Source organism: Chiloscyllium punctatum, chromosome 51, assembly GCF_047496795.1.
Source record: "Chiloscyllium punctatum isolate Juve2018m chromosome 51, sChiPun1.3, whole genome shotgun sequence".
NCBI classification, from domain to species: Eukaryota; Metazoa; Chordata; class Chondrichthyes; order Orectolobiformes; family Hemiscylliidae; genus Chiloscyllium; species Chiloscyllium punctatum.
In genome coordinates, this window is record NC_092789.1 from 30997283 (window position 1) to 31069371 (window position 72089).

Sequence of the window (72089 nt, forward strand, 5' to 3'; positions counted from 1 at the left end):
CAATCACCTTTCTCAAACCTCTACTCTGATGCCCAGAGAAAACTACCCTTTCGAACATATGAGCTTGATCATAAGAAGAGTGCTCTGCCATTCATTTAGTTAATGGATCATTTGATTTCAAACTCAACTCTGCGCTCAATAGCAGCAGTCTGTACAAATTCGGCTTGCAATATAAGAGGAGTGGCTACAAGAGCAGGTTGAAAATACAGAATCCTACAGCTACTCAGTCACTGCCTGTCAACAACGCCCAAGTAATAAGCACTGTGATGGAATATTCCCCACTTCCCCCTGGATGAGTGCAGCTCCAATAACACAAAAGAAGCGTGTTAGTATTCGGGACAAAGCAACCCAATTGTTTGGGAAACATATTTACAAGCATCCATTCCCTACACCACCAACGCTCAGTCTCAGCACGAAATTCGCCAAAAATCTTCAGATAGCATCCTTCGAAGCCACGACCACTTCAGGTGACTATCTCGAATGATAGGAATGGCAGATACATATGAATATCTCCACCTGTAATTAGCCCTATAAGTCATTCACCATTCCAACCTGGAAATATATCCCTGATCCTTCAGTGCCGGGAGAAAATACCCTGCAACTAACTTCATTTTTACACAGTCCCTACACCACATGGACTGCAACTGCTCAAAAAGGCAGCTCAGCACCACCTCTGAAGGAGCAGTAACAGTGGGAAAATTCATATTGTTTCCAACCAGTGGCACCCCCATCTGTGAATGAATAAGATCAAGTCTTGCTGCTCTGTTTATGTTGATCTATGTCGAGGACTATCAGCACTTTACTTGTTTGGACAACGACATACTTACACATCTTCAGCCAGGAAAGGTGAGCACGATGACTGTCCAACAACACATCTGCAACATGGATCATTTTTCCACTTGTGAATAATAAAACAACAAAAAGATTGAAATGTCAGTTTTTTAAAAATGTCAGTACTTCATCCACCCTTGTCGTGAAATATGCAGCGTCGGATTGTTAAAGGTACATATCATGAAGGTAGGCCATACTTACCTTCACTGGAGTGAAAGTAAGGACTGCGGCTGTTGCTGATTGCAGTCGTGCATGTGGTACTGAAAATCACAGCAGGTCAGGCAACATTCGAGGAGCAGCAGAGTCGACGTTTCAGGCAAAAGCCCATCATCATGAATGAGGCTGGAAACGTCGGGGGTGGAGAAATAAATAGGAGGATTTTTGGCATGGGGGACGTCAGCTGAGAGTGGGATAGTTGAATTGAGATGGGGTAATGGAGATAGGTCAGACGGGATGGTGGAGAGGAACAGGTAGTCCGGTCATGAGGTGGTGCCGAGTGGGAAGCATGGATCTGGGATAAAGTGTGGCCGAGGAAATGAGGAAACCTGTGAAATCCATATTCCTTCCGTGGGTTTGGAGGGTCCCGAGGTGAAGATAAGGCGTTCTTCCTCCAGAGGTCAGGTGATTGGGGAGTGGCGATGGCGGATTTCCGGCACCTGCATTTCCTCTGCGGAGGAGGTGTGGGAGATGAAGTGTTTAACCACGGGGCAGTCGGTTTGATTGTTGCGGGTGCTGCGGATATGTTCTCTTAAGGGCTTTGGAATTCAGCATCCTGTCTCCCCAGTGTAGAGGAGACTGCATTTGGATCAATAGATACAGTAATTGGCATGTGCAGAAGAGCAGGTGAAACGTTGATCCTTGCCAAAGGCTCCTTTGGAAAATGGACGGAGATGAGGGAGAGGTTGGGCGCAGCTTTTGCAAAAGCTGTGGAAGCAGGAGAAGGTGCCAGGAGGGGAGGATTGCTCGGCACGTGGAAATAAAGAGCGGAGCCAACCGTCTTTATGGAAAGCGGCAAAGGGTTGGGCGGGAGAAATATAAATGTTGGTGGCATCCGTTTGTAGGTGGCAGAAATGATGGACGATGTTGCGATGGATACAGAGGTTGGTGAGTTGGAAGGGAAGGACGAGGGGGTTGTTTCCTTCATGCAATTGGATGGTTAGTGTTTGAGGACGGAGCTGGAGGAAGTGGATGAGATGCGCAGGAGGGATCATCAACCAAGTCAGAGGGAAATTGCGGTCTTTAAAGAAAGAGTGATATAGCTCGTCAAATCACACATTTCGAAACAAAACAGATTTTTCTTATAAAATATCGAATGAAGCACGAAAGAAAAAAATAACAGTATGTAGAATATTTTACCCTATCTGAAAACTCAACCGAATCTATCGCAGCTTAATGATAAAGTTCCAAATCCCAGCAACATCCCAATAACATACCCCATTGGCAAGAATTCAAATTCAAACACAGGTCCTGACAGCAGAGCTGTCGGAGACAGAATCAGCATTTAAATTCTTTTCACTGCAACTTTTCTTTGGATTCCCAGCTAAAACATAAACCAAAGCAGAAGGCCCATGATCTTGAAGAACTAGCAACTAACCTTCCATTGGACAAATGTTTGTAAACTCCTGAAAACGGTTTCCCTGATGGTTGGTTTGAGTAGTATCTGATAGCCATTCGCAAAGACCCAAACCAGACAAATTGGACCCCCTGCCTTTTAAAACCCTGTTGAAAAGTGATAACAAGAAAAATGTAACCTTGCCCAAGAAACAGCATCAACAGATATTCGACAGGCACATTAAACTCCTTGGTGGAAATCAAGTGCTGATGGGTGATTTAAAAAGAATGCTTAGGTAATTTCTGCTCCGCAGTTGGTAACTTGCATGAGCCTTGGGTTTTAAATGTTACTGAACAAAGATTGTTCGTCAGGTTACGGCACACATTTAACCTCAATTTACTTGAATATCACCATAAGATATGCGGGTGATGTATGATCTCAACTTCTTCATCCCTGAAAGAAGTCCCTGAAGGTAAAGAGATACACTCAGGTTCAATAAAGTTTCTTGCACTCATTCCTCCTCCAGCAGTAATGGATTGCATCGACAACAAGGTTCAAAGGAGTAAAAGCAAGACTTTTGTCGCTTTCTGTTGAGCTCTTCGTCACTAGTTGTGTTCACTGGAAGGCAGAAGCTCTTTATTATCTCTCATTCATTATCGTTCTCTCCCTTACGGGCACATAGACACACAAACACAATCGTGCTCATGCACAAACCCATACACACACAAACACACACACACACACACACACACACACACACAAACACACACACACACAAGCACACACACACAAACACACTCACACAAACACACACACACACACACAAATACACACACACATACACACACACACACACACGCAGAGGGCTAGCTCCAACGGGAAACTGTTAAAGGGACAGTTCTATCACGGAGATCCGCAATCAAGTAACTCAAAGGAAACGTGGATCTTCCTCAGTTGAGGAAGTGGGTGGAACGGCATTCTGTGGGATGTCTGCTCTGAAACAGAACATCCCCAGGATGGTGACGAACGAGGACAATGTATTGGGTGTAAACTATGATTCCGCTACGAGGAATAGTGGAGCCACCACATTTTAAACGGTTCCCCCAGAATCTCTGTGCTGCCACTCTCCTGTTCACACAAAATACGTCGATCTGATTCAGAAAGTAAAGAGAATTAAGAGGCACTATTTAATGCAGTAAGCATTATTAAACATATCCTGAAATCACTGGAGCAAGGGGTTGCGGTTCCATCTGATCTATAAGTGTCTGAATGACAGACATCGCTATCACCATAACTCAGACGATAAGAGGGTTTACGCTGTGTGTGGAGGGGGCGGGAGGTTTGCCACCTTCTGTGTTGCGCCACTGATTACTTGGTGCAGCAACAATCCTAACATGCCACGATCCTAATATGCAAATACTTTGGCTTCTCATCCGCCGTTGGATGCGACGGAACAACATCTTCTTGAGGGATACGGCTGCTGAATGTATTTTGGGAGGTGAGTAGCGTACAGTGCTCCCAATATTTTCTGCCCGATGTTGATTAGGGCCTGAGGTATCGACACTGCTTACGGTCTGGTCTGCATAATATATTTGGGACCTAAAGTGTGCAGAGTGTTCCCAGTGTGTACTGTCCAACGTATATTGGGACCTGAGAAATTCACAGTACTCCCAGTGTGGTCTGCACAATGTCGATTGGGACCTGAAGAATGAAAAGTGCTCCCATTGTTGTCTGTCCAATGTAGATTGGGACGTGGGGAATATACACTGCTCCCAGTGTGGTCTGCTCAAAGTTGATTTGGACCTCAGGATTGGATATTGTTCACAGCGTTGTTTTCTTCATCTACATTTGTGCATGACGATCACAGAGTGTGCCTTTTCAAAGTAGATTGGGAATTGAGGATTATGCAGTGGTCCCAGTGTAATCTCTCCAAGGTAGATAGGGATCTAAGAATCGTACACTGCTCCCAGTGTGCTCTACTAAATGTAGTTTGGAACTGAGGCTTACTCAGTGCTCCCAATGTGGTCATTCCGATGTAGACTGGGACGTAAGGTTTACAAACTTCTCCCAGTGTACCCTGCTCAAAGTAGGTAGGGACCCCAGTATTACATAGTGCCCACAGTGTGGTTTTCTCAATATCGATTGGTGCATGACGATTACATAGTGCTCCAAATTTGGTCTTTCCAATGTAGATTGGGACCTGAGGAGTACACACTGCTTCCAGTGTGGTCTGCCCAAGGTCGGATGAAACCACAGAAGTGCACAATGTTCCCCTTGAGACTATCAAAGGTGGGGAAAGCGAAGAAGGGTAGACAAGTATCCCAAAGTGCTCGGCCCAAGTCACATGAGACTTGAGTGGATAAAAAGGGATCAGCACAAATCGAATCGTTGATGATTAAGTTAAAATGTCTCAAATGATTTGTTGTGGTTATATATGAAAGATTATTTTCATAGCGAATCAATGGAATAGATATTATGAGCAAGAGACCAAATGCTCTCCTGAAGTGGCACGAATCGTGGCAGCTTCCAAAGAGGAGAGGGCGATGGATAACATGATGTTGGATATTTACAGATGACGTATCTGGATGGTGAAGGCATGCCACTAATGGAGAACTGGGTCAAATCTGGGAAAGGGCAGGAGTGGAAATTGTTGAAGCATGGGATATCAGGGCGGATATTTGAGCTGACGGTAATGGAGACAAGGAAAAACTTCATTAGCCAGAGAGTACTGAGTCAATGGAATTCATTGCCACCGAAGACTGTGGAGGCCAGGTTATTGAGTATCGATATGATGTTGAAGGTGGGTACTGTGGCTTTGAGAAAGTGAACGGTATTTTGGATTGACAGCTTACAAACACTTGTCATGCGATTGACTTCCAGTTCCAGATTGTACCGGAAAATTGAAAATATGTAACATTTGGCTGTGAAATAAACACCTGATTTGGTTGCTATTTTGACAACAGTACACATTTAACCAATCAGTTTAAATTATGCACCCGGATAGTAAAACTCAATCGATTTTGCGTTTATTGTTTTGCCAGCATTGAAGCAATAAGACGATCCAGATTTGCAGGAACAATAAAAATCAAGCAGTTTGAAAGTCAGGTAGAGCAACTGCCACATGAAATACTCGTTATCAAAGGTACCTTTCCATATGAAATATATTCACAGTAAAAGACAGAAGACGACCCAGGGAGGACTTCTTGCCAAAGGAAGAAAGACAGCAAAGACCACACTCTGTCTGGCTCTGCAATAAATTGCTGTTAGTTTTATGTCAGTGTTTTATTGGAACAGTATGTTATAGGTCAAGGAAGCAGATAACAAGCAGGTGAGGGGTGATGGGCGTGATTAGAGATGTGCATAGTTGGTGTGTCCCTGTTCACATTTAGAGTAAAAGTATACATTCTATTTTTTAATGGGGGAATTTGGGAGTTCTATGTCACTCAAAGTTTAACAGATTACGAGGGGAAGTGAGCATTTCTGGACGATTGGTTTATTTACCAAAATTGTTCACCACCATGTCATAACAGTTTGGGGGCATGGGTCCGTGGCTTGGGCAGGTGTTGACAGATATAGCCTGAGGTTTGGACAGATTTGAACATATTGGCAAACGAGTGATCCCAGCAGATTTAAACAATTGACGATTAGTGTCTTAGATCTTTCAATAAATTAGGTGAATTATTTATTTAATGTCGGTTACTTGTGATTGGTTAAGTGAAAAGTAAGCGAAATGGGTCCTAAGATCAGTGAGTTTTGAGATGATTTGTACCTCAGGTTGAAGTTCCGGATATAGTTTAGCTCGCTGAGTTGGACAGGTTCATGTTTAGACATTTTGTCAACCTCAACGTGAGCGACAAATTTTCTCAGAATTCGCTGACATCTGTGGGCACAATACGCTAAAACTGGACCGAAAATGGGAAACGAATACCATCTGGCAGAGTGCCACCCGCGAGCAGCTGTTATTGCTGCACAAATGCCTAAGATAACATGCACTACCTAAATGTCTTCAATACAAGCATCCCCTTAACATTCCTCGACCTGAAAGAATAGCAGAGCAAAACTATCGCAGAATGCTTAGAGAAAGGAGCATTGATGCCCACAACAGATTTCATAAATACAACGGCGAAACTTTGCACCAAACCTTTACTCACTCGTGCAAAAGATCATGAATAGACAGACACAGCGCAAAAAGCCATTGATATTAGATAGGGACACACACAGACAATGAAAAAGAAAATAGACCTACAAAAAAAAAGGACAAACTTTCACAAACGTAACAACACTGACAACATAGAAGCATGGATAAACAAATTCTCTGACCGACCCTTAACAAGCACTGAAAAGGCCGTCTTATTAAGAGAATTAAATTACAACTTCCAGGATTTGACAAGAAAGATTTATTTGCAGCATTAGAAACAACACTGAAAGGCAACCAATTCACAGGAGAAACCCAGCAAATTATCAGACAGGTAGTCAGACCAACATTAAGTGGACAAAAAAGCAAGGTAACACCCACGATACGTAAAAAACAAAAAAAATGGAGAGACTAAAAAAAGGTAAAAATATTTTTATTCAATGTGCGATATTATCCGATGCACACACTACTTGCAGATACCAACACTAACCAACAAGTGTCAATAGAACCGACCAAACAATTAGCGAACTGATTCACAACCCTTCTCAAAAGATCTTTAAAAATCTGGAGAAATAAGTATGACCTACGTCAAAAAAAATGAAACCAAAGGATCCAGCATAGCATGCTTCTATGGATTACTCAAAATTCACAAACCAGGAGTCACAATCAGACCTGGAACACCAATTTACAGATTGGCCAAGGAGATACACCCCGAAAGATTAAAACACTTAGTAGAAATCTCACACCACTCCATCCACTCTACCCAAGAATTCCTGAAGACAGTCAAAGACACAAAAATGGAAGAGGTTGAAATAATGGTCTGTTTTGATGTAATTGCCCTGTTCAGATCAATCAACAGCAACTTGGCCAAGGAAACACTGCCTACACTATTAGAAGACCCGAAGACACACACGCCAAACTCCACCAACATTATCAGCAAAGAGAGTATCGGCAAAAGCTAGTGGACCTATGCCTCACCACCGACTTTACCTTCAACAACAAAGCCTACCGACAAACCAATGGAAACCTATGGGATATTCGACTTCAGTGTTCTTAGCAGGGACAGTGATGCAGAGAGTCGAACAAATTGCTCTGCCTACCATCCAACGCTAACTTTGCGTTCGCCAATGGATGACACCTTTGCCATCACTAAACGAAACAAATTAGAGGAAACCTTCAAGACCATCAATAATATCCTTACTGGCATAAAATGCACTGAAGAGTAGGAAAACAGACCCTAACTGCCTTTTCTAGATATGTCAATAGAGCTAAAAGCCAATGGGGAACTTCAAACCACATCTACAGGAAATCAATACATACAGAATAAATATTGAACTGCAGAAGCAACCACCTCAACACCCACAAATGAAGCTGCATAAGAACATTTTTCCAAAGAGCCAATACACCTTACCGCACAGAGAAATTACGCAGAGCAGAGGAAAATCGCCTATACAGTATATTCAAAAAGAAGAGGGACCCAATGAACACGGTACACAGACTTCTCAGCAACAAACCCAAACAAGCAGGCAAAATACGACTCGAAACTGTAGGTACGCTCCCCTTCAAGCAAGACGTGTCGGAAATGACTTCCAGACCACTCAGACACCTTGGCGTCATGGTAGCCCAAAAACCCACCAACACTTGAACAGCAGCGAATGAACTTGAAAGACCCTTTACAGACAACAAGCAAAAGTAGCATCCTTTGCAAAATTCAGGGCAATGACTGTCACAAAAACCACATTGTACAAACAGGGAGAAAATTGGCCGCCGCGATACATGAGCATCATCTAGCCAGAAAATGAAATGACACTCTTCACTAATGTCCTCACAAACAGATGAGGAAGGACACCACTTTGTCTGGAACAACTTATTCATCCTAAGACAAGCCAAACAGACATACGCACGAAAATTACGAGAGGTATGACATTTCAACCGAAACTCTATCAACAAACACATTGCCATGGATTCCATTTACCACCCCTTGAGAAAAAGAACAGGGGTAGACATCAATGTAGGAAATGACAGCACCACAGGAAATGCCATCACCAACACAAAGAAACCCATCATTTAAATAAAATGCAGGAATTCTCAGCAATGTTTTGTCCGGAGACACACTGAAGATGTTACCTCGTGTGGTGACAAAGCATCGGAACATGGCACAGCGAGCATGCCGATATCCGGGTTTGAGCACTGCCGAAGGGATCCTCAGGTTTGAAGATGATTCCTGAGTTTGCCAAGAACACTTACTAAGGCAGAAAGCTGCCATATTTATGGATTTCGAAAATAGGTTAGAATTGAGTCGAACTAGGATCAAAATGAAAGCTGAATATGTAATCGAATTAGTCAAGCATTTACGTGTATCAGGGAAACAGGCAGGTGCAGTTGTTTTAGAAATGTTTAAGATGCAACTGAGGCAAATGGACTGAGAAGATAAAGAAACAAAGAGAGAGAGAGGTGGGGAAGGAAACGAGGGAGAGAAAGTAAGAGAAGAGCAAGAGAGCAAAGAGAGAAGGTTCTTAGCTGAGCAAACAGAGCGAGAGAAGGAGGACAGAGAATGACAGAGAGAATTTGCACTTCAGAAGTTGGAAATTGTCAGGAAACAGAAGTTACCAGTATGGAGTTGATCAGAGAATCTCTACAGATATCTCTAAATTGCCACATTGTGATGAGAATGATGTCAAAACCTTCTTTCTTTCATTGAAAACGTGACTAGGCAGATGAAGTGGTCGGAGGACATGTGGGTAATGATTATTCAGGCTAAGCTGGTCGGCAAAGCTTGTGAAGTATTTACAGCGCTTTCAGATGATGGGTCAAGTGTTTATGCAGATGTCAAACAGGTTACTTTGAATTATTATGTGTTGATATCAGAAACCAATAGAAAGTGACTTAGAAACATAAAGGAGGAACCAGGTCAGACTTACATTGAGTTCGCATGAATTTTTAAAAATTAGTTTTCATAGATAGATGCAGATCTAGATAAGAGTTCTGAGGGGATAAGAATTCACGTCGATAAAAAGAAACTTTAACAAATGAGCAGAACAGCAGTGATGATAGGTGAATATGCGTTGATGCATAACGCAAATTTTAGATTTCGGGTAGAATTTCATCATGTGAGGGATACAAATTAGGTGAACTGAAGATCCTCCACTACAAAATAAAAGTTAGAACACACTGGCAAAGACTTTACCACAGAAGAAAAAAAGAGGCCCAATTCGTTGAAAAGGAGTTGAAAGGTCGAGGTGTTTCCACTGTAATAATATGTGATGTATAATGTCACAGTGCTTCTCGTAAAATACATTCTCTTTGTGAAACGATGAGGTGAAGAGGCTTCTTCAATGGCAGTAGTGAAAGTAGTAAAGGAAATCCCAAGAGACATCGATTAGCTGAAGGAGAGTGCACGGAATCGGCAGATGCACTATTCAAGGTAGTGCCTAACCACCATAATGACTTCAATTTCGGGATAACATTTGTTCAGAAAGAACAAGGATGAAGATAAATACGATATAATTTTGAGAAATACAGGATATAGTCAGGTTCACATAGTAAGAGATGAACACGAACAATCTTTCTGACATGAAACCTGAGGGAGTGGTAATTTGTGGGATAAGTGTACAGTAATTTGACATTTCCCTATGTAAGATCAGGTTGGAATGCCAATTCAAGACGGGCGAATTAACAGTGGGAATGAGTGACGGAGTGTCATTTTCGGGAATGTAATTTGTCCTTGTGAACGATGTATGAGGATCAATTATGGGAGTGGCAGTCATTACTGTGGTGAAGCCAAAGGTAGACCAGAGAACTTAGGAGTTACAAGAAAAAAAAACTAGACATCTGCCAGACAGTGTATGAACAAAATCCAACAATGATAATTCACCGGAGGCAGCAAAACCTAAATGGAAAGACGACAGGAGTTGAGTGTCAGTTAGCGGACAAACTGCTTGAGGTAAAATGCTGAAGGAAAAACCTGAACAGGCAGAGGATGAGGCAGAAGTGTTGAGGCCTTAAAGTCTGTTGGACCTACATCAGAAAGACGGGGAAATGAAAGGTGTGTGTGTGTGTGTGTGTGTGTGTGTTTGTTTGTCTGTGTGTGTGTGTGTGTGCGTGTGTGTGTGTGTGTGTGTGTGTAAGCATCACAGGAAATGATTCACATTGTATTCCTTTGGGGTTTTAACTGACAGAGAATCTTAAGAAGAAATTGGAAACCACGGAATGTTAGCGCAGAGGGGGAATGGACAAAGTGCACCAGGCTGTGTTGCCAAAAGCATACATTCAGGAAGTGTTATTGTGGCACATGATTATTGAGAAGCAAGACATCAAAGAGTGAGGATGACTGAGTTAAGGTACAAAAGCATGTTTACTGATAATGATTGCACAAGAATGTGGTGAAACATTTGATGTGCATGTCATACATGCCAAAGGCTATATTGACAACAATTCGAAATTAACCAGTCAGCATAATGTGTGGTCTAGAGTACTAAAACCCAATCAAGTTTGAATTAATTGTTTTGTCAATATAAAGTTTGAATTAATTGTTTTGTCAATATCGAACCAAGATGACCATCTTGTGTTGAGCACACTAAAAAGCGGACAGTTTAAAAGTCAGATAGAGTAACTGCCATTTGAAACACACCCGATCAAAGGTACCTTTCCATTAGGACGACCCAGGGAGATATCAGCTGAAGGAAGAAAGACACCAAAGACGACAGCTGCTGTATGGATTCCAGTTAAGTTGACATAATTTTTATCAGTGTTTTATTGGATCAGTATAATATTACAGAGTTAGAGGCAAATAATAAGCATTTAAGTGAGGGGGCAAGAGATGTGCGTAGTTGTTGTTTAATATTCACTTTTATAGATTAACAATGAATTCCTGTTATTCTCATTAAATTGTGCAATTTGGAAGTTCTCTGTCACTCATATTTAAAAAATAATACGAGCAGAGCTGAATTTTCTGAGTTTATGTTTGAAGTAACAGAGTGTTCAAGGTGTGTCATAATTGTATATGAAACACTGATATATATAGTTACTTGAGTATTAAAGGGATTTAAAGAAAGCAGGTGCAAGGAAATGCAAACTTATCAGCCATGACTGAATGCAGGAGCGACTCGATGTGCTTAATGGCATGAATTCTGCTCCCACGTCTTATGATCTTATGGTCTGGAAGGGAGAGAGAACATCTGAGGATATGAAAGTATATTAACCACGATGGTGCTCCATTTGCACAGGTGTCTGGACCTGAATGGCTTCTTCTCTTTCCCAGGAAATTGATACCAGTCATGCACGGTGAGATAAACTCATGCCCCACAAGATCAACCAAGGACACAACACCAGCAGCAATTACAGTTTGTACCAACACGAGTGCCAGGCACCCAAACAGAAAAGGCAACAAAATCCTCATTCATTCCTCTTCCCCTCACAGGCACAGTGACCTGCTGTAGTACAGAAGGTCATTATTAATGGACAGGACACACTGTGGTTTATACTGATGTCAGTCTCATTGAGTTTAGCCCTATGTTGGAAGAGTTAAAGGGACCGTTCACACACTAAGAACAGCAGTAACTGGGAGCAGGGCCTACACATGACTCCCAGTCTGTTCTTTAATAATATCACTCTCAAAGCTGAGTTTCGTACACGAATAAATCAGATCTCAGGCAGAATTGTGGCTTGATCCACTTCATTTTGTTTGTGTTCAATGTAAAATGACATTTTTCAATGATGCACCAGCACGCAGTGCTGCTGTATTGGATTGAGCATTAACGTTCAAAGGTGTGAAGCGATTAATACATTTAAATACAGAAGAACTTTCGCCATTCGGCGCAAAATGTCACTGTTAGTTCTTTGTGGTGGAGCTAAAAGAGCCAACACTGGAATGATCGGCGAAATATTTCCCTTTACTAAAATAAACAATATGTACATATCCAATGTGAAAGTTTGCGGTGAACCTTCACCACGTCAATTAGGAAACAGTTTGGTTCCTCTGTTCACTGAGAAGTGACTGATTGACAGAAACGCTTAATCCTTGATTCCAGCTACATTTGGTATTCGTGAAATGTCTTTATAATGAGCACAGCGTGGATCCAATCTTCAATTTTGAACTGTGATTATTAACTACAGTGTAGTCACTCATCTGTTATAAAGAGCCTCGGTGTTCCAATCACCTCACCAAGACTCTGAAAGACTCTGTAGAGAAAGATTAAATCACTGCTTTTGCTCCTCATCGTCCTGGTGCTTGTTGAACCCATCACTGCGGATGGAGAATCGAGACCAAGGTTCTTCCTTCTCAGTTAGTACATTTCTCTGAAAAATAATTGTAGTATCATCAGTTCCTCAGGTGTTTGCTGGTTTGTATTGTAATTTGAGGGTTCTTTTCTGTCTTCTTTCAATCAGCCCAGATTCTCATTCCTTCCTGCTCTGAAATGATGTTACCATCTCAGTTTAGATAATATTCAAAGAACTGTTCGATTTAATGTGCGACTTATTTACCCACAAAAACCATCCAACAAGGAGATGTCCTTTGCTGCGTTGTTTACACGTTGAATATAGAAACGTTTTCAAATGTCTGTTTGACCCACCCCCTGATCTCTGCAATATCCTTCAGTATCGACAACATTTCTTGATACTCATGCCGCTCAAATTGTGAAACCGAAAGTCATCTAATTCTGATGAATCCAAGAGATCAGACAGTATGTCAATATTTTTTCCCGATTTTATTCAGTTGCCTGAGCACAGAGCTTTGGAAAAAGTTCTGTATAAATGCAATGAATTCTCTCAAAGATTCCTTGAAATCAATCATGTTAGAATATTTCCATTTCCGATAACGTACTCTTATATTTCCTTTTTTTCACTTTCCGTATGAAAGAAAAGACTGTCCACAAAACTAGTCGACATTTCCATTGGTTAACTCATATTGGGATCATCGTGGACAGTTCTAATCCTATATCATTCAGTGTGACACTAATTTGAGCACTGTGCGTAGTGATACCTGTGATTTCCCTTGGTTCCACAACTTTATAACACTTTAAACCGTCATAGGCTCGTTATCCCTCAGTTCCACATCACTGAAAGCACTGTGCACAAAGATGGACGAGAGGTCCCTTCGGTTGGTCACAGTAGAAGCAATGCGGACTTGTCTGGTCTCTACATCCCTTACTTTGCCCAAACTGTAAGCACTGTTCTCTGTCCTTGACGACATATCCCTTAGTTTGACTATACTTTGTTCACTGAACATAGTTATGGTCTCAATCTACCTTGGTAAGACTACACTGTACATAGTTCGCGAAGTTACAACCCTCAGTTCGACGACAGTAGGAGCACAGTGCACAGTCCCTGTCTCAATATGTCTCAGTGACAACATTGTTTTAACAGAACCACGACTGTGTGGAAATAGGCCGTTCGATCCAAGACGTATACACCAATCGGAAGAATGCTTACTCACCGAGACCCATTGGGAAGGTGCAGACAGTTCTCGTCTCTATCTCCCCTGATAAGACATCACTGAGAACACTGGGCACCGTTCTCATCTTTACATCCTTTGGTAAGCCCACATTGGGTGTACTGTGCACAGTTCAGGCGTCCATCTCCTTGACTGGATCACACTGGCAGTGCTAGATACATTTATGCTCGTCATGTTTCCTTGTTTAATGACACACAGAGGGCAAATTGTCCCAGCTGGAGACGTCAATTAAGTATATCTTTCTGTTTTACAGCTTCCATGAAATATTGTTTAGTCCAGGGAGGAATTTGCAGGCGTTCCCTTTGTCTTCCACAGGAAATTCGTTCAAGTGGGTTTTGTGAACATGGGGGGTTCTGCTGCCAGACAAAATGAACGTACAGTATATAAATCTGAAGTGAGACCCGTCTGAGGCGCCAACTGTTGCAAACTGTTCCTTCTATTGACTGACTCTGTTCCATTCTGTGGATCCAATGGCCCTGACTTACTGCTTTGTAAATCGTATAAATAAAATCCGTTGCAATGTGTGTTGTCAAAGCTCGAGTCTTTCATTCATTTAATCGGAGAGAAGGGAGGTCACAAAAACACAGGCAGAATCTTCCATATTTTGCAGTTCAAACTGTGCCATGCTCATCTGTTGGTCTTGTCCTCCACAACATAAAATAACAGGAATAAACTGTTGGTGAAGATTCAGCACTCGATTCCATTCTGGCTTTCGGATTTGAACCGCTTTCACCATGGAAGTCTCGGGTTCTCCAGTGACTAGTCGAGTTAATCGAGGTTTGAAAGCCAAATTTTGACTGTAGGTCGTGGTGAAAGAACAAGAAGGAAGGAAAATAATGTCCTTGCCTTCCTTCCAACAAATCCTCCTGCCTCACACACATCTGTCCACATTGTCATTGTTAGAAATGAAGACCACAGAGTCCTGGCAAAGATAAAACATTACCACCACACTGAGGATACAGTTCTTTTATTGGGTACAGTCATTGTCCCAAATGCAGAGTACAGATCTGAAATCTCCGATCTGGGCAGCCATGTGGCGCTAGTGGAATTCAATTTAATCACAATCTCTTAAAACACTGCCTAATATATGCACGATGCGTAATCCCCTGCGATCATCGCCTGACAAACCTGCGCAATTCATCTCACCTTGGCCTTGTGAAGAGATCTCCAAGGAAATTCGGTGCATCTGAGCAATTCATCATGCATGTGGTACGCATTTTTGGTCGGAATGTCCGTGGGGTGGGAGCAGATCTGTTTTGAACGTGTCTCTGAAGCATTTACTCTATTTTCATGGATAGCTTCCAGAGTGGAAACAATCAATTAGACCCACCGAGCCCACACCAACACACTGATCGGTATCCCTTCTCTAAACAATCCATGAGCCGACGAAGTACATTTTCCATGACTGATTCCCGTAATCTACATGACCTTAGAATGGATAGACAATTCAGCATGGCCAGTTCACCGAACTTGCTCATCTTTGACTGTGGAAGGAAACCAGAGCACCGGAATGAAACCACTCATATGTGGGATCTTTACAGATACAGGTGCTGTCAGACCTGCTGAGGTTCTCCAGCAATTTCTATTTTGTTAATTTCTAAGCCAAGATCCTATTTTCAAATTCTACTCAGTTTGAGGTGTGTCCCAGCGAATCGAGTTGATAGAGGAACGCTGTGCAACAGATAGAGCAATGGCAGTCTTTTCTCCCACAATTCCACGCCATTGTGAAAGGCATCTATCTCTGAGCTTGTGTTTGCTGTCCACAGGGTTATTGCGAACGTCTCCCAGCAGCAGCAAGGGAAGCAGTCTCAAGTCCAAAGGCTGAGCTTAACGACTCTGCATTTCCCTTTCACCTTCCCTCCCAGCCAGAGGGGAGAAGGTTCTCTGAGGCCGCAGGAACGAAAGGCAAATGTTGTTAACCTATGAAACTCTGATCACAAAGATACACATGGCTCCAGTTGTTTCACTTTGTGCTTTTTTGTGCCCATTCACGATGCCTAGTCAAAAATGTGGGACACCACCAAAAGTCATCAGTCACTCACTGACCAACGACAATACTCTGAGATCAAACACTCCAGTGAGTTAGCCAAACAGATCAGAAAGATAATGCCCTTCCACATCCTTTGATTTAATTTGGCGGAAACCAACCTTTGTGTATTCAGACAGATTTCGCTTTATTTATACATTTCAAAATTAGCTTAAAACGCTCACTTTGGGTTGTGCAATTGGATGGAGCAAGGAATTACAGGAAGGGTTTGCTCCATTAGATACAACTTATAGAGTCTGGCTGTTAGACCATGACAAAGGTTCCCAGAACAAACCAAACGAGGCACCCTGCACCATGGATTTTCAATTTGCATCAACCGGAGTACATCCTGCTCGTTTTCTGATTTTCTGAAATTATTTCAGCCGACATTTAACATTTACACACAGAATGGGATCAGTGCAACAGATTTTACACATCACTACCGGATGTTGATTGTTTGATCTTGCTGTGTATTCTTTTCTTGCACTGCTTCAACAGTCACACATCGACAATTTATTGCTGTTCCAAGTCACAGTAAGAAAGCTCCACCCTACATTTCCTTGTTCTCTATATTCTCATTCCTATACTGATCTTTCTGTTCACTCATTCTCCATCTGTTTGCATATCTCTTTCTCCCTCTAACGATCGCTATCTCTTTCCATACCTATCTGTACATCTGCTCACAGAACTGTCCCTGAATCTCTCTCCCTCTCTCTATTTCCTCCCACATCCACATCCTTTTTCTATGTGTTTTTTTTGTCATTATATCTCTCTTTCTCTATCATGCAGATTTATGAGTTGGTTTTCTCTCTGTATTTATCTCTTGCTGTCTCTGAAAATCTCTCTCTCTGTGTCTCCCTGATGTATTGAAATGCTTCAGATGTTTAAATAGAGTCATAGAGTTACAGTGATATAAAGCATGGAAACAGGCACTTCGGTCCACCTCTTCCAATCTGATTAGATATCCCAACCTAATCTCGGCCCACTGCCATCACCTGGCCCATATCAATTGAAACCCTTCCGACACATAAACCCATCCAGATGCCTTTTAAATGTTGCAAATGTACGAGCCACGACCTCTCCCTCTGGCAACTCATTCCATTCATGTACGCCCTCTGCGTGAAAATGTTGTGCCTTAGGATTCTTTTACACCTTTCCATTTTTCAAAGTCAACCTATGTCCTCCAGTTCTGGACTCCGCCACCCCAAAATACTTTGTCTATTTACCATATCCATGATCCCTCATGATTTAAAAAACTTCTATACGACTCCAACACTCCAGGGAATACTGTCTCAGCCCATTCAAACTCTCCTCATAGCTCAAGATTCTTCAACTCTGGCAACATTTTCGGACGTCTTTTCTGAATCCTTCAAGTTTCACAAATTCCTCGCCATTGGAAGTAGACCAGAATTGACCGCAATAGTCCTGAAGAGTCCTAATCAATGTCCTTTAATGCCACAACATCACCTCCAAACTCCTGTATTAAATACTCTGACCAATTAAGAAAACCATACCAAACACCGACTTCATCACCCTATCTACCTGAGACTCTACGTCAATGTGCTTTGAACCTCCCCTCCAAGGTATTTTTACTCAGCAAAAAAGGTATCTTTATTCAGCAACAATCTCCAGGACATTACCATTAACTGTATACATCCTGCTCAGATGTTCTTTCCCAAAATAGAGCCCCTCACATTTATCTCACTTAAACGTATCTGTCACTTCTCAGCCCGTTGGCCCATTTTAATTACATCCCGTTTTAATCTGAGGTAACCTACTTCACTGTCCACGACATCACCAATTTTGGTTTCAACTGCAAATTTACTAACGCTGCCTCTTATGCCTACATCCAAATCATTTATGTAAATGACGCAGAGTGGTGGATCCAGCACCGATTCCTGTGGCATGCCACTAGCGGCAGGCCTCCAGTTTGGAAAACACAATCCACGAGCACCCTCTGTCTTCTACCTTTGAGCCAGTTCTTTATCCCTGTATTCCATGAGAGTAATCTTGCTAACCAATCTCCCATGTGGCACCTTATCGAACGCCTGACTGAAGTTCTTAAAGATCACTTCTAATGGTCTGGCCTCACCAATCCTCCTTGCTGCGTTTTCAGAACACTCAACTATGTTTGTGAATCATGGTTTCCCATGCTTACAGTCATGTTGACCACGAATCCCTGCCTTTCCAAACACTTGTGCATCCTCTCCCTCATGATTCCCTCAAACAACTTGCCCACCTTCGACGTCAGGCTCATTGATCTACAGTTTCCTGCTTGTCCTTCTCACGTCTCGTAAATAGTGGTACGGTGTTCGCCAAACTTCAGTCTAATGGCACTTCACCTGTGACGAACAATGCCATGAATATCTCACCAAGGGCCCAACAATCACTTCCCATCTCCCCGCAGAGTTCCAGCTTACTCCTGACATGGTGTTGAGGATTTATCGACTTCTATGCGTTTCAAAACATCCAGCAATTCCTCGTCTGGAAAAAGACATTTTTCAAAATGTCATCTTCCATTTACCTATGTTCTGTATCTCCCATATCCTTTTCCACAGCAAACACCGATGCCAAATACTCGTTTAGAGTCTCCCTTATACTCTTCGGCTCCACACAAATGCCACATTGCAGATCTTTGAGGGGCTGTATTCTCAACAGTTACCCTTTAGTAAATAATTCTTTCACTGTGGATTCACCATTTATCAGCAATCCTAACTTCGCCTTAAGATGGTACCCTTAGTTCCATCGTGAAATGCTATGTTCCATGTATTGTAGGTAGAGTCCACTGTGCCATTCCAGACGGAATTCCAAACTTTTGACTTAGCAGTTCAGAAGGAGCAGCTATATATTTCAACGTCAGTACAGCGTGTGGTTTGGAGCGGAACGTGCAGGGCGTCGTGTTCCCATACACTGGTTGCTTTGTTCTTCGAGAGGGAAGTCGTCATTTGTTTGGTAAGTGCTGTCTGAGTATCTTTCGTGATTTTATGCATTTTTGTAGTCGATATACGTTACTGCTCCTGTGCCTTTAAGGTGGAGGAAGGGGAGACCTCTGGATGGGTTCCTGAAACATTTGTTCTGTTTTCGCCTTGAACCTGGTGCCAGACCTACAGAGTAATACAGCAATTTCACTTTTTGGTTTGAAGAATGCTTGTTAAGTGTGGTGTCAGCCAGGCGGGCTGATTTACCTGCGATAATGTTGACTCTCTGGAATATTGTTGGAGTTGCAATCATTCAGACATTTAGAAAGCACTTTTTTCATTACGTTCCTGACTTATGCCTTAACGATGGTAGAACGGCTTTAGGGAGTGATTCAGGAGGTGAGTTAATCGTTGCAAGTTTCCCTTACAGTGACTCTACTGATTTGGTGACCCCAGTTCAATTTCTGGTCAATGGTAATCCACCAGGTGCTCATCTGGAGGGAATTCAATGTTGGTAATACCATTGAATATGAAGGGACTTTAGTTAGATTCCCTCTCAATGGAAACCCCCAAGATGTTGTGGGGTGGGCAGCATTCAGTGACAGTGACATCATTGACCTTCAAAGCACAATGATTAGCCTTTATTTCAATGTCAATCACCAGCATGTTAATCATCAGGGAATTCGATATTTCGATTATGGTAATACCATGGAATGGTATGAGGCAATAAGTCGATTTGCTCTCAATGGTTGTCGATAGATGGATTGAGGGGAGCGGACGGAATCAGTGATGGTAACGCCATTCACTATCAATAGGTAGTGATTCTAAGAGGGCCATTGCCTGGCAATTCTGTGAAGCAAAGATTCACTGCCAGTTTTCAGAACAGAGTACTCATGTAACTTTCAATGCCAGTTTGTTAAACATTTACGCTCTAAGTGAAATTGTCCTGTTATAAATCTCCATTCTGTATGACACCCTTCAGTAAAGTTCAAAAGGGTGAGCTGGTGCCGAGTCTGCACCAATCGCTCATTGTCTGTTTACGGGAACAGAGCATTAGCGGTGAATATTGACTGTTCGGTCGCTCTTCATAGGAAACTGTGTTCACGATCATGGGTTCATATAATCACAGCGTCATAGAAATGTACAGCATGGAAACAAACCCTTCAATACAAATCTTCCTCTGGCAGTGCATTCCAAACATGCACGAACCCAAGTGAAAAAGGTCCCTTTTAAGTGTTATTACTCTTACGTTAAACATATGCCCGCTTATTTGGACTCTTTAATCTGGAGATAAGGCGTTCTCAATTTACCCTCTCCGTGCCTCTCATGATTTTACAAAAGTTGTTACGTTCATCCCTCAGCTCCTGACTCTCCAGGAAAAATAGCCCGAGCCGTTTCAACCTCACCCTCTACCTCAAACACTCCAATCCTCTTAACATCTTTGTAAATCCTTTCTGAACTCTTTAAGATTCACAACATTCCCCCGATAAGAAGGAGACCAGAATTGCACACCATCTTCCAAAAGTGGCCGACACAATGGCTTGCTCAACCATAACATGACCTCCCCACTGCTATACTCTATGCAGCGATGCAGGAATTCCAAATGCAGCTCTCACTATCCTACCTATCTGAAATTGCACTGGCAAATTTCAATCTAGCACTTGTTGTGAAACGTTATGTGTCCACATGGCAAGAAAAAGCAGACATGCACGTGTATATTCTCACGCAGACATACGTAAACGCTGACATAAAAAAAGCCCGCACAGAGTACAGAGTGAAAACAAGGGAGAAAATTGGAGATGGAGGCAAAGGAAGGAGGAGACAAAACTCGATAAATTAATGAAGACAGTGATTCCAGATGGAGAGATATTGTATCTTTGGTGAGAGGAGGGGATAGAGGGATTTGAGAAATGTGATGGAGAAAAGGAACGATTGTAAATGGCGAAGAACAGTATCGGGAGTGAGAGGGTGGGGAAAATGAAGAGAACGTGAATGCGAGAGAACTAGTTTGAGAGAGAAAGAGGGACAACCGTGCAAAGGTAAGGAGAACAGAATGTCGAATTTGACTTGTTATCTAAGACAGGCCAAGGACCTCCCAAAATTCTGTTAAAAAAAACTATTTACCAAGCACTTCCACTGCTCATGGCAAACATTTTGTACACGGAAAGCTCACACAAACTTCTGAATTGTAATAAGTGGAAGAGCTGTGCTCATTTTGCTACTGACTGCGTAACTACTGGTGCCAAAGTAACAGCAAGAGATCTGTGACTGCATCACGAGGCGTAGGACATTCGTAAGAAAACTGAGATTGTGTGGGTATCTGTAATTGTTTCTCACACGGTGAGCTGAAAGTTTCGCAGCAATGCAGAATGATTCTGATTTCGGTCAGTGAAAGCAACAAAGTGGACTGCTCCATTCATATGACACGGTTGGAGCCCAATCTGCAGAGACCCTGTGGGACAATACATTAAAGAATCATCGAGAATGGGCTCGTCCGTGGCGCACAGTGTAATGTGGGGTAAACAATGCTCTTCAATCTTGCAAACATGATGCCGCTGGAAACATTTCTTTCCCACAAAACATATCATCTTTTTCTTTTACCGGGTACATCTTTGAGTGAAGAGTCTACTAAACCATTGATTGGTCCGGGGATGTCTGTTCAGCCTGTTAACCTGTACTGACATGTAAGTGGAACATGGTTAAACTGTGTCATCTTACCGTCAGCTAATCATATTGGATTTGTATGAAAAGAATCCTTTTCAGACGGAAAACTATCAGTCAGAGTTTCAACTGTTTGGAAAACATAATTTACACTATCATTGTCAAGAGAGTAGTAAAAACGATTGCCACCACTGATCTATCCTTAGACCCCTTGTATCTCCCTCGAACATGTAGAATTTGGGGGATGATCTCCATCAATTCTACACCACTATTACAACAGTGTGGGTGTGTGTAGTTGTGGTGCATGCGTGAGAGAACTGCTGTGGGCGTGTGTGAGTGTGTGTGGATGGATGTGTGTTGATTTGTGTGGGTGCCGCTGGGTGTGTGAGTGTGTGTGAGTGTGTTTGTGGGGTTGTATGTGTCAGTGTGGGTAGGTCTAGGTTTATTAGGTGTGTAAGAATTGCTGTGTGTTGTATGCGTGGGGTGTGCATGTGGTCTGTGAATGTGGGTGTGTGAGTGGATGTCAGTTTGAGTGTGTGCGTATGTGTGTGGGTGTGTGTATGGGTGTTTGGAGTTGAATGTGTTTGGAGTGTATGCGGATATGGTCCATGTGAGTGTGCGTGCAGGAATGGCTGTGCGTGGTTGCGTGGTTGTGTGAGTGAGTGAGTGGATGTTAGTGGGGATGCGTCATCGGGTTTGGAGGTGTGTGGGAGAGTGGGTTTGTGTTTTTGTGTGGGGGGATGTGTGTGTGAGTTTACAGTTGTGTGTCTGGCGGTGGGTTGTGTGCATACGCTTGTGGGTGTTGGTGTGTGTGGGTGGGTGTGCATGCACTTGTCGGTGTGTGTGAACCTCTGGGTGGGTGGGTGTGTCTATGTATACGTTTGAGTGCGTTTGTGTGGGTCAGTGTGGGCGTGTATGAGAGTGTGGGTGAGTCTCTTTGTGGTGTGTTCATCTGTGCATGTGCATGTTGGTGGGTGTGCACATTTGTGTCTGTGTGCATGTGGGTGTGTTTGGAATTGTGTGAGAATGAGTGTTGGTGTATGGGCGTGTGTCTATGTGTGAGTGTGGATGTGTGAGTATGTGTGTGGGTACGTGAGTGTGTGTTCGTAAGTGTTAGTGTGTTGGTGTGTGTGGGTGTGTTTAGGTGTGTGTGTGTAGGTGTGTGTGAGTGAATATGTGTGCGTTTGTGAGTATGGGTGTGTGTTTGTGGAGTGTGTGCGTTGAAACATGAGTGTGTGTATGTATGTGTGGGTGGGTGTGGAAGTGGGTGGGTGTGTTAGGGTGTGTGGTTGTGTGTGTGGATGTATGTCTATGTGCATCTGTGTATGCGTGTGTGTGTAGTGTTGGTGGGTGTGGGCCTATGTGTGTGTGTGTGTGAGTGTCTGTGTATCTGGGTGTGTCTGCCTGTGTGTTCATATCCAATCCTTCCTCACGTCTGAGCATTCACACACACACTTCTGCATCTTTCAATCTCCCTGTCTCTCACAAACGTACACACAACTGCAAAGACCCACATCCCACACACTCTCACAATCACATTTTTCACACATACACTTAATCCCTCACTCACACTTGCACATGCCCTCCATCTACACACACATTTACATGCTCTCTCCCACATGCACACTCACACAAACTTAGACAGCCTCTCTTCTTTCGTTTGAACATACACTCACAAACTCACGAAAACTTACATACTCTCCACCCATTCATTCATACTCACACTCACTCTCAATCACATACTCAAGCACAGTAACCCCCGCCCACACACACTCACACTTACACATATTCTTCACCCACTCTAACATACACAAGATCACACGTCTATTCATGCTGTCTGTCACACACACACTCACAAACACGTACAAAGATGTTTCCTCCCACACACACACACACTCATACAGACCCTTTACCTACAGACTGACACTCACACACAGTCACATAATCTTGCACAAATTCTCTTCCACAAAATCTCTTCCACACACTCTCATACACTCAGGCATACAAAAACACACAATCCCATGCACTCAATCTTACACAGATTCCCCAAACACAGTCATACACTCAATCTGACACATCACTACAGGCCCTCTCCACACACTCACAGAGATTCCCACACAATTAGACTCTCCTCCTCCACTCACGCACACACTCACACACACACACACACACACTTCTACAAACATTGCCCATCACACAATCTCGCACTCACTCCCGCTCATTTAGAGTCTCTCCTTCAATGCATTGACACATACATTCTCCCACATACTCATACTCACACACACTCATGCAGAACCTATGCCATACAGTGACACTCACACGCGCACATACTCACACAGACTTTCACAGCCCCTCATCGAACAGACTAACATACACTTGCACAGACCACAACTCATACGCACACACTTATATTGTCCTTCCACCCACGCACACTCAAACACCGACACAGACTCTCCTCCCCTGCACACATATCCACAAGTACGGAGGCACAATTATGCATACCTTGTCCCCATACACCCACTCAAATGCACTCACATTGAGCACACATTCACTTACATTGATCCTTAATGCACACGCTTACACACAGTCACACATAATCGCACACACTAACACACGCTCAGACACAATCACACAGTCACACACATTTACACGGATCCTCTATCTCACTCATATACACACACAGTCTTAAACACACTCTCGCACGCATTGACACAAATACTCAGACTCGGACAATTACTTAAACCTTCCACATGCACACACTCACTAAGCCACACATTGCACAGAACCCCTCAAACATTTCCACACTCTAACACTCATGCAAATTCTTACACAGAATCTACACACACAAACTTTCACACTCGTATACATGTCCTCTCCCAAACACAATATCACAAAATTAGACAGACCTGACTTCCTCCCTTGCAACCACACTCACCCCCACTTACATATACCCTCTCCCTCACACACACATACACATAAACTCAGACACACTTTCATAGACCAATGCCATGCAGACACACACTTAGGCAGGTTCTTTGCCACATTTACACACATTTAAACACTCAGACACTCACTCACACTTACACACGTCATCCTGCCACACTCTAACACACATTTCCGGTTCCTCTCCCACACACAGCTACACACACTTACGCAGGCCCACCTGCACACACTACACACAACTCATACACATAAACGCACACACACACCCTCTAATAAAAGCACACACACACTTAGACACTGCTCCCACTCAATCACACTCACACTCTTGCACAGTTCCACCCACACAGTCACATATTCATACTTGTAGATACCCTCCACCCATACTCACACGTACACTCACGCACCTTTACATGATCTGTCCTACACATTCACTCGCTCACAGTTAGACAGACCCTCTTCCCTCACTCGCACACCCACACACACATATGCAGATCCTCCTCCCACACATGCACTCACACACAAACGTACACAGTCTCCCACACAAACACACAAACACTCACACTCGAACGCATACTTGAATAAATCATCCACCTACACACAGACATTTTGATACAGTCACATACACTTGAACAGAATCCCTTCCCACACACGCACTCTAACATACTCATGCATACAAACACACACTGCCACACAGTCACTCTTGCACAGACTCTTCAACCACACTCTGACTTTCAGACCACACATCTATATCTGCCTGGTCCCACACACACTGAGAGAGATTCACACACACATAGGTAGACCCACCTCATCAACTCATACACGCTCACACTCACACAAAATTATGTAGATCCTCCCCCACACAAATTCACACACACTTACACAGATGATCTTCCACACACACGCACGCACCCCCTCAATACACACTAGATAGACCTTCCTCCCCACACACAGTCACACACACTCACTCAGAATTTCCTGTGATGCAGTCACATGTACTTACATAGACCTTTCTCCCAAATACTCACACTCACGCACACTGACACAGAACTTTCCGTATACACTGGCACTCACGCACACTCACGTAGATTTACACAGACACTCATCCTCCACACTCACAAACAGGTAAATACACGTACAAAGACGGCATCCCATACATACTCTCTCATATATACACACACACTCACACAGACATTCCTCCCACACACTTACACACAATAACACCGACACTGACCACCCTCGCCCCCCCCACACCAACACTCGTGCAGGAACACACACTCAAATGTACTCAGGCACATTGATGCAGACTTTATCTCGCATACACTCAAACACACTCACATTTACCACACACTCACTTACATCGACGCTTACCCCACACACTTACACTTGCTCACACATACTCACACACACTTATGTAGAAACTCTCGCACCCACTGACGCAAACACTCACCTTCACATACTCTTACTCCGTCCTTTCACATACAGACACTCAATGAAATCACACACTTGCGCAGAACCCCCTCCCACATTCAGACACTTTCACACGCTCACATATCCACATGCACACACTCACATTCACAGACTCCTGGTTACTCATACAAAGATCCTCCACACACACTCACGCACAGCTAGGCAAACCTGCCTTCATCCCTTGCATACGCAGTCACACCCACTTACACAGGACCTCTGTCTCTCACTCACACACACACAGACACACTCACTAACATAAGTACACACACGTACGCAGGCACTCTCTCACACGCAAACGCACACACTCACATACACTCTCACCCACTGACTTAAACAGACCCTCTGCACACATTGACACCATAACACACACTGACACAAACCATCTCTCCCACACACCAACATTATCCATTCTCCCACACTTGCACTCAACACTCTTTCACAAACCCTCTCATGCACACACACTCACATACTCACACGCACACTCACAAATACCCTCTCTCAACCACACTTATACAGCATCTCCTCCCACACACATGGTCACCCATACTTTGACTGCTCCTCTCCCACACATTCTCACTTGAAAGTGCACACATAATTCGAACCCACACACTTGCACACTCTCACCTATCACACACTCACGCACATTCAAATTTGTGCACACACTGTGTCACGCATTTCCACAGTTTCACCACCCACACACTCACAATCACACACACTCAGATATATGCATAAACTCGCAAACACAGACAATCATCACACACTCACACACTTACACAGATCTTTGCCCATACACTCTCACATTCACACATACTCAAATGTACACATGTATTTGTGCTGACCGGCCTCCTACAGACACGTTCACACACACTTGCATAGACTATCTTCCACATATCTCCAGTCATATACACTTACATATACGCTCACCAACACACTCACATTAAGACAGAAACTCCTCCTTGCTCACACATACTCACGCACTATGACACAGACCATTCTCTAACACATACCCTCGTGCTAACTTACAAGGACACGCTCACCCACGCACACGCACACCCACTTACACAGATCATTTTCCACACACACGCACGTAGAAACATATATATTCATGCATTCACTTTCAACCACACTGATACTACTCCAACACATGCACTTTACAGACCCATCCCCACACAGTCACATGCAATTTGAAAGACCCTCCTCCTACACACAGTCACAACCACACAAACTAACACAGACACACCAACACACAGTCGCATGCACAGCTCAACGTACCTACACACGCACATGAACAAACACATACGGGCATCTATAAACACATGCATACATACACACATATGATACGCTCTCACAAAAACTCCTACACACATGAACACACACATACAGACACTCAGAGACACATGAATACACATTCTGACACACAATTTCAAACACATGCACAAATACACACACGCCCTCATGCACATGTCCATATAATTATAGACACACAGCCGCACACAAACGCACACAGGCACACACACAGTCGCACATGCGTACAGTGAATCTTTCCCCAGACACCAACAACAACTTATACAGAAACATTCCCCCCACACACAAGCTCACAAAAGCTCACGCAAACATACAAAGTTCCTCTTCCTACACATGCATACTCACATACTCACATTTCCACACACATTCACACACACTAACACAGACCTTCCACCTACGTAAAGACAGTGACGCACACGTACATAGGTGCTCTCGCACACACGCCCACTGACACTCACATGTGCACACGCACACTCAATCGCACTCACACAGTCCCTCTTCCGACACACATGCTCATATGCACTTACACTTCTCCCACACACTCACACTCGTATTCACTCCCATATACGCACACTCATACAGATTGACACAGACCCTCCTCATTCGCACTTACACTCACACACACTTGCACAGTCCTCTTCCAACACACATTTACACACCAGGCCTTCCTCCCACGCACTCACACTCATGCAGACTCCCATACACGCACAGATTACACACACTTATGTCGACCTCCATCCATGCACTCATATCCACACACACGCTGTGACGCACGTATACAACACAGACATATACATACATCCACACCCATACACACAGATACACACATGCACGCACACACAGTCAAACATGCCTCCACAGTACCTCATCCACACACTGACAAACTCTTATACAGGCCCTCCTCCCACACACTCACAATCACGCATGCTCATGTATGCGCCCACTTATACAGACCCTCATACACACTCACATTCACACCCACTCACATATACAAAAAATATTCACATACACGTAGCAGAGCCTCCGTCCACACAAACATATCCATACATGCACTCATACACACTGATGTAGACACTTCTCCAATGCACACACACTCACACACACTCACACACAACCTGTCAACCAACACATAATGCTACACACTGACACAAACACTCACATGACATACACTCATGCTTTCACACACACTGACACATACCCAGTCCCCCAACACACACACACACATATTCACACACTGAGACTGAGCCTGTTCCCACAGGCTTACACTCACATATACACACACGCTCAACACACAGATTCAGATCCTCCTCCCACACACACGCTGACACTCACTGACACCATCCTTGTCCCTCACACACAGTCACGTACACTACGCATTCCTACCTCACACACACACACTCACACTCATCCAAAATGACACAGACCCTTTTCCTACGCGCTTACACACACTCAATCAGACCTTATTTGCACGCACTCGCACAGACACAAACATGCACGGGCACACAGAGTAATACACACTCATTGACAAACGCTTATTGAGACTGTTGCCCACGCGCACATACGTGCACACGCGTGCGTGTGCACACACTCTCGCACACACTTGTACAGACCTTCCTCCCACACACACGTGCACACATGCACATGCATATAGATACACTCTCACTCACTCTGTCACATGCACGCACATTCTTATACAAAAGCATACACATACACACACTCATAGACACATGCATGTTCTCTGTCTGACACACATTAACAAACACACACGTGTTATCACACACGCTTTCTCACACACACTGATGCATATAGATGGGCATACACACGTTGTCTCTCTCACCCACACATGCACACAAACACGTACACATGCACGTGCACATTCGTCCACACACAGACACACGCGCATGAACACACAGACAGACACATTCCCTCTGAAAGTCTATCTATCTCGCACACTGGCACTCTGCCTCTCACCCACAGTTTCTCTGTCGCTCTGATGCAATCTCTCTCTCTCTCGCACACACGGGCTCTGTCTCTCCCGAACACTGACTCTCACACACAATTTCTCTATCTCTCTGACACTGTCTCTCTGTGTTTCTCGCACACTGACTCTATGACATATTTTCTCTGTCTGTCACATAGTTTCGCTCACATATGCACTATGTATAATACACAGTCTCTCACTCTCTGTCTTCAAACACAGTGTCTGTCTCACACACTCTGTCTTACAACTTTTCAATTGTCTGAACAAATCTCTGGGCCATCCTATGGTTGTGACAGACGCAACAAAAATTTCACATCCGTATTAGACCCGTCATCTTGTCTGCATGCACACATTATCATTTTTCTTTTGCCTCTCTTTTCTTCTCTCTTTCTCTCTCTCCAACCCTCTTTCCCTTTTCCAAGTGTCTCTGGCAAATGCATTCCTTTAGCCTCTCCCACCCTTCCTTGCTGTTTGTCCTTCCAATCTCTTAAGAACAATGGTGAAACGATTTAGAACGTAGAACAGAGAACATTACAGCGCAGTACAGGCCCTTAGGCCCTCGATGTTAGTGGACCTATGTACCTCGTCTGAAGCCCAGCTTAACTACACTATTACACTCTCGTTCATATGCCTATCCAAAGTACATATAAATGCCCTTAAAGTTAGCGAGACTACTACTGGTTGAACGCAGGTCGTTTCACGCCCCTGCTACTCTCTGAGTAAATTTTGGATTCTATTCTATGGAGTTCAGTAAACTGAGAGGGGATCTCATAGAAACACAAGGGATTCTTAAGTGGCTCGACGGGGTAAAAGTTTTGAAAGTGTCTTCCAATGTGAGCGAGTGCAGGAACAGAGGACATTATCTCAGGAAAGAAAAATACAAATTTCTGACGAAAGTAAAATAAGAATGTCTTCTCTCAGAGGATTGTCAGTCTTTTGAACACCACACAGTGCTGTTGGGGGATGCGGTGCAGAGTTCTTATGTGTCTTAAAAACTGAGAGAATTCGTTCTTAATCAGTCGCGGGAAGCAAGAGATAGGTCGAGGGAAGGAAATTGGATGCGCACAATTATTGGACCAGCGATATTCCTACTTCACGGAGGAACAGGGTGGAGGGAGCTGCAAGGTCGAACGCTGTGGCTATTTATTATAGACTTAAGGTCTCCTCATCTTCTCCACTGTTTCTCAGACACTCTCCCTCCCTTTCTCTCTCCCTCTGTCTCCCTGCCTTTATCACCCGCCTGGATGGTTAAATATTTCTATTTTCAAGCCCTGGTTGAGTTGTTAAACATTCCCTTCTGAAGTGCAACTGCCTTATCCTCAGACTCCAGCCAGTCTGAACCACATCAGCGCGGTTGTCAGTAACGAGACGTTCCTGGATATAACCCAGCAGCTCGCTGTCTTTTTGTGCAGCCGCCAAAATACATCATGAGCTGATACCAACCAGGTTTCAATCACTAATCGCCTCAAGTGAAGTGTAGAGACTGCTTTCAGTGATCGATTGCGTGTCATCAGCACAAAGCAGTGACACATTTTGTGACTGGAGATATTCATCATCTTGCAATTGCGTAATGCAGATGTTACTTGGCAGTTTTCATGCGAAGAGTGCAGTGTGGAAAAGCACACAAGATCAAGCACCTTCCGAGAAGCAGGAGATTCGACGTTTCGGTCATAAGGAATTTGGGTGTGGGTGTAAAGAGGCTGGAAGTAAATAGGAGGATGTATCTGGTGAAGTTCGGTGGGAAGGCGATAGGTAGATGGAAGTGGAGCAATGGTGATAAGTCGGAGAGGAGGGTGGTGCAGATCGATGTGAAAGAGACTACACAGGTCAAGAGGGCGGTGATGAGTTGGAAGGTTCGATCTGGGAGAGGGTGGGTGAAGAGGAACTGGCGATTCTAGTGAAATCCACATTTATACCGTAGGGTTGGAGGGTCCCGAGGTGACGTAGAGGTGATCTTGCTCCAGGCGTTGTGTGGTCATGGACTGGCAGAGTGTGTCCTTGGCAGAGTGGGAGGTTGAGTTGAAGTGTTAGACTACTGGGCAGTGGGATTGGTCTGGTACGCGCATCCAGGGGGTGTTCCCTGACGCGCTCCTCAAGTTGGCGTCCAGTCTCAAAGGAAGGTTCCACATCGGACAGATTTTTTTCTGTAAGCTGGACACTTCAACTCCCCTTCCCTCTCCACTGAGGACATATAGATCCTGGGCCTCCTCTATCGCTAAACCCTAACCATCAAAAGCCTGGATGAAGAACGCCTCACTTTCTGCCTTGGGAACCCCAACCCCACCGGATCAATGGTGATTTCACAGGATTCCTCATTTCCTCTCCCTGCCACATTCACTGTATGCAAATCCAAGGCGTGTCCTGTTTAATCATTGTCTCGACTATTTATGTGCTCCACTCACCTCTCCAACATTTCACCTTCCACCAACTTCATCTTCTTATTTCCTTCCAAGCTGACTTTCCCCAGCGTCACCTACCTGCTATTTCATTCTCAGCCCCTTGTCCCTGATGACTTGCTTTTGCCCGACATGTCGATTCTCCTGCTCCTCGGATACTGCCTGACCTGCTCTGCTTATCAAGAAATACGCCCTCAACTCTGATTTCCAGCATCTTCAGTATCACATTCTCTTGTCGTTTGCAGACCGAGCCATGGTATTGTCCAGGTTTGCAACTTCAGCACAAGGACTTCTGCACATTCTGAGGAGTGGCAAATAGTGTGAAAGATTCATCGGTGAACGTTCCCCTCTCCTGAACTTCTGATGGAAAACAGTTCATCTCTGAAGCAGCTGAAGATGTTTGGGCCTCAGTCATCACTCTGAGAGACTCCTGTCAATGATGCTCCTGCAAACGGTACACTGGGCCATCAGATCGAGAGGACTCGATTCCAGGAGCTGGGAACATCTGATGTAATTGGAGAGGTCGGAATTCATCTGCAGGACTGAGTGCAGTTTTGGTCTCCTTCCCTGGCAGAGGGACGCCGTGGCTACGGAGTTAACCAAACTGGTTTCAGGGTTTGCCGGACTAGTGTCGGTAGGCCGAATGCATAGCGTTGCGCCGTTGCCCCTCGACTTTACATGAATGATGGTTCGGGAGAAATCGACAGAACTCTACGACTTCCCACTTGTCCCGGGTAGATGCTGTTCCAATACATGAAGGGAAGTCGAAACCATCCAGGGAAACATCAGCACCCTCCTGTCTGGATTGGCACCACAACCCCCCATCGTTCCCTCTCTAACCCACCCTCAGTAAACGCAGTGTGTAACGACGAGAAGACGCTCTGCAGAAACTCGTCCAGTTACAGCACCTCCTTAACTTATGGCCACTTTGATTTTGAAACACGCGCTGTGTGGGAACACGACACCCTCCCTTTAAGGTCCCCTTATGCATCCCTCAGCAAAACGAGGTGAAAATATTTCGGGCGTTCCTTCAGTGTGGCTCGGTCAGAATCCAGGGCACTTTCCGTGTGGAACATTGTTGGTCGACCCTCCAGCACATGGACTGCAGAAGTTCACGGCGGTGGGGGGGGGGGGGGGGGAGGAATGGACAGTAATTGCTGACCCAGCCAACAGAGCCACACCCTCATGTGTGAGAATACAAACGAAGGATTCGGAAGGCGCTGGACCATTGTTTCAGAGGGAGCCTTCTCTCCCAGCATCCCCACCCAGCATCTCACTGATGGTTCGTGTTTACTTCTGCTACACCGCGCTCTCCAGGCCGGATCGGGATACAGCTTCGTTGTTACAAGGGCACAGACAGCAGTGTACAAAACAGGGATCCTGCTGCTGTTAGTATAGAAGTTACTGTCGCAGTTATGTAATTGACTTAGTGTTGTAATATGGCATCCTACTGCATGGTTCCCATAACAGATAATGGTAGTGTGCTGTGATAGGTTAAGTGTAATTCCGGGAACCAATGTGGCAGACGCTGTGGAGCTTTGAAAGGCAAGCCAGGCCAGCATGATTTGTTATGCCAATGTTATCCGATAAGCGCGGGAACAACTGTATTAGCTATTGAGGAACAAATGGGTCGTGAACAAAGAGCTAATGGGTCGTGTATCACCCCAGATGGGACAGGGAAGGGAACCTTCCCTCTGAGAAGAGGGTTCAGTTGCACGGCACTTCCCAGTTAAACCGAGAGCTCTCCTGAGACAGACAGAATAAAAGTTTTGGTCAACCACAAAATAAAAGGTATTGTGTTTACTCCACATTTGGTCTATATTCAGTCAAGTAAGGGACATTCTCGGAAACGCAGCTGTCCAAAGTTAGCTGCTGATGGACCACTCTGATGCAAAGAATTATAAGTTGGATGGTGAATTCAAGCTTCAGGAGACACAGAGGCTGTTCAGGAAAACTGTGCAGGGAAATGCGCAAGTACAGAATAAAGAGAATGAGTCAAAATTCAAGATGATGTTTTTAAGAGTGTGTGGACACAACCCTATCTTTGAGAAAATAAAACAAAGCAAAACAAAAACAGTGTCGAAACATTGGCGAGTGCACGGACCGGGTGCGGTAAGGATTTTTCTTTGTTAGTATTAGTGATTGTGGATGAAATTGAAAGCCAGCAGGTTGGTAGTTGATGGTTAAATGTTTAAATGTAAAATAGTAGAGAATAGTCATCGTGTTAAATTGTTACCCGACTGTTGAATACTTAGGAGAAGGCCCATACTGTACTTTTAGAAATGAAGAAAAGGGTCTGTTTCGGCAAGGGTGTGTGTTTTGTGTGTGTGTGTGTGTGTGTGTGTGTGTGTGTCTGCTTGCGTGAGGGAACGAGAGAGAGAATCATTAGCTTGCAGAAAAGCTTTGTCTGTCTGTGAGAGAGTTTAAGCCTTATCCTCTGGTTTGTACGCACAATTGCTTCTTGGTTGTCAACTCTTTGTGTCTTTTCCCGGAGCTCGATATCCGGAAATGTTTTGATTTAATTTTTGCACTGCAACGATTTAGGAGTGTCTTTTTTTAAAAGAGACTTTTCAAGAAAGCGTTAGTGGCTAAATGCCTTTTGCTGAAGCAGTCCTAGATGAGTTGAGGCAAAAGGAACGAGAACAGTTTTTTTTTCATTAATTAGTGGAAAATAAGAACGTTTAGGAACTGATAGATTTGTAAGTGACGATTGCAAGTTGTAGAGTTCGGGAACACGTATAATAAATGACGAGGCGCTATCTGACTTCTAAGGCATAAGGGAAACAGAGATGTGAAATTGATTTTGAAACAGAGATAATAGGTACGCTGGACTGGTAGATATGTCAGGATGAATAAACGAACTGCAATTGAAACACTGAGTCAGACAATTCCAGGATCAAGAAACGATATTATTAACCTTTCTGAAAAATGGGAAAGAAGAACTAACTTCTTTCATTAACTAAATGGCTGAAAGACGGTATCTTTGACATAAATATGTGCGGGGAAATCACAATGCCAATGAAGAATTACAGACAGAAGGGTAAATCAAACAATAGAATATTGAAGTGGGAATAAGACGGTGACAGTTTCAGACTGTTTCGATTTGAAGGACAGGAAGTTTTTCAGGCACTAGTTCCAACTGATGGGAGTGCCAGGGAGCATAATAAGCAGCTTCTGTGAACAAAATTTGGGGATCAGAGCATCTCCACGTGCTCATCTTAGAATACGGGACAACATTTATATATACGATGTTGGAAGACTTGGAAACCAACCGCACCCCCACCTGACACCCTCCCCCCCCAAACACGCACCTTTTAGGTGGAGAGAATGTAACCATTGCCTTGTAATGAGGGGGACAGGAGAGATAGAGGGGGAGTTGAATTGGCAAGAGGCTGATCCAGAACAGAATATGTTGAGAATAAAACGAGAGACAGAATAGGCGAGGAGGCAAGCCGAATCAAACGCTAATAACCTGTAAAAAGAAAGATTCCAAGGTGAAATTTAGAAGCTTTGCACGTTAAGAGAAGGAAGGGATTGGAAGCATATTTAAATCGTCGCAGGGATGTTAGGCAGAAACAGCCGGCGAATGATAGTGTGAGTGATAGGGGAAGATAAAGTGGAGAAGTCAATAAGGTGGTCAGGAAAATGGACCCGAACACAAGTGGCAAAAGAATGACAAGAGATAGAAGTATGGTCCGAAGTGGAATCTGATGAGAAATTACAATGCAGCAGCTCTAATAAGCGAAAAAAGCCTCCAGCGCCATTCCTTGTGAAAAGGTGGAGACAGCTTGGGGAACCCAGGATCTGGAAGGATTGATAAATGTGTTCCCAGTTTACATGATGGAGTAGGAAAATCGATTACAGCTTTGAAGATGAAACCTCAGAACGTTTCTTAGCTATGGGTGATTTGAGGGCACTGCTAATAAAGGTGGTGGGACTCTCGCAACTAAGAGAGATATTGGTTCGAGCTCGCTTGAAAAATGTGGTGGACAATCCGATGTCTGATGATGCTGGATTTGAGCGATTCAGACAGAATATATGGCGGGCCCTGAGAGATTGTTATCAGCCGAAGGTTGATCCCAAAGTTTTGACATGCGATCCACTGGGAGAAACTGAATATGCGGCAGACTGTTTGGAAAACCAGTTGAAAAAATGAAGGTTTGAAACAGGAAAAAATTTTGAATGTAGTCAACCTTTGACGACAATGTTCTGGACTGCTACTGTTGAGGCAATGCCTGTCAAGTCAATCTAAGTTAGCGGAAGGAATGAGTCTAACGTCCATAGCCCGGCAGGAATTCAGAGATCCTGTCGACCATGTAGTTGAAAGATACCGGAAAGAAAAAAGAAGCTAACTGATCAGCAGGAGGAGATGGAAATAAAGTTGACACCACTGCAGCTGGAGGGACTTAAAAAGAAAGAAAGGCAGGAAAAGCAAGAAAATGTGCCCAGTGACAACGGGGCTTCTCGTCTCTAATGTGGTGAGTAATATGCCGGTACAGGGAAACTCTCTAACGGCACCAGGCAAGAACTCGAAAGCCCCATGACGATAACAAACGTTTTTGGAGGGGCCTTTTTCATCAGTATCATACAGAGGATAAAATAAACTTAACCGCATTCTCGATGGGTCTGGGGTCTTCAACGGGATGGTGGGGGAGGGGCACTAAGGGTGTGGAGAGAAGTCGGATTCAGAGATGATCAGAAATAGTGTGTTGGTGGTGTTATCAACCAGACCATTCATGGAGGAATTGCGCCTTTTGAACTTAGCCATCCCAACCCCAGGGTGAATCTTCGTTTCAGGAAAGTCCAGCCTGTCCTGCTACAAATCCAAACAGGCCCGATGGGAACTGAAAATCCGTATGGGATGGATCAGGGTTGCACAGAGAACCAAGTGGGAAAGGGAAATATCCTTTAATAACGCGGAAAGCTGTAAAGGAACCCTTTGCCCAGGTTAGTGTCGAAGGATTGTTGACACCTATGATGATAAATACTGGAGCTATGCACATTTTCGTCCAACCACAGTGTTCCTCCCACCTTCCCATGTCAAGTAAATTTATTATAACTGTAGGATATTCGAGTATACTGCAGTTGCCCAGGTTTACAGCTCCAGTAAATGTACAAATGGGTAGTAAAAGGGTCGTCTTCCCCTTATTCGTCTCTAAGGCGACACCGATTAATTTGCTGGTTTGGAATGCTTTATTTCAGATTAAATGAAAATTGGATTGTACTCAAAATGGAGTTAGTAAGAACAGAGTGGCCATATGGCCATATATATTGGATAGGTGACATCGATGGTTATATTTGGGAAACTTGGGAAAGATGGAGGAAAGATGTTTTAGCTTCACTGATTTTGGCTGAGCCACCCAAATCTGAGCTGAAGTGCACAGTGATATTTGGCGGGATTCAAAGTAAAATAATAAAGGAGCAGCGGCAACATGAGGTATGTCACCCGGCAGCATTTCCAGAGTTAAGCAATAGTGATAGGAAAGCAGGAATCAGCTTTGCAGATAAGACAAAATATTCTTCTCAAGAAGTGGCACAGATTCTGTCACTTTGCTCTGTGTGACACTGTTAGTAAATGTGGGACATCAGTACAAGGATTTGGAACCCATAACGATGCATATTGAAATAATTAGTGATTGGCAGATGATAACACCAAGAATCTGGATGTCGAGCGATAGTAACGATGTTTGAGTTGCGGTTTCTATTTTTTTTTCTTGCGAACCGCGAGGAGCTTGAGATGGTTTCCCAACGGAGTATGGCAATGATAGCTGGAGACAAAGTTAAAAATCACACAACACCAAGTTATCGTCCAACAGGTTTAATTGGAAGCACACTAGCTTTCGGAGTGGCGCTCCTTCATCAGGTGATTGTCGCCTGATGAAAGAGAGTCGCTCCGAAAGCTAGTGTGCTTCCAATTAAACCTGTTGATATAACCTGGTGTTGTGTGCTTTTTAACTTTGTATACCCCAGTCCAAAGGTGGCATCTCCGAATCATAGCTGGAGGAAGTTTTCATCAATTTGCATAGTCATTGGATGTATTGCCAGTTAGCTTCTTGTCAAAACATAGTAGGGATCTCAGGACAATGAAATCACCGAATCCAGTGGAAATTAAATTAAAACTGGGCCTACATTTATCAGAAGATCACATTCTCCTTTGAATCAAGAGGCAGAGGAGGGAATAGCAGCAACAATATTGGGACTGCTGTAAGCAGGAATACTGAGGGAAACATGCCGCCCCTGTCATACTCTTTTGCTGCCTGTTTCAAAAACGGATCCATCGAAATGGAGACTGGAACATGATTAGAGACCGGTTAATGAAATGGCGTAAGATTGGCCAGCAAATCCGCATACTTCCTTGACTAATATACCACCGGAGCAGATTGGTTTTCAGTTATTGACTTGTGCTCAGCCGTCTTCAGATTTCTCCTGGCAGAGAACTGTCAATATTTGTTCGCTTTTAAGTATGGGGGAAGACAGTATACCTATAATCGAATGCTGCAGGGGTTTATGCATTCGTGACATATATTTATTCAGGTGTTGAAGATGGCGCTGGAGGGTGTGCGATTGGAGAGAACAATAATCTAGAATGTTGATGATTTGTTAGTTTGCTCTCAGAGTCAAGGGCAATGTGAGCGTGACACCATATCTCTTCTGGAAAGCTTTACATGGTTGGTCACAAGCTGTCCAGGCAGATGCTGCATTGCTCTAACCAGCAGGTTGAGTATTTGGGTAGGCTGATATCGACGGGAAATAACTGGATAACAACTGATCAGATTGTGGCAACAACTCGAGCTGCGAAGTGATGTATGTTGGTGATCATTGACAGGTTTATTGAATGGGTAGAAGTGACCGGTCGAAGGATTCAGGGGCAGGCACTGTGGTAAAGATTTTCACAACTGAAGTTATTCCGTGATTTAGCATCCATCTGAGATGAGTTCCAATCATAGGTCGTCTTTTATGAAGCAGGTGGCTACGTTGGTGCTGCAGACTTTGCAGTGTAAGCAGAGGTTTGGCAGTGTTTATCATTCCCAGTCGCAGGTTATGGTTGAACGGATAAACGGTACTTCGAAGGGTAAGTTGAACCAAATTTGTCTGCTCACCAATCTTAACTGGGTCGTTTCACTGCTGCTGGCTGAATTGAGCGACCAAATGCAGACTAATTGCCTGACACCGCATGAAATTCGTCCCGTTAGATCCATGCCAGTTCCCAAGCGGAAAGGTCCATATGACAGGCCTAGTTTGAAGCAATTGGAATTTCTCCTTCAGCAGTACATGTAACAGTTAACTATGCAGTGTGAGTCCACCCAAACACCGGAAAAACCGAGGGACCTAGTGTTTGGTGACAAAGAGGTGACTATTAAACCTGGAGATCGGCTGTGTGTGGTGCTTTTCCGGAGAGAATGGAATGAGCCACGAACACAGGTTCCCTTTACAAGAACCAGGGAGTCGACTACTGCCGTTGAAGTGGAGGGTCGGTCCATGTACTATCATCTTAATCTCTGCAGTCAAGTGCTTGCAGAGGCACAGGTGGACTCTGCGGTTGAGGTACATCAGGGTTAAAAAGGTCTGTGATGATTAGACGGGGCGGGCTGCGACCGTTATTGCTTTGCGTGACCTGGGGCAGTTGGAGAGTGATGCTTGTGCCTCCGAAGCCGTCGGTGACGCCGTTGTGAAAGGAGATTTTTCTTCCGGTTTTGTGTAGCTATGAACGGATTGGGGGTGGTTGTTGGTGTCCCCCTCCCCATACCAGAACCGTTCTCTTCCTGTGCTTACTTGGGGCCGTTAATTGGGTGGGCCGGGTGAATCTCGCTTGGTAGTTCTAATCCTTTGCACGGAGTGACCAATCGTCACAGGGGTTGAAGCACGCATTTGTCTCCCTTGAGTAATAATCAGTATCAGTGGGCAAATGTTATGGTGGCCATGCTGGCTGGGCAGGACATTTCTTGTGTACTAAGTCGCAGCCATTGGAATGTGTCATTCCTGAACACTATTATTCTTTCTCATGTTCTTCTTGGCGCGGCTAACGTCGGTTTTATCAGCCGATTGACCTGAATCAATTGCTACGATATCTGCGGCCTTATCGTGTTTTCTGGTGCTTCTTCCTCCAGTCTTCCACGGTTTGTCGTTACACTGTGTCTGGTTGCCAGCACCTTAAAAAGTGTTGTGGTTATTTTACTCCTTGGACGACCAGTCAGAGTAAAGTGACGCTTTCCGTGGCTGAGTTTGAGTTGCGGGACAGATTGAGATTTGAGTGTTTTAGACGTGCGATTCACCCGTGTGATGGTCTCCATGAGGTTGTTGTTTCACCACCATCTCAGTTTGATGGTTTGTCTGCGCCGCATTTGGTGTTGCAATGTGATCAGCCAGTTCTGCAGTGAGGATGGATTCAGAATCAGTCATATGGTTGTACTCCCTTTCAGAACGACGAGGCAGTCTTCCAGGGAGACAGGTCGATTTCGAATTAATCGATTAGTAGCTTGGAAGCTTGATGATGGAAAGAGGGGATAAATTTATCAATTTTACTTTTTTGGTGGAGTAGTGCAGCGGGCGGAAATTCTGGCGTGGCTCAGTTCTTTCTGCACAATTGTTCCACAATCAACTGACATGTTCTGAATCTAGGGCTGATATCAAGACTTTCATATTCAATAATATTTGAGAGGCGATTTAAAGACAGAACGCAGCAGGGAAATTTCTATTTATTTATCTATTATTCCTAATCGGTAGTGGACGGATTGAAAAACATTACGACAACAAAAGCAGGAATTCACAGACTGCCGATTGTAACTACGAGATATTTTTATTATTTAATTCAATTTCTACCATGTGGCCGCCAACATTTTGCTTATTTTCTGTATCAATAAGAGTCTCAAGGTTCTATTAATAATTCAAGATTAAGAATGAATGATCTTGGATTATACCAAAACCCTCCTTTTCACTATCACCGAACAATTAATTATTGCTTTTAATAGTTCACCCGTGGGATGTGGACATCAGTCATTTATCAGAGACCAAAGAGATAGATAGATAGAGAGAGAGGGCGAGAGAGAGAGAGAGAGCGAGAGGAACTGAAATGCGCTAAGAGGAACAGAGGATTATAGTCCTTGAAGAGAACTGCAGAGAGATTCAGTGTGTTCTGTTTTGTTGCTGATATATTCGGACGAGGTTTTTATAAACTTTAACTTGCAGATTGTTCTGTCCTGTTCCATTGTAAGTTTCATTGATCATCTCATTTGTGTCCAAAGGATGATAACAACTGAACAGTTGCTCAGTTGGCTTTCGAGAGTGGCCCAGAGTAGAGGGATGGAATGCTTTACAGTGGAAGTTTCAAGACGTCGCAAGGGGATCAGAGCGTGTGACATAGGAGAAGTACATCCCCCAAAATATTTCCGAGTGAAAGCTCAGCACTAATGTCTTCATTAACATTTTATATCCATTCATTCAAAAGGCATGAGAGTTGTTGTCCGAATTTATCTCCCGTCGCCCCCTTTGAGAAGGTGGAGGTTGAGAATGTTTGTAGCTGAATTCCTTCCTGAACCACTCTAGCCCGTCTTCTGCAAACCGACTCAGAATAAACCCTCAGGGAGGGAATTCGATTTTGACTATATGACTCTGAAGGAATGAACAATGTACTTCAAAGTCAGGAGTGAGGAGTGTCGAATGGAATTTTCACTGAAGTAGAGTTTGCATCGATCCGTCCCAGTTCTCCTTCCAGGTTTAAGTGAACATACGTTTGAATATGTTATCAATCATTCCTCTGGTCATGCTTTTGCGACATATTAGATGTGCATATAGTATTGACACAAAACAGTGATTCTGTGAAGCTATCTAGTTTGTAGCTGAGAGGTGTGTCGGTCTCTCTGCCATTTCTGATCATTAACATCCACTGACATCCCGCCTCACCCCCAACCACCGTGACAATACGATGCTTACAAGGCAACTCTAAACTTTGGAACAGGACACAGGTTTTGAATACTGGAGTTCAAAAGCTTCATTCACGATTGGAAAGCTGTGAGTTAGGGCTCAAATGGATGAGCATAAACAAGAACAGCTCAAATTACAGCGACTGCAGTTAGATTTAGGCATAGACTAAGCTGAAAGATGCCATATCCTATCAATGCTTTTCTGTGATTCTCTGAATATCATGGCAGCATCAATAGAGAAACAGTAGGCATCTAGCGAGCAACACGGTTTCATCATTTTTATAACCTTCAATCCTGCAAAGGCTCCAGTTAAGTTGCAACTTATGGTTACACTTGCAAAACACCGATGAGACGGGTCTGAACTTTAATCAAACCTCCTGTTATTGAGTCATGCTCAGTGTTGCGAAGTTATTGTGCGTACAATTGGAAAATTGTGAAATGCTGAAAGCATTGCGTGATCCCTTTGAAAGGTGATTTTTTTCTTGCGCTGCTTAGAGTTAAAATGGATGTTTATGTGTTGCTTTAAAATTTGCAGGAACACAGAGATATCTAATGGAAATATTCTGTAACAAAATTTCAACCAGCATCAGTTATTAAGACAAACATCTTTCTTTTGTTAAAAAAGCCTTTTGTTAAAAAATAGGCCTTTATGTTACAAAACAGTATTAAATTTAAATCTGATGGACTGATCGTTTATATCCATGTCTCTCATTACCTTGTGCACCAAGATCAGGTCACCTCTCTTACTCCTTCTGTCCAGAGAAAGTTCGGTGCTCAGTTTACCTCCACTCGTCAGGCAATCCCTCCAGTCCAGGCAGCATCCTGGTAAACCTTCTTTGTACCCTCTCCAAAGCCTCCACATCATTCTTATAATGGGGTGACCGAAACTGGACACAATATTCCAAGTGTGGTCTCACCAGGGTGTTGTCGTGGTCCAGCAAAACCTCGAAGATCTTAATCTTGACCCGTGTATTAATGAAAGCCAAAACTCCATACCCTTTCCTAACAACCTTATCCACTTGTGTGGTAACTTTGAGGGATCTATGCAGTTGAACACCAACGTCCCGCTATTCCTCCATACTGCCAAGAATGCTGTCTTAATTCCTATTTCAACGTTCAAGTTCGCACTTTCAAAATACGTCACTTCACCATTATTCATGTTGAACTCCATTTACCATTTCTGAGCGCACCTCTGCATTTTGCCAATGTCGCGCTGCAGCCTGCAATATTTCTCAATACTATGAATGGCAACTACAGACTTTGTGTCATCGGCATACTTGAAAGCAGATGGTCAAGAACAGAGCACTGCGGAACGCCACTCACCACTGACCTCCAGGCTGAATACTTTCCATCTCTCATCACTCTCTGCCTTCTGTCAGCCAATGAAGTCTGAATCCAGACAGCCAAATCTCCCTGCATCCATTACCTTCTGACATTATTCGTAAGTCTACCGTGAGGACCCTGATCAAATGCCATGCTGAAATCTATGCACAGCATATCCGCTTCTCGACCTTCGCAAACCCTATCTCGTCACCTCCTCAATGAACTCAGCACTATTTGCGTGGCAAGACCTGCCCTTCACAAAGGCATGCTATGTCCTTTAATCACGTTATGCCTTTCCAAATACTCATAAATACCATCCCTCATAATTCATTCCAATAACCCTTGCTGACCACATACTTAAGGCTGAGAAGTCTGTCATGCCTAGGGATTTAACTGCTCTCCTGCTTGAAAGAGGAACTGCATTCACCTCCCTCCAATCCCCTGGTATGAATCCCGAAGGTCAAGAAACAAAGAAATTCGCTAGCGGCTTCGCAACTTCCCTCTCGCTTCTCACACGACTTTGGATTAATCTGGGGACTTGTCAATTTTAATGTTTACCAAAATTTCCTGCACATAAACTTCCTCAATCTCGATCTGTTGAAGCCTGTTTCCCCACTCCTAAAAGTTCTTATACACTGAAACCTCCCTTTCCTGAGTGAAAACTGAAGGAAACAAGCCATTCAGGGTTCTTCCTTTCTGATCAGCCTCCATGCACAAGTTCCCTATGCAATCCCTGATCGACCCTAACTGCTCCTGCACAATGAAGAAAGCTGAAAACAATACTCCAAGTGCGGCCTCAGCAACGTCATGTGCAACAATGACATAACTCTGCAACTTTGATATGCAATGCCCTGAACGATGAAGACCAGTGTGCCAAAAGCTTTCTTCACTGCCCTGTCTGCCTTTGACTCCACTTTCAGTGAACCGTTCAACTGAATTGCAAGGTATCTCTGTTCCACTCCACCTGCTCAGGCCCTAGCATTCACCTTGAGATTTCTACCTTGATATGACATTACAAAGTGCAAGATCTCACACTTATCTGCATTAAACTCCATTTGCCATTTATCGGCTCTCTTCACCAGCTGGTCAAGGGCCTGGTGAAATTCCTGATAACATTCCTCATTTTCCACGATATTACCGATTTTAGTGTCATCAGCAAAACTGCAAATCGTGCCTTGTACATTCTCTCAAAAAAATGTGTGTTGCAGTTAACAAATAGTAATGGGCACAGCACGGTCCCACGAGGCACTCCACTATTCACAGGCCGCTACTCCCACAAACATCTCCTCGAAGTTACCTTCTGCTGCCGACCATCAAGCCAATTGTGCGTGCAATTTACTAGCTCCCCCTGGATTCCATACAATCGAACCTTTCAGAGCAACCTATCTCATGGAACCCTTATCAAAGGTCTTTCTGATGTCTATAGAAAATACGTATACCTCCATGCACTCACCAAGATTCCTGATCACTCCATCGGAGACGTGCTGACTACTCCTTATCAAACTCTGTCATTCTAAATGCATGTGTGTCTTATCTCCCAAAATCTTCTCACATATGTTACTACCTCAGATGTTTGGCTAACTGGTCTTTGGTTATCTGATCTTCTTTGCAGCCTTTCTTGAATAAGCACCCAAACGTCACCGCGTTCCACACTTCGGGAAACTCATCCATTGCTAACGAGGTTGCAAAAATATCAGCCAATGTCCCCGCAATTTCTCTCTATCCTCTGCAGTGTTCTTGGAGATATCTGGTCAGGACAAGGAAATTTATAGAAATACTGCAGTCTGAGAAACGCATCTATTTCTTTCAGGTGCAAGCAAGAAAAAGACAGCGTTATAATAATGTTGAACACAACAAATTAAAGACTAACTTAATCATTGGAAGTGACTTGAGAAGAATTTCAGATATTGTGGAAACATAAGAACTTTCAGGAATTTACGACCCAGAAAATGAGTGTTTTGAAACTGATAAGTAAAACAAAAAGAGATCATGTATGCGCAGAAATATGCGGGACTGCACGACGTTTCAGTGTTTCGCACTGTTCCCTCCCAGCGCCAGGGAAATGGGTTCGATTATAGCCACAGGCGACTGTCTGTGTGCAGTTTGCACATTAACCAGTGGCTCCGTGGGTCTCCTCTGGGTGCTCTGGTTTCCTCCTACAATCCAAAGATGTGAAGATTAGGTGAATTGGCCATGCAAAATTGCTGACAGTTTTATGGTATGTTTGGGTTTAGTGAATTAGCCTGTGAAAAATGTGGAGTAATAGGGTAATGCATCTGGGTGTGATGCACTTTGGACAGTCCGTGTAGACTTGCTGGGCTGAAGACCTGTTGTCATACTGGAGCGATTCTATGATTTTGTCAAAGAGGAAGAGAAAAACTGCACAAATTTACATTCTATATTTCAAACAAAACAAAATAAAAGCAGGATCAATTGTGGAAATTCGTAATCTGGATAGGAAAATTTATAGTGAAGAACGGGGAAATGGCTGTGAAAATAAACAGTTACTTTGCATCAGTCTCCATGGAGAAAGATCCAGGAAAAAACGCCCAGAAATACTAAGTGATCATACAGGGCTTGTGGAACGAAAGACATGGAGTCAGTTCGTCTCAGTGACAAGGTAATACTTGAAAATATAGCTGATTGTGCATTTTTAAGTCTGACAAACGATCAGAATGTCAGAAATAAGTCAACAATAGAAGTACTAATTACGTGCTTCATTTTCCTGTATATCCACAGAGGTATGACGCCACTGCAGATAACCGAAAGTTTGTAAACATAATCAAAGCGTTTTAGATGACTGGAAGGGACCCAACCTTCTACAAAGGGAAGATGAGACATTGGGGAGGACTGCAGACCAATTGACTTGATATCCGGAGGGAAATTGTTGGAATCTATTATATAGGATGTGTGACTGAATATTTAAAAATTAATAGTAACATTGGAGAGAACCGATAGGCATTTCTCATAGAGAAGTCATACTTGATATACTTCGGAATTGTTTGAAGTTGTTTCTTGCAGCAAAAAATTTGGGAAACAAGTGGAAGTGGGAAATATAGATTTTCTGAGGTTTTTTAAATCAGTTTGTCAATGAGTTTGTAAATAAAATTAATGTGAGGAGTACTTGGAGCAATATATTTAAGTGGAAAGTTAAATTTATGTTTGACTTCAATTCAGGGAGTCACACTACAGACGTAAAGACAAGTTCAAGCAGTTTCACAGCGCGTTAGTAAGACTGTACCTAAAGTATTGCGTACAGTTTTAGTGAAAACGATTATACTGACCACTGAGAATGTGCAAAGACATTCTCCCGATTCGTACCTCAGATGGCGAGCTGACCTGATGAGGAAACTCGGACTGTGTTCTCTCGAGTTCCAAAGAATGGGAGGTGGAGCACAGTGAAACGTGGAAAATACACAGAGCACGTGTTAAGGTGGAAATGAGCAGAAGGTTTCTCTGGCGGTCAAATCCACATTCAAGACAAATTATGGCAGGATAAGCATAAGTTCATTTAAACCTGAATAAGGAGGGAATTCTTCACTCAGATAGGACTGATTAACACAGGGGCATGGAAACTTGCTGTCAGGCAAGATGAGGTAGAATCCCAAAGTAATCTTCAAGTGGATCACGCCAACAGAATTAAAAGGGAACAGGGAAGACACATTCGTGACTTGCAAAGTGTCATCCTAATCAACTTAGTTGTAGAAGACCGAGGGTGTTGGTAGGAGGCTGTTTGTGCGACTGGAGGCCATATGGTGTACATCGCGATCAGTGTGGGGTCCCTTTTTATTTGTGATTTGAAAGTGCCAGTGTTGCACGAGAGTTGACAAAGTGAAAAATCACTGAACATCAGGTTATAGTCCAACAGGTTTATTCAGTGTCACGAGCTTTCAAAACACACAACCACCTGATAAAGACACAGTGCTTCAAAAGCTAATGACTGAATAAAACTGTTGGACTGTAACCTGGTGTTGTGTGGCTTTAAAACTTGTCATTTGTTGTATTTACAAATGAAACAGATGAAGGTGAAGGGAGGTGGGGAGAGTGTGAGAAGTAAGTTTGCAGTTGGAACAATGATTGGATAGGTGGTTGGCAGTGAGGGGGAAGGTCTTCTGTCCGGGAAGATGCAGGTGAAAACGTCAGATAGGGAGATGGATGACAGATGAAATATTACAGTGATAAGGAAGAGGTGATGTACTTTGGAAGAAGGAAACAAACAATGGAGTAGTCAATGAATGTCCGCACACTTGGAAGCTCAGGTGGTGCTTCCCACAGATCCCTGAATCCAATACTCAGGTGAATACACAAGCTGATGAAGCTTAAGAGGACCGTTATTATAGCCCTTATTCATCAGTGTATAGGTTATAAGAGCTATGCAGAACTTCGATTAAGCCAAGATGGAGTACCATGTGCAGTTCTGTTACCCACATTACTGGAAGGATGTGATTGCACTGGAAAGGGTACAGAGGAGATTCACCAGGATGTTCCCCGGGATGGAGCATATCAGCTGTGGAGAGAGGCTGCATTAGCTCGGCTTGTTTACTTTGGAGCAGAGAATGCTGACGATGATGTGATTCAGAAGGATAGATTACTAGGAGTATAGACAGGGTGGATAGACATCAGCTTTTCATTTTAGTAAAAGGGAGAGGGACAAACGAGGGTTTGAGGGTTGGTGAGGATTTTAGGATTGCTTTTTACACAGAGGGTGTTGTGGTCTGAAATTCACTGCCTGATAGTGGAGTTGTCACGGAACCTCACAACTATTGAAACGATATTGTCGTGCACATGAAATGCCATAACATTCCTGGCGATGGGCATTGTGTCGGAAATGGGGACGAACGTAGATCGTGCTGTATCTCTGACGGTTCAGAGATTATGCTCTTGTGATTGGATGGTGTGGAAGGAAAATGATTCAGCAGCTTAAGACAGGAACTGATGTGCCTCTGAAGAGTATAATAACAAGTGTTATAAGAGTGAACTTGTAACAGCTTCTCAAAGTATGTCCATGGAAAACTTTTGGGGAGAAAAATTGTGGCTCCCTTCCAGTTTGAATCCAGAAAGTGGAAAATGGAGAATAAGGAAATAGCAGTACTATGAATCAAAGATTACAGTTCTGTCTTCACAGAAGAAAAGTAAACAAAGAAATAAATGTTCCCAGCAATGCTATGAAACTGCAGTCTGTAGAGAAAAAAGGGACTAGCAAGAAATGAGCGTTGAGTGAATTAATAATTGTTTTAAACAAAGTCTTGGGACTGAAAGTAACGTGCATAGACAAATGCAACAGAGATTTATGAAATTGGAATCATTTTTGAGAAAGTGACTTTTAGCAAAATTGTGGAGAAGCAATGAACGCAATACGATTGGATTTTTGGAAAGATTATTGATAAAGCCCCAAGTCTCTTATGCAATTTCGAATCTGACACGACTCGGACTAACATATGGACATGATTTCCGAATGGCAGAGCTGGCAGGAAACAGTAAGTAGGAATAAAACAATTTTTTTTGAGTGGAAGGCTTGGAGTATATAGCACAGATCTGGCTTTTGGCCACAGAAATTCCCGGTACACATCAAACATTTGTTTGAGGAAACAAAATTAAATATTTCCCAGTCTGCCGACAGCACGAATCGACGTCAGATTGTGAGTGGCTGAGTAGGTTGTAAAAATCGCATTGGTGATTGAGGCAAATGGAGTGAATGGGCAAATACGTGGCAGATAAAGAGCAATGTTATACACTTTGGTTGAGATAATAGAACGACGGCCTACCAATTGAAAAGGGATTTGTTGGAAAATGTTACACGATAAAGAGAATTATACTTAATTATATTTCCTTCTGCATACACCTCTGAGGTCCATGTACGGCAGTGAGTTCTGAAGCCAGACGTCAATACTGGGAAAGGCATTGGCACGCGGACCAGTGTACATAGACCCACCAAATGGGTTGTTATAAAATTAAAGAGTATCTGGGTCTCTTTGTACAGCAGTCACTGAAAGCAATATTTCAGGAACAGAAAGCAGTTCGGGAGATAAATAATGTGTTAAGCTCAATTTCAAGGGGAATTGAGTACAGGATTAAAGGTGTCTTACTGCAGCTTTACAGGGCCTTGGTGAGACCTCATCTCAAACTTTGTGCATTACGGTGTACAGTTTTGGGTTCGTACCAAATAAAGGTCACAACTGACATTGAGGGATTATACAGAAAGATGTCGATACTGATCTCTGAGATAACAGACTTGTTGTGGGAGCACAGTTTTGGTTGACTGATCCTGTATTCCATGGTGTTTAGGAAATTGTGTGATGATCTCAAGGAAATATACAAAAAACTCTGAGAGGCGGAGAGAGACTTGAAGTCGGGATGACAATTCCCCTGGCTGGGCTGTCTGAATCAAGGGGCCACAATGCATTGAGATGAGAATAAATTACTGCACTCAGAAATTATGGAACCTGAGGAATTCTCTCCTGTGGAGGTCAAGGCATTGAATATAAAAAAGAATTTCTAGACACGCAAGTAATGGAGAGAGAGCAGGAGAATGCTGTGGCGATCGAGGATTAGCTCTCGTGACAGGTAGTTATCCACAATTGTAGTAGGTGGTGTTCCTGTGGAACACTGCTATTGAAAATAGTACAATATCAATAACGGGACCTCTGGGAAAGACATGATAAGGGGGAAACCACCATAAGTATACTAAGAATTGAAATAGAAATAGTATTTAATGGAACAAAAATGATAGTTCAATGGAAATAAATCTTTAAATCAGATATATTTCAATGAAATGGCAGCGTAAGTGCAACACTTCAACATTACAGTCACTAACTACAGCACTGTAACTTTCACGAATGTCCTCATCAGAATGTGCACGAGAAGAATGACCACGTGGATGATGACGTGGAATTCCAGTTCTCCCCAAGGTTCACCCCTGGTTTGAAATAACGTTCCTTGAATACAGACTGCAATTCCCAGTTTCAAACTCAGTTTCAAGGCTTGCAAAGCTGATTGCATTCCTGTTTTAGCTGAACACACTGAATTTTATTTTTTGTTTTATGCAGAGGATAATGAAGCTGGGTTTTGCCGTTCAGTTGGTCCCAAGAATTGCATCGTGCAACAGTGAAAGGGAGCTCGCATTGTAAAAATAAGATCCACGGTTCACTAATTGTGTTTCAGCCAAATTTTGTTTAATAAACACGTGTTATAGAAAATAGACAATTTGTGCAGAAGTAGGCAATTCTGCCTTTAAAGCCAGCACCACCGTTGATAATGATCATAGCTGATCATCCTCAATCAGTATCCTGTACCTGCCGTATCCCCATAACTCTTGATTCCACTATACTTAAGAGCTCTATCACAACTCTTCCTTGAAAATATCCAGAGATTTGGCTTCAACAGACTTCTGGGGCAGAACATTCCATACACCCACCACTCTCTGGGTGAAGAAGTTTCTCCTCAACTCTGTACTAATTGGCCTACCACTTATTTTTATTGGAGAATGTTAATGGAGGAGCAAATTCGAAGTACCGAAGGGATTAATGCATATTTCCTAGTGGTAATCCGATTAAGGGAGATGTACACTGTGTGGGAAAAGTGTGTTGAGGAGATGTTCGGCTATGAACTAAAATGGGAGAGGTTCAATGTGTTGAATGATCACCTCCTTTCCCAAAATTTCTGTGCATTCTGTGGGAAAGCTGAGTAAATGTTGTCACAATCTCTGAAATGTCAGGACGGAAGTCTCTGCAGGTTTGACAGGACTATGCTTCCAATTCCCTTTCCTAATACCGAGGCTGGGGCTGGTTGTTCTGTCTGGTTTTATCCTTTAAAATCGCGGAGCAGTGTGATACAATTGAGTGCCTTGCATGGCCGTTCAGCGACCATGAAAGAGTTTATCACATGACGTGTGTCTGGAGTCACTTTTACGTCAGACAAGGAAAGCACTTGAGATTTGATTTCTGAAATTATATTGGGGAAACAAATTGGTGTTCACCATCTTCAATGGCGTCAAGGTCAATGTTACAGAGAACACGTTTTAGATCTTGATATTTTGTTAATGTTTTCAACTTCCACCAGCTGCCAGAGAATGAGTATGTTCTGGATTGGAAATCCAATGACATTTCCACCACCCATCTCCACATTAATACCCAACGGAAACCAGACAGAGTAGGTTATTGCTGTGCTGTTTGACAGCTCTGTTATAAAAGAACATCCACCAATTTGAAGATCATGATGGTATTGATGGGGTGGTAATTGTTTACTTTCTAATTATTCTCCTCTGAGGGGACTGGACATTGTTGAACAATTATGCACATTGTCAGCAATCTGTCAGAGTGGGAGCTCGAATGAAAAATCTTCCCCAGAGGCACGGCCGGCTGTGCAGCACATCTCTTCAGTGCTATTGCAAGAATGATATCAGGGCACATTTCCTTTGACGTGTCTATTGTGTCAACATTTTCTTCATGTCACGTGCAGCAAACCAAATTCTTTGAAGACTGTCAGCTGTGCTTCTGTGGATATCATGACGAGAGTGACCTAGATCATCCACTCAACACTTCTGATTGAGGATGGTGCAAGTACTACATTCTTGTCTTTGACGCTGATATACAGGGCGGTTACTTTCTTAATGATGGGGATATTTGTGGAGCACTCTCCTCCAGTGATTTGTTTAACTGCACATCGCAGTTAATGTGGCTGGACTGCAGAGCTTTGATCTGATCTGTTCTTTCCAGTGCTGTTGTTTAACAGGTTGTCGTCAAGTTTAGGTTCACATGGTTCTGACCCTGACATGTTTACCCACACTCGTCACTGAATCATAGATCGTCTAAATGGTAATTTTCGACTGAGGGAATATCCAGGAAATAAAGAGTTACGGATTGTGGTTGAATGCAGTTCTACTTGTACCGCTGCTGTGGTCTACAGCACTACATGATTGCGCACTCTCAAGCTGCAATGCCTGAAATTCAATTCTGCTGTCTATCCCAAATCACATCAAGACCCATTCGCTCATGAGCCCTGCACACGGGGATCAACTCTGGTTCTGAATATGGTAACACTTCCATTTGAGTATTTTCATTCTCCCTGGTGTCGCGCCTCAAATCCGACACATCCCTCAAAATCATTTAACTGATAATTATTCAACTGTTTTCCTCTCCTGTACTTCATTCTTTTGTGTTAGATTTTAATGTGCTTCCCTGTGGTTCCCTCTCTGACGATGATTACGAGGTCTGTAATGTCAGTGATGCCAGCTTTATGTGGTTTCAGAATTAATGAATTTATCCATTTTGTGTTATCGTTCATTTCCCGGTATGTGGTGCTCCATGTTGGACACAGCGTTTGAGTACATTTGACACACGTATTTTAAACTTTTTCAAAAACACCAGTGCTGATGAAACTAAGCAGGAATGGCACGATCTGCGCAATGAAAGAACAGTTAATCTCTCAGGTTCGGTAACTCTTTTTCAAAGCATCTAGTTGTTGTTTTTGTTTCATAATTCCAGTATCTACATTTCTTGGTTTTGTTGAAAATTTATCCTGCTCATTCTGAAAAAACTCAACAGATCTGATCTCATCTTCGAAGACAGAGAAACAGAGTTATCATTTCAATTCCTGCCTGATTATTCTTCAGAACTGGAAAGGATTGGAAAAGTGGCTTTTTAATTCCTTCACAGCAGTGGAGGAGTGGTGACAGGAAACAGGGTGTGTGGAGGTACTGCATAAAAGACAAACGGTTTTTTAAATGTGTGTGAAAGAGAAATAGATTTAAAATAGAAAAATTGAGGTTTGAATTTGTGCAATTGATTCTCTCCTTTGAGTGCAATTAAACAAAACACGATCATAGGGATCCCAGGAGGGTGATTGCATGACAAATTGAGAACAGCCATAATGGGATCAGGCTGTGAAGTGATTGAAATTAATATTAAATCCTAGAGATTGGAACGTACCAACGTGTAAAGTCAGGCGTTACTCGAAGTTGGGTTGTGTATCACTGGAACATTGCAGCAGCCCAGGACCGAAATATTAGCATGAGAGGAAAGTAGGTTATTGAAATAGGAAGCAGTGAGAAGGTCAGTGTTGTTCCTACAGACAGAGCGAAATATTCCGCAGTGTCATGTTTTTTGGTCTTCGCAATGTTAAGGAGACTACATCGTGAGCAGCAACAGCAGGAGACTGGATTGAAAGAGTGCAGGTCAAATGCTGCATCATGTGGAAGGTGTATGCTGGGTTGCTAAGAAATGGCTAATGAGTGAGCGATCCTTTCAAAAACCTGGCGTTATTTCTTCTTCGAGGTAGACTACATAGTAGCACATTGGGACCACTGGACCAACAACTTCAGTCAAACTTTGTTGACAGTTTTTTTAGACTATTTAGTCACACACCATTTCTCATATCGTAACAACAAGGTTGAGGTAGCAATCTGTTTGTCACATGTGCTTCTGACCACGTCGAACCGATTTCATTTGAGTCAACCACATATTTGCAAGTCTGTTGTTTGCAATAGCTTTGTGTCATTTTAACTCTTGTTATGCTGTAGATTAACCATCCAATTTTCAATAATCTCGATAACTTCCTTATTTTTTAAGCTTTATTTTGATATTGAGAAACCCAAGGATTCACTACGCTTTCTTACTAAACAAAAAACAGCTTGCCGAGCCACTGGCGATTTCCTGCATTCTGTGTCCCTCTCTCCTTAACCTGGAAGGTTTTATTTGCTAGTCCGCTGGGATCGTCCCTGACTGCAGTGATTCCTAAACGACTCCACAATGATCACCAGCAACACCTCCACAAACTCCTCAGCTACCTCCTTCGAACAATGGGGTGCAGTCCATCATGTTGCGTGATTTGTCCGCATTCAGAAATATCAACATCCCCCGCAACTCCCTCTTAGTGATGGTCACTACAAGCACCTCCGCCCACTGACTCTCTTGAAGTTCTGGCAAGCTGCGGGTGTCTTCCACTTTGAAGACTGATGCAAATTGTCTGTTCAATGCCACTGCCATTTCATTGTTACCCATAACGCTTTAGGTCTCATTTTCCAGCAGTCTGACGTTTGCCCTTCTCTCTATATATCTTAAACAAAACCCTTGCAATCGCCTGTCATATTATTAACAAGCTTCCTTATCGCCGTATGTTATCTTATCTACCGTATTGCTTTTATTAGTAACCCTCCACTGGTATTTAAAGGGCTCTTTTTCCGATGGTCTCCCAGTAACCTTTCCCAACATTGTATGCTTTCTCTTTTGATTTTATGCTGTCCTTGACATCCCTAATCACTCATGGCTGCATTATCCTTCCAAGTATGTTTCTTCTTCTTTGGGATGAATTTCTGATGTTCATCTGAATCATCCCCAAAAACTCCTGCCATTGCTGCTCCATGGTCTTCCCTGCTCGGCTCCCCTTCCAATTAACTCTGGCCAGCTTCTCCCTCACAAATTTATAGTTCAATTACTCAATTCTAATCAGAGTACGTCAAGAAGAGAGCAATAGATATAAACTGAAAGAAGGAAGACTGAGAAATGGGACACGAGATTGATTGGAGGGTGTATTATCCAGATGCAAATAGAGAAATGGTGAGGATATCGATGAAGAGATGTCCAAAACGCGAAACCGAGATGAATGGCAGAATTAGATGCACTTCCGTTTTGTTTACCCAATTTCTGTTTGCTATGGTCTTTGTACAGTGCAGGTACAACAGAGTAATATGTTCAAATGCTGCATCTGACGCCAGAAACTTTCTCTCCAATAATATGACAGACACTGGCTGTTGACTGAACCCAGCAGGACAATATGTTTGTTTGCCGGTGGAAAGGCAGTTATCTAAATTACGTTGGGACACCAGAAACAGGAATTTACAACATTCATCCTGACAAGAACGAGAGATTAGAGTTGGGAATCCCAGAAAGAGAGAAACGCTGAGAGAGTGGGAACATGACACCTCAGATGAGGATCAAGTTTTTTTGTTGTTTTATAAATTTTATACAACGTATACATCACATTACATTAACTGTGTCTCCGTTGTTCATTCTGAACAATCTTAACTTACTGCACGTCCAATGATTAAATACTGTATGTGAAATCATACTTCCTCCATTTCAAATTGTCCTGTTTTGTTTTCATTTTCACTTGCTATTCCTTCTTCAAAATGCATTCTCTTTATTTCTTTTCATTTTATTTTATTCCATTTGTCAATAAAATATTGGTAACTGGGAGACTAACACTTTACTCCTCTCCAGTTTCCACACCGACTGTCTCCTAGTCCTTTCTGTTTCCTAACCAATGACACAGAAATGCTGTCTCTGACCCTTTAATCCCAATAAAAAAATGCAATTGTAAACACAGCATTTAATTTCGGGCTAAGGCGAACAATCTGGGAAAGGAGAGCCGAGAATACTGTGCAATAAGATGTTTGCATGTTTAGAAACGAATTAATGAAGTGCATAGTGTTAAAGATAAAGTGTTGCTTTATTAGAGTAGTGAGAGGAATCTCCAAATAAATCTGTATTTCTTATGTTTAGGGCAGTTGATTCCAGAGGCAGTATTTAGACTGATATTTGTTGACGTGATGGAATCTTAATTTTTGTGACAACTTCTCGATTTGCTCTTAATTGAGTGGTTACATAAAACATTGTATGTGCATACTATAGCAGAGTCACAAAGCAGGTGAAGACAAAGCATTCGCCTTTCTCTATTACATCTAACATTGTTGGTATAATCGGAGATAGTCGGTAAGACCAAGAGCAGGCGATGTCAGTACCCCACCCAGACCAGCTGTTGTTGTTACAATAAATGTGTTGCAGTGATGGGGTTAAGTGGAGATTCTGTTCAGTGACTGTGACTGACATCAGTCTCCATGGAATCCAACTGAGTCACTGGAGGCTTTCCCTCTTCTACTAATAAGAGACGTTTTAAAATTATATCAGCGAGAGCATCATCCTCAACACGATTGGAATCAACAGCTCAGGAAAGTGGAAGAGATCAAAATCTGAAAGTAATAGACTGGAATGTTCCAACATGAATCAGAATAGAAGAAGAATAGACTGGAAGGTTCCAACAATCGATCAGAATCTGAGAACATTAGACTGGAATGTTCCCGCATTGGATCAGAATCTGAGATCATTGCATTGGAATATTACAAAAATGTACAGGAGTTTATATAGTTGTCTTTTCTGGCTTCCACAGGATTGGATATGGTTAAAATGGCGGATACAATGTGCACTGATAATTATTCAGGCAGGTTACTTTCCCATCCTCGCTATAATTGGTGTTCCTGGTAAGTCTATCTCAGCTCATTTATTAATTCTGTCATTGATTCTGAACGCCGTCGCTACTTCTGTTGTGTATATTTAGCAAAGCTGTAAAGTATTGTATTCGCTTTCAATCACATACTCCATTCCCATTTCATGAATTTCGTTCTCTTCACTTACAACCATCTGACGAGGAACAAAATGTTAATATCAAAGACTTCCACATTTTGCCCGAAGCTGATCTATATCTCAATAATCCCTCTATCACCAAATCTGTCCACGACCAAATCCTCAATATCACCAGTCGTCATTTCTGCCTCAGTGCATTTTCTGAATAAACCAACACCGAAACCTTTTCGGTTGCAGTTCTCCTCTGGACTCCAGTTACAGATATTTTGATCATGAACTGATTCCTGTCTCGAAATGGACCTATACCAGGTACAAAGTGTAAACTCAGTTTGATTCTAAACTGTTGTTGCCACATCTTTATATCACCACTTTCAGCATAGCCTGTAACCTAACACGAAGGAGAGCGCAGTGCTCTCAGTCCGTGAAGTCACAGTTTCATTGAACTATTTTGGAATTTAGAACTTTCCGAGCAGGATTGGGTCCCATGTCAAACATCTCCCAAGTGCAGTGCTTCGACGTTTTTACTGAGGGACGGAGGCCATCTCTGCCCCCACTGACGGGAAAACATGAGTTCTTTCCCCACAGTGAAATATACAGAAAATCATCCAGAAATATTCTAGGTCACAGTGACTGTTAAAATTGAGATTCTAAGGGAGATTAGAATTAATAAAGTGAAGTTACCCAAAAAGAAAGTAATTGAACTGAAGATTCTTAAGTTGTTGCATCAGACCAGCCCCAATCCCAGTGTATTCAGGGAGGTGGCAATAGAGCTAGTGAAAGTGTTATAGAATTGTTCAGCACAGAAACAGATTCTTAATTGTAAGCAATCTATGGCTACCACAATCCCAAATTAATCTAGTCCCACTTGCCGACACTTGGGACACATCTCACCAAACCTTTCCTATTCATGTATTTTAAATGTTGTAACGACAAGAAATAAGTATTGAATATCCTTCAGATCTGTTTATGCTAAGAAATCTGCTTCCTGATGTCTGGAAAGTAGCTTTTGTAACCCCAAATGATGAAAGCGGGAGGGAGAGGGAACACAAATGAATCTAAAAAATGGTCAATTTGATGTCTGCGCTGAGGAAAATATTGGGACTTTTTAAATAAGAAACGTGATAAATGGAGGCGTGGGGATTCATAATGTGACTTTGCAGAGTCACCTTAGCTTCAGGAAAGGAAAAACATCATTGAAAAACCTATGGTGTTTGTGTCAGTTGAGATGTCCACAAATGAACACCCAGTGGCACCAGTGGATTTGCATTAGCAGTATTCTTTCGATGTCGTCATTGGCAAGTGACTGAAAGTTCATGAGTAAGGTGGGATATGTTACGTTGGTTTTGGAATTCTTTAGTGGAGATTATACAGAGGTCAGCGCCCATTCCTGCACTGAAAGCCGTTACTCACGGGGTATCACACGGATCAGTATTTAGACCACAGCAATTTGCAAGGTAGGCACATGATTTGGATGAAGGGAACTAATAGGATAGATCTCATTTTGCATTGATTAAATTGTGCGAGGTTGGGAAATGTCGTCGTCTTCAAGACCTGCATGTCCTTGATCAAGAGTCACCAAAAAAATACATCCAGGGGTCTTAAAGTCATAGATTCCGACAGCATGCCAAGTCATCCACGCCGACCGGTTATGAAGCCAAAAGTATATCTGGATACTTTGAGGCAGGACGTGTTTTGCTGAATATAAAGTACAGCCATAGCTGCCAGGTAATGGTCAGAGACTTCCAAATGTAGCAACGTTCTGCTAAACAGATACCTGAGGTTTGGTTGTTGACTCGTCAACAATTTGAAATTCACCAATTCGTTTTAATCATGCACAGGATACCAGAAGCCGCTGGTAGCTGAACTTTATTGTGTTGACACATGGAACCAATCACGTTATCAGAATTAAATGTGTCATGGAAGTATATAAAACCGTAATTTTGAAAATTAGAGGAATATTTACAGCCATAGAACAGCCGAGGTACTGTTGTAGGGTCGTGGAGCAAACTGGTCATCTAACTTCTTTATCTCAAATAAATTTTAAAAAAGCTCCCGATGAAAGATACTTCTTCATATAAAACCTACTTGCAGTAAACAAAAGATGACCTAGGGAGATCCGCAGCTAGGAAATTGAAGACAGCGGATCGGACAGAGACTGTGTGGTCAGGAGATAAAGTGAGTGCAAATTTTCATATGTGGATTATTGGAACAGCATTTTGTTTAAGACTTGTAATCAGATAGCAAGCATTAAGAAGAGGGAGTCTGAATTTGTGAAGATTTGTTGTTTATTGCTTACTATTAGAGATCAGATTTTTTTAGATAGTGGAATTTAGGAGTTCTAGGTCACGCATGTTTTAACAGATTACGAGGCGTGGTGAGCTTTTTGGGAGTTTGGCTTAATTTACAGAGGGGCTCGACATCGACTTAATAACAGTTTGGGGTCTTGTTGTTCGGGGTTTAGACAGATGCGAACGGATTTCGGCATTAATGGTCCTCGCGGATTCCAACATTTGGCAATTGGGTTCTTGGATCTTGATATAAAACGTAGGTGAGAAAAAGTGTTTAACTGTGATTTATTGTGGTTGGTTCAATTAAAAATAAGATAAATTGTACTTAACATTGCGAAAGACGTTCTGGGGTTTGAAAGTGATTTCTAAATTTGCCAAGAAAGTTTAGAAAGTCAGAAGAAGGGCATACTTTTAGAATTACCAAATATGTTAGAATTGCGTTTAACCAGGGACAAAAGGAATTCAGAAATTGTGACGGAGTTTTTCAAAAACCGAGGTGAATGAGATAACCAGACAAGTTCAGTGGAGTCAGATAAAAATAAATTGCAAATGTCACAACTGGAGTTAGAAGTTAAAGAAAGACACAGAAAGAGAGAGAGGGAGAGAGACTGGAAAAAGAAAGAGAGAATTTGAACTTCTGACGTAGCAAAGAATTCAGGAAATTCAAATTAACAGGACGTAGATGAAGGGAGACAGCAGTGATATGTGCCGATATGTTAACACTTTGCCACATAAAGAGGACAAAAATGTCGAATGCTTTTTTATTTCATTTAAATTATTGGCTAAGCAGATGGAGTTGCCACTTATTTGTGGGTAAGGTTAGTACAGATTAAGCTAGTAGGCAGAGCTCGTCAGGTATGCGCAGTGTTGTCAGATGAGGGATCAAGAGATTATGCAGATGTGGAACAGACTATTTTGAGTGCTTATACATTAGTACCAGAAGCATACAGATAGCGGGTCCGAAATATAAAGATGGAACCAGGTCAGACTTAAGTAGATTTCAATGACCTAAACATATTAAGTTTGATAGATGGCCGTGGGCTTTTAAAAGAGACAAGTCGTATGTGGCTGTAAAATACATCATTCTGCTGATCGAGTTTAAAAGGTCTCTTTGAGATATGGTAAGAAGTCATGTGAATAAACAGAAAGTTGATGAAGTGAGGAGAGTTGCAGAGATGGCAGGTAAAAATGTTTTTGTGAAATTTAGTTTCTGGCAAGATTTTCCTCTCGTGAGGGACAGAAATTGAGAGTGGGGGATCTTATTCAACAAAACAAAGTGTACAGCACACGAGTAATGTTTTACCAAAAGACAACATGGAGCCCAAGAGGGTTGAAAGGAGGTGCAAGCCCTCAGGTATTTTCACTACAAGTGAGTTGAGCTCATAAAATTACAGAGTCAGTGGTTTAAGATGAAGACTGGGAAAAGGTGTTTTTACTGCTGTAATTTGTGACAGACAAAGTAATTGAAGAAAGGCACTGTTGGAAAAGAGACTCAGCCAGTGGCGTTATGGCAAGTAGTAAAGGAAACCACAAGAAAAGTCGAAGAGCTGCAGTAACGTGCATTGCCTGGGCAGGGGTTGGATATGGCGTTAGTGCATGATCTCAATAAAGAATTCGCCACTTTATGTAAAGTATACTCAGAAAGAGGAAAGGGAGAAAGTCAACAAGTCATAGTTTTGCGAGACATGAGATTTGCTCAGTCTCGAGTCGACGAAAGGTGTGGCACTCGAAAAGCACAACAGATCAGACAGAATCCAAAGAACAGGACAATCGACAATCAACAGGCATACGCCCTTCATCTGCAATGTGATTGGGGGGACAAGTGTCGGAAAGATAAATTGAAGGGAAAGAAGTTGTGCTGGTGCAAAAGGCCCTGGGAAGGCGACAGGAAGATGAAAGTGGGAGCGATAGCGATAGGTCTGAGGGGAGGCTGGAGTGGATAGGTGGGAAGGAAGATGGACAGTTCGGACATATCCAGAGGCCGGTGCTAATTTGAAGAATTGGATCTGGAATGAAGTGAATTTGCCTGACTCTCTGATTTTCTGTGACTCTCTGTGATTATCTGTCACTCTCTGAGACACTCATAGAGCCATAGAGTCACAGAGATGTACAGCACGGAAACAGATCCTTTGGTTCATCTCGTCCATGCCAATCAGATATCCCAACTCAATCTCGTCCGACCTACCAGCACTGGGCCCGTATCCAGATGCCTTTTAAATATTCCAATTGTACTAGCCTCCTCCACTTCATCTGGCAGGGTCATTCCATGCACGTAGCACCCTCTGAGTGAAAAGGTTGCCTCCAAGATCACTTTTGTATCTTTCACATCTCACCCTAAACCTATGCCCTCCAGTTCAGGACTCCCCACTGGCAGGGAAAAGACTTTGTCTAAATATCCTATACATGCCCCTCATGATTTTCTAAACCTCTGTAAGGTCACATCACAACCTCTGACACTCCATGGAAAACAGTTCAATCCTATGCAACCTTTCCCTATTGCTCAAACCCTCCAACCCTGGCCACATAATTATAAAACTTTTCTGAGTTCTTTCAGGGTTCACGACATGTTTTCAATAGGAAGGAGACAACAATTGCACGCAATATTCCAACAGTTGTCGAACCAATGTCCGGTACAGCTACAACACTACCTCCCAACTCCTGCGCTAAATACTCTGATCAATAAAGGACAGCAGTTAAAACGCCTTCTTCACTATCCAATCTAACGCCGACACCACTTTCAAGGAACTGTGAACCTGCACTTTAAAGTCTCTTTTTTCAGCAACACTTCCTACGACCTTACGATGAAGTGTATAATTCCTGTTAAGATTTGCTTTTCCAAAATGCATCACATCCTATTAAGGGACATTAAGCTCAATTTGCCACTTCTCAGTAACTGGCCCATCTGATCAAGATCCCGTCGTAATCTGAGGTGACCTTCTTCGCTGTCCACCACACCTCCAATTTTGTTGTCGTTACCAAACTTACGAACTATACCTCTTATGCTCACATCCAAATCATTTATATAAATGTTGAAAAGTAGTGGGCCCAGCATCATTGCTTGTGGCACTCCACTGGCCACAGGCTTCCAGTGTGAAAAACAACCCTCCAACACCACACACTGTTTTCTTCCTTTCAGCCAGTTTTGCATCCAAATGGTGGGGCAGGGGAGATCTGAAGACTGGTGAAATCGATGTTCATCTTGTGTGGTTGGAGGGTCCCCAATGTTCTACCACCTACCGGATTCATCCTCCCCTCCAAACTATCAGCATCATCCCCCCTGAATCTACGTATCCCCTTCCGAGCTACCTTCCGCTCAGCTCCCCTGCCACCCTCCAAATTATCTCTCCACCCTTTCCTCCAACCCCCCTTTCGTGAAGAAGCGCTTACACCTGAAACGTCGACTCTCCTGCTCCTCGGATGCTGCCTGAACTTTTGTGCTTTTCAATGCCACACTCTATTCTCCAGAATCTGAAGTCCTCACTTTCTCTCAGCTTCTAATCGTAAGCGATGTAAATATTTGCACTATTTCTGACATGTTACTCAAGTCGGTGATAATTTGTGGAATAAGGGACCGAAATTTACGATTCTCCTGTGTAAAGCAGTTTGGAGGGCCAAATCAAGATTGGGAGAGTGATTGACGAGTGTCAGTTCCAGAAGTACAGTTTGTTCTTGGGAACGATTTAATATGATCCAAGGTGGGTGTGACAACACTTGTGCTGGAAAAACCAAAGGAAGACCATCGAAAAGAGAAGTTGAAAGAAAACTCTCCTGGAATTTTTCGAGACTGTGTAGTAACAAGCTCTCACTCTCATATATTACAGCAAGAAGCAAAATCTAAAGAAAAAGACGAAAGACTTGATGTTCACATGGCTGACACCCTGTTTGATGTAACGGTCCAGGAAAGGAATCAAAATAAATTTTCGAGCGTCATTAACTTAAAGATATTATCCTTAGATGAAAATAGAGACCACAGCAGGTTCGTGCAGATGGGAAATTGGAAATGCGCCAGACTATGACCCAGTAGCATACAGACAGGATCTGTAACGAGGAGCACATAAACTACCTGTAGGAGGTCACTGAGGTGCACGGAAAACTCAGGCGAGGGTATAAAAGCATATCTCGTGATCTAGAATGCATAAGGAATGTTTTTTTCCCGTTTTTGCCATACATGCCAATAGTCGGTATACCATATGCAGTAATAAACCGAGCAAATTTATTGCCGACTCCTGCATTTATAGAACATTCCACTCAGTTTATGATTAATTGTGTAGGTCCCCTTCTTAAATGAGAGTGCGAACAAATATTTGCTAACCATGGATTTCCAGACGCAATTCTATTGTGGAGTGTTAAGGTAGAAAGGGTGGTGGAGGATTTGGTAGCTTTCTTTACTCAGTATTGGCTACCAAGAGAGATTGAATCAGTCGAAGAGTCTCATTTTATCCCTCGGTTGTTTATGGAAATCATGGATGGCTTCGGCATACAGCTCGTTAAATCAAGTGTTTGCCATCCCGAATCTCAGGGATCCTTGGAAAGTTGGCATGAGATGGTGAAGACCATGTGAAAAACATACTGTCATGATTGCCCGAATGATTGCGGTAAAGGTGTCCCATTTATATTGTTTGCCATTAGAGATGCCCCAAATGAGTCGACTCAGTTTAATCTCTTTGAGTTAATATTCGGACATGAAGTGAGAGGTCTTTTGAAATTAGTTAAAGAGAAATTGACGGAACCGAAATCGGAGGTCTCACACTTGGGTTATGTGTATGAGGTGAGGGAGAGATTACATCGGCTAGGTGAGTTAGCTAACCAGCACCTGAAGAGGGCACAGCATAGAGTGAAGCAAGTGGCAAATAGAAACTCTGAAAGTCGGATGTTTTCACGTGTGGATGGCAGATTAGTATTGCTACCAGTAGGAGTAAATCCATTCAAAACTAGGTATAGTGGAATCTTCCAAACTGAGAAAACATGAGTTTGGTAAATTTTCTGGTTAAAATGCCGGATATTAAAAACAACGGTATTCGGAATTTCATGTGAATATGTTGAAACCTTTCTAAAACAGAGACGAGTACAGGTGAAATAGGTGTTATTTGCCGCCCCTCAGAGTGAGAAATCAAATACAGATGTCATGCAGTTTGATGTGTTACAAAACATTAAAATTACAACGAAGTCTTTGAGGAGTGGCATCGGATAGTGAGCTATCTGTCGCAGGAACAAAGAACCCAGTTGCATATTTGTTGCAGCAGTATGAGGGCATATGCAGAAAAAAGGTATGAGGACTTACACTATTGTGCATGAAGTGGAAGGAGGGAATGCTGTTGCGATAAAATAAACACACCTACAGGCTGAGTGCTCTCAAAGCCACAAAGGTCCAGAAGGAATTGCATGTGACTTCCAGCCAAGGCATCATCGAACCGAGTCAGAGCAAGTGGAGTTCGCTCTTTGTGTGCTGACAAACCTCATATGACTCAACGATATTGTGTGGACTATCAGAAGGTCAACGTTGTAACAAAATCGGACTGGGATCCAATACCAACATTGGAGGACAGCATACATAAAGTTTGACAAGCCATACACATCACGAAGTTGGAGTTACTGTGTGGTGACAAGTCGGCATCTCTATGAAACAAAAAGGTCCTGCCAAGTTTACATGGAACGTATGGCAGAGCTCGTTGAGCGATTAAAAAAAGCAAAACTGGAAATAAACCTAAAGAAAACAGGATTCACGAAAACAGTGGTGATGTCTTGGGATTGAGGGTTGATCCTATGGAAAACAAAGACGAAGGCCACTGACCATTTTCCACGACCATCCACGAAGAAATTGGTGCTTCAATCTTTGGGTCTGAGTGAATTCTCTCTCACGTTTGCTGCCAACATCAGCAGTGTTGTGACACCCCTGATGGATTCACTAAAGAAGAACGCAAACTTTTGAAGGACAATAACATGCCAGGAGGAATTTGAAGCAGTATTAACCACTGCATCATCTTTAGCTGTACCAAATATTTGGAAACCCTTCAAATTCGCGACTGATGCTAGCGATATAGGGATAGGAGAGTTTTTTTGCAGGGAGATGATGACGGAATTAAATGGCTAATTGGTTAGTTGTCAAAAACGAAACTCATTACACACTGGAAAAAAAAACTTCATTATTGACTAAGAATTATTGAGTTTGGTACTAGCTTAACAATACTTTTGTGTTTAGGTGACATACAAATTATCAGACACAGTTGTGTTCAATAACGTCAATTCACTCAAGTGTTTCGAACGACATAAAGACTAAACTGTAAGACTATTTCATCGCAGTCTAATGTTACAGAATTCTAATTTCAAAAACGTACATGTTGCGGCTCGTAAATATGTGATAGCAAATGCATTATTTTGGATTTAAAGGAAAATGTGTAGATAAACTTTGACTTCCTCCAATGTGTACAGAATTAATATGAAAGGTATAACTTTGATTAATGACCTTTGTATTTCATAGTAACAGGATGAAGAATTAAAGGAAAAATATGAACCCATCTTTTCGTTCTGACATAGTTTTTTTCTTAAGGGGTGAGGTGTTATGATGTCGAAGAAATGTCTGGTCATTTTAAGATGCAAAGTGCATTGCTGAATTTAAAGTACAGGTACAGCTGCCAGTGGGCGGCACCGTGGCTCAGTGGTTCGCATTGCTGCCTCACAGCGCCAGGGCCCCAGCTTCAATTCCAGTCTTGGGCGACTGTCTGTGTGGAGTTTGCACATTCTCCCTGTATCTGCGTGGGTTTGCTCCGGGTACTCCGGTTTATTCCCACATTCCAAACATGTGCAGGTTAAGTGAATTGGCCATGCTAAATTTTCCGTATCTGTTAGGTGCATTAGTTTGGGTGGGTTACTCTTCGGAAGGCGGTGTGGCCTTGTTGGGCCCAAGGGCCTGTTTCCACGTTGTAGGGAATCTAATCGAGAGGACAGACTGTTGCAAATGTAACAAGTGGCTGTTAAACGGATACCTGAGGTTTGGTTGTGATTTGAAAGTAATTCGAATATAAAAATAAAAGTTTACATTATGGCAAGTATATCAGAAGACAATGGAATTTGAATTTTATGGTTTTGACACCTGGAAACAAATCAGATGATGAGAATTTATGCAGAACTATATGAAACAGGTAATTTGCAATTGGGGGTGAGCAACTGCCATTGAACAGCAGAGAAACTGCTGTAGAGCCGGACAGCGAACTGGCTATCGAACACTATCTTGGTCAAACAAAGCTTTACAGGTAAAACCTACTTGTAGTTAAAAAAAAAGAAAGAAAGTGACTCAGGGAGATCATCAGCTGGAATAGTGAATACAGTGGAGAAGACAGAGACTCCGTCGTCGTGAGAGTAAATTAATTTAATGTTTATAAGTGGATATTTGGAACAGCATAATTTTATGGAGTTGGAGTCAGACAGTACGTAGTTTGGAAAAGGGAGGTTTGGATTTGTGAATAGTTGTTTTTTGGTCTGCACTGTTAAAGGTAAGAAATGAAATTGTTATTTTCCTTGAAATACTGAAAGGTAGAAGTTCTCTGCCGTTCATGTTTAATCAGATTTAGAGACGAAGCGAGCTTTTTAGGATGTTTGATTTAATTAACAGAGTGCTCGACCTCCGTGTCATAAATGTCCATCCACGCTAACCCCATTTCCTTGCAGTTGGTCGATATCCTTCTATTCCGTTCTATCCATATATTTGTCCAAATGTCTTTTACATGTAGTTAATGTACCCACTTCAACCAAATCCACATAGAGCTCAATTCTTATGAGGACCAGCCTCTGGGTAAAAAAGTTGCCCTTCTGGTTCCCTTTTATTCTTTCCCATCTAACCTTGCACAGATGCCCTCTTGTCCTCGATTCTCCGATCCTTGTGAAAATAGTTTGAACAATCACCCTCTCCGTGTTCCTCATGATCTTATAAACATAGATAAGGGTCCCCCTCATCCTCTGCTACTCTAAAGAAAAGTCCGAGATTGTTCAGCATCTTCCTTTAAGTCAGACCATTGAGAACTGGCAATATCTTTGCAAATTTCTTCTGCACTCTTTCAACTTTAATGACATCCTTTCTGGAACAAGTTGACAAAAACTGAACACAATGCTCCAAGTGCGGCCTTACCGATGTCCTGTGGAACTGCAACATAATTTCGCAATTTCTATACTCAGTGTTCCGAGTATAGAAAGGCCAGTTTGCCAAAAACCTTTTTCTTGCCCTGCCTAACTCTGCCTCTACTTTCAGAGAACCTTGAACATGAACTTCAAGGTCTCTCTGTTTCTTTGCTTCAGGCCCGACCATTTATCGTGAAACTCCTACATTGCTGCGACTTTTTTAAAAATGCAAAGCCTCACACCTATCTATATTAAACTCCATTTGCCATTTCTCGGCCTATTTCCCCAGGTGATCAAGGTCCTGCTTCAATTTCTGATAAACTTACTCACTGTCAACGATACCACCTATTTTAGTGTCATCTGCAAAGCTACTAATTAGGTCTTCTGCATTCTTAAGCAGTTCATTGATATAGATAACAAACAACAATGGTCCCAGCACCGACCCCTGAAGCACTCTACTCGTCACAGACCTTCAGTCCGAAAAACATCCTACCACTATTACCTTCTGCTGCTTAAGATCAAGCAAATTGTCTGTCCAATTTTACATCTCTCCCTGAATTCCATGCGATGAAATTCCAGACCATCCTTCCATGTGGAACCTTACCAATCGTCTTACTGAAATTTACAGAGACTACGTCTACCACCCTCCCCTCATCAAAACTCCTGGTCACTTCATCAAAGAACTCGAACAAATTTCTTAATAAGTCTCATGCTTACTGCTGCGCAGTCCCATGCTGAATGCTGCTAATCAAACTCTGTTTAAGTGATGAGAGCAGTAAGTGATATGTTGTCCTTCGTTATAAATTGATTCAAGTACATAAGTAAAACCATCTTCCTGCAGCTGGACAGCCTTGTTGAGAAAATAATTGAGAATATTTGATCTCCATTGTAAGGAATGAGCTCTTTACCACAGACTCAGATGTTGATGCCATGAGGAGAGAATGAAGAAACTGAGTGTTATTCCTGCAGAGCTGCGAGAGAAGAAGAGATGTTTACGCTGAAACTTGAGGTTCTGCCGCGGTGACTTCTTTCCATAAAAGACATGGATAGGGTGAAAAATACCACAGTTTAACCAGGATTGATTGATTTGATTTATTGTCTTGCGTACCAAAGTACAGCAAAATATGAAGCACTATTTGTGAGAAGTGGAGGCACATCACAGTAAACGTGCACTGTACAAGATCCACATGAACAAGAACAGCATTATTTGATCTTAGAGAATCCATTCATTAGACTAATTCAGATTTCCTGATACGTTTAATGCCTTAATTAACACTCCCCAGATTAAAGTGAATCCAGTGTGTGACGATGCACTGAACGTCATGTTGTTCACAATCTCCAGTTGGGCATTCCCACCAGGTTCTGCTTGCCACGGAGAACACCAGTCTGTCTTCTCAGAGAAGGTAGATGCCTTCTTGAGACTTCACGGAAAACATTTGGTTTCCTCCTTAATGCTAGAAAACCATGTTTATGTCCCACTTGTGTGTTATGAAGAATGAAGCCACAAGGAACAATATGGATCAGTCTGTCTGTGCAGACCCTGCAGTACTTGCTTACCATGTTAGAACATCAATTAGGAGAAAGTGAGGACTGCAGATGCTGGAGACCAGAGCAGAGAGTATGGTTCTGGAAATGAACAGCAGATCAGGCAGCATCCAAGAAGCAGGGAAATCGACGTCACCGGCATAACCCTTTACAGGTCTCAGCATCAATCACTTCATTCTGTCCCTGTGTGATTGATTTGAGTGCTGAATGTCCTCCTTCTCTTTCTGTGTAAGTGAATCAAGGGAAGGAATGGATTCCTTCTCTTCAAATTGCACAGGGACAGTGTCCTGATTGGCTTTCCCTGGTTCTTGTTTAACAGCTCGATTTGTCGACTAGTGTAACAATGCTTTAGCCTAAAGAGGTTATTTTGTCCCTGGTTTCTTCTGGGTTTGGTTTCTCAGTAATATCAGAAACTATTGGGGTTCTAACAGATTTGACAAGATCACAGCGTGTCTTGTGGCTGCTACTCTCTGTTACTTTAGTCCTGATGATGTGTTTTGCTTCGTGGATTGGAGAACAACTTGTGACAATCTGCGCTTGCATCTTCCTTTTATCTAAGGGGTGTATTTATGGGATGATCCTGTACTGAAACAGTTAATTCGGAATAGTTCCTGGACACATTATTCTGTTAAGTTGTCCAATCGAGTTCATTTCTTCTAAATTGATTTTATCTACAGTGTTTTAATAAGTTGTGTTTTGTCAACACCGAGTTGTTTGAACAGTCACATTACATCTGGAACAGACACCTTACATTTCCTATTAAGTATGAAAACTTAAGCGTCTAGGCTACTGCCTTAAAATAATTTCGACGGGAACTGGTGTGGTCCACAAGACGAGACTTCTTCTCTTCCTGCCTAATCGGTTGGAGGCACTGAATGGACATTCCCTTTTCTTCTCCAGTAGTGTCAATGGTCTGAATGACATCTTCATATTCCTGTCAAAGCAGCGCAAGGTGCTGAAAAACTGTTCAGTTTATTGTGACAATGTGCAATGTTAGGCCATACTGTTACATGAACGTTACCGACACTTTAACAGCACAAGCCTCAGTGCTGTCCGGGTCTTGCTTTGCATGAATACAGATTAGTTCACGGGCGGTTGGGGGACAAATTATTCTGTACATTTTGTAATTTTCAGTGACAATCCACATTTCAGATCTTATTGTGGGGAGGGTAGAGTGTTGGGAACAAGCAGACGTTGAGAGGGCAATTGAATATGTTTGTGCCGAGGAAGATAAGCTGAGGATCTCCCACAGAGATGTTTCGGGAGTGAGATGATCGACATTCACGGACCATAAACATCTTCCTTTGTGCTTTGCTTGACTCCAGCCACTGGAGAGGTTACTCTGATTCCCATTAACTCCAGTTTTGTCAGCTCGTTCATGTCAACCTCAGTCAACCAGTGCCTTGATAACAGTACCAGTCAATATTAACTCAACTCTTGTTTTCACCTCTTTTATGAATAACAAACAGACATGGTATAGGAATAGCAATTGCTTAATTCAAACAGAGTTCTTGAATGTCAGGCATTCTCATCCGAGTGTAAGTGGAGCTAGATGACAGATAGTATTTCAAGAAGAGTTCGATGGATACTGATCTGCCATGTAGTTGAGGGCTAAGAAGAATTGGGTATGAAGGAGGAATTGAGACCGAGTGCGGATCAGCAAAAATCTTAGTGAAGGGCAAGGCAGGCTTGCGGGGTGAACGATATGCTCCTGTTTCTGATGTTCTCACATTGTAATTTTGGAAATTCAGTTGTGCTATTTTTCTGGAAGCTCTGTTATTGAATGTTGCAGTCACGGAGACGATTTTGTTCTCCTTCCCTGGATGAGCTTTTGCGACTGTATTCACAGTGAGTCTGGGTGTATAACATAATCATTAAATGAAGCACAAGTTGCAGATAATGGGGGTTCTGTGAAGAGAGATACGTGGTGTCATTCAAACCCAACCTGAGTTTTCCAATTATATTTCCCAACATACCCCAAACCGTGTCTGATGGCCTTTGGGATCTGACTGGTCTCCTCTGCTTCTATGCACCAGGTTATAGGGGTGCGTGGCCACCAGCGGTTCCTTATAACAGACCTGAGGGCCTGATTGGAATTTAGGAACATGGGACTGAGAAGCAGGAGTGGCTCTTTGCACGCTTTGAGCCTTCTCCTCCCGGCAGTGGGAGTGTGGCTGATCAGGCTGTGATCTCAACTAAACCTTCGTGTCTTTTTCCCATTATCCGTGACTCAATTCACTCTCAAATATTCAACTAACTTAGTGTTGAATCAATATGGACATAAAGACCCACAAACGGGGTGATTAGAATTCCCATTCGAAAGGTTCTTTCTGAATTTCTGATCATCCCTCTTATGGGTTTAGAGAGTCATAAAGCATGGAAACATACACGGTAGTTCCATCTGTTCACTCTGAACAGCAGTTCCCATAAACACACCACTCGCTGTGTGAAACATTTGCCCGATGGTGACTTACAAATCATTCACCGCTAGCCTTCAACATGTGCCCTCTTGGTTTGGACTCCCATGTCATGGGAAACACTCTATGGCTATTCTGACATTGCATGCACCTGGTGATGTTTATAAATATCTGGACTGTCACCCCTCAGCGTCTGACACTCCGGGGAAACCTCTCAACTTTTCCAGCCTTTCCATTGAGGCAGACCCCCCAGTCTGAACATTGTTTTGAATCTTTTCTGCAGCGAACCGAACTGTTCACAGTATTCGTAATGTAGATTCAACAGCATACTGCACAGATGCAACACATCACCTCAGCTTTTACGCTCATTGCCCTGACTGATTAAGGCAAACGTGCCAAATTTATTCTGCACCACTCTGTCTCCCTGCGACTCGACTTTCAAGGAGTTATGCAGTTGGTGACCAAAGTCTCTTTCTTCTACAAAAAAAACCCAGGACCTTAACATTACGTGTATATTTCATGTCCTGATTTGCTTTTCGAAAATGCAAAACAGCCTACTTATCTAAATGAATCTTCATCCGACAATCTTTGCTCCATTGACCCATTTAATTGTGGGGTCGTTGTGATAATTCCATACATCACCTTTTAAATGTCATTTGTAAACTTAATAACTACGCCTCTGTATTCTCATACAAATCATTTATATAAGTGATGAAATGCTGTGAACTCAGTGCTGATTCTTCCAGCACACTGCTGGACACAAGCCTCCAATCGGAGAAATAGCTATCTTCCTTCAAGCCAATTGTGAATCCAATTGACTAGCTTTCCTTGTCCCATGTGACATAACGTTACCAATCTGTCTACCAAACGGAACGTTATGGACACCTTGCTGAAATATATACAGACAACGTGTGGCAAACTGTTTTCATCAATTTTCTTTGTCACCTCTTCAGAAAACGCAATCAAATTTATAAAACATGAGTTCTACTGCACTAATCCATGTTGACGATCTCTAATCAGTCCTTGCCTTCCCAAATATATGTGAATCCTGTCGCACAGAATTGCCTCCAATAACCTACCCATCAGGGACTGCGGGCTTACTGGTCTATAGTTACGCCGCTTTAAAGGTCACTCTTTCATTTTTCGAGTCTCACTCCAGCACTGCTCACAACAAATTCTAAATGTAAACAGGGTGGTGATACGGCCGATGATATACGTCACAGACAGGGTCAGTGTCAGTTTTTTAGAAGAAGTCAGGCTGGTTTCTTTCATCTACGTAAAAAGCACGTTTATGATCAAAGGCGAAGTTACTGAAACTATGATGGAAAGATGGATGAAACACTGTTTAGATTTTGCAAATATATAATCGATATTTCCGTTTCTAAAAACACTGGCACACACACACTCACACACAAACGCACACACGAACGAATGCACGGGCACATACACACTCACAGAAAC